The 51608-nt window shown below is 42.0% G+C and overlaps 2 protein-coding genes across 3 annotated transcripts; both read left to right on the forward strand.

Annotated features, from left to right (window-relative positions):
• The first annotated feature begins 6032 nt into the window (after positions 1 to 6032).
• ARHGDIB (Rho GDP dissociation inhibitor beta) lies at positions 6033 to 25229 on the forward strand. Of its 2 annotated transcripts, none has more exons than XM_065940867.1 (6): positions 6033 to 6180; positions 16738 to 16921; positions 17614 to 17697; positions 20018 to 20094; positions 21678 to 21741; positions 24564 to 25229. In XM_065940867.1, the coding sequence occupies exons 2-6, from the start codon at positions 16744 to 16746 to the stop codon at positions 24761 to 24763; spliced, it is 603 nt and encodes a 200-aa protein (XP_065796939.1). In that variant the 5' UTR covers positions 6033 to 6180; positions 16738 to 16743; the 3' UTR covers positions 24764 to 25229. The 2 variants fall into 2 exon arrangements, with proteins under 2 accessions (XP_065796939.1, XP_065796946.1); XM_065940874.1 differs by lacking the exon at positions 6033 to 6180 and adding an exon at positions 6396 to 6573.
• Positions 25230 to 25280: 51 nt separating this feature from the next.
• ERP27 (endoplasmic reticulum protein 27) lies at positions 25281 to 50671 on the forward strand. The gene is made up of 7 exons (XM_065932732.1): positions 25281 to 25312; positions 27076 to 27233; positions 27859 to 27956; positions 30143 to 30280; positions 43418 to 43534; positions 47553 to 47678; positions 50144 to 50671. The coding sequence occupies exons 1-7, from the start codon at positions 25281 to 25283 to the stop codon at positions 50189 to 50191; spliced, it is 717 nt and encodes a 238-aa protein (XP_065788804.1). The 3' UTR covers positions 50192 to 50671.
• Positions 50672 to 51608: the final 937 nt, after the last annotated feature.

Below are 51608 nucleotides of genomic sequence, written 5' to 3' on the forward strand. Positions count from 1 at the left end.
GTTTTCTGTGTATAGGTCTTTTGTTTCTTTAGGTAGATATACTCCTAAGTATTTTATTCTTTTTGTTGCAATGGTGAATGGTATTGTTTCCTTAATTTCTCTTTCTGTTTTTTCATTGTTAGTATATAGGAATGCAAGGGGTTTCTGTGTGTTAATTTTATATCCTGCAACTTTACTATATTCATTGATTAGCTCTAGTAATTTTCTGGAAGAGTCTTTAGGATTTTCTATGTAGAGGATCATGTCATCTGCAAACAGCGAGAGTTTCACTTCTTCTTTTCCTATCTGGATTCCTTTTACGTCTTTTTCTGCTCTGATTGCTGTGGCCAAAACTTCCAACACTATGTTGAATAGTAGTGGTAAGAGTGGGTATCCTTGTTTTGTTCCTGATTTCAGAGGAAATGCTTTCAATTTTTCACCATTGAGGGTGATGCTTGCTGTGGGTTTGTCATATATAGCTTTTATTATGTTGAGGTCTGTTCCTTCTATTCCTGCTTTCTGGAGAGTTTTAATCATAAATAAATGAGTGCTATTCTACCCAAAGCAATCTATAGATTCAATGCAATCCCTATCAAGTTACCAACGGTATTTTTCACAGAACTAGAACAAATAATTTCACAATTTGTATGGAAATACAAAAAACCTCGAATAGCCAAAGTAATCTTGAGAAAGAAGAATGGAACTGGAGGAATCAACCTGCCTGACTTCAGACTCTACTACAAAGCCACAGTCATCAAGACAGTATGGTACTGGCACAAAGACAGAAATATAGATCAATGGAACAGAATAGAAAGCCCAGAGGTAAATCCACGAACCTATGGACAGTTTATCTTTGACAAAGGAGGCAAGGATATACAATGGAAAAAAGACAATCTCTTTAACAAGTGGTGCTGGGAAAACTGGTCAACCACTTGTAAAAGAATGAAACTAGAACACTTTCTAACACCATACACAAAAACAAACTCAAAATGGATTAAAGATCTAAATGTAAGACCAGAAACTATAAAACTCCTAGAGGAGAACATAGGCAAAACACTCTCCGACATAAATCACAGCAAGATCTTCTATGACCCACCTCCCAGAATATTGGAAATAAAAGCAAAAATAAACAAATGGGACCTAATGAAAATTAAAACTTTTGCACAACAAAGGAAACTATAAGTAAGGTGAAAAGACAGCCCTCAGATTGGGAGAAAATAATAGCAAATGAGGAAACAGACAAAGGATTAATCTCAAAACTATACAAGCAACTCCTGAAGCTCAATTCCAGAAAAATAAATGACCCAATCAAAAAATGGACCAAAGAACTAAACAGACATTTCTCCAAAGAAGACATACAAATGGCTAACAAACACATGAAAAGATGCTCAACATCACTCATTATCAGAGAAATGCAAATCAAAACCACAATGAGGTACCATTACACATCAGTCAGGATGGCTGCTATCCAAAAGTCTACAAGCCATAAATGCTGGAGAGGGTGTGGAGAAAAGGGAACCCTCTTACACTGTTGGTGGGAATGCAAACTAGTACAGCCACTATGGAGAACAGTGTGGAGATTTCTTTAAAAACTGGAAATAGAACTGCCATATGACCCAGCAATACCACTTCTGGGCATACACACTGAGGAATCCAGATCTGAAAGAGACACGTGCACCCCGATGTTCATCGCAGCACTGTTTATAATAGCCAGGACATGGAAGCAACCTAGATGCCCATCAGCAGATGAATGGATAAGGAAGCTGTGGTACATATACACCATGGAATATTACTCAGCCGTTAAAAAGAATTCATTTGAATCAGTTCTAATGAGATGGATGAAACTGGAGCCCATTATACAGACTGAAGTAAGCCAGAAAGATAAAGAATATTACAGCATACTAACACATATATACGGAATTTAGAAAGATGGTAACGATGGCCCTATATGCAGGGCAGAAGAAGAGACACAGAAGTACAGAACAGACTTTTGAACTCTGTGGGAGAAGGTGCGGGTGGGATGTTTCGAAAGAACAGCATGTATATTATCTGTGGTGAAACAGACCACCAGCCCAGGTGGGATGCATGAGTCAAGTGCTCGGGCCTGGTGGGCTGGGAAGACCCAGAGGAATCGGGTGGAGAGGGAGGTGGGATGGGGGACCGGGATGGGGAATACGTGTAACTCTATGGCTGATTCATATCAATGTATGACAAAATCCACTGAAAAAGAAAAAAAAAGAAAGAAATGAGTCTTTATGCCAAGGCTATGAAACCCTGAATAGTGTAGTTTAAAATGTCATATATATAAAAGACAGGAAGAAAAAGGAAGGTTGGTCTCAGTGACCATTCTCATGCTCATCCTTCCCCGAGGCAATATTCTTATTCCAGAAAAGAGATGAAATTAAGCAACTCTATTTTATCTAATTTCTAAATGTATTTATTTTTTTATTTATCTGGCTGTGTCGGGTCTCACTCAGCTGAGGCATGCAAACTCTTTGTTACAGCATGCAAGATCTAGATCCTGGACCAGGGATCAAGTGAGGCCCCTGCCTTGAGAGAGGGAAATCTTAGCCACTGGACCAGCAGGGAGGTCCCAATTCTATCTAATTTAGATATACTTCTACTGGTGGTGGTCACTAAGTCATATCTGACTCTTGTGACCCCATGGACTGTAGTCTACCAAGATCCTCTGTCCATGGGATTTCAAAGGCAAAAATACTGGAGTAGGTAGTCATACCCTCCTCCAGGGGATCTTCCAGACCCAGGGATAGAACCCGCATCTCTTATGTCTCCTGGATAGGCAGGCGGGTTCTAAAAAATGAACTACAACAGAAGAAAGTGAGAAACGGTCATTTCAGGTAGACTCCAGCCCTGACAGTGATGCTGAAAGTCATTTTAGAAGAATATGAAATTGTCCTCCAACTTACTGAAAGTCCACCATTGTATCATCAAAAAGAGATTCTAGGAGCTTACCTGGTGGTCCAGTGGTTGAGATTCCTCACTTTCATTGCAGGGGGCACAGGTTATATCCCTGGTCGGAGAACTGGGATCCTGCATGCTGTGCAGTGTGGTCAAAATAAATAAATAAATAAAACTTTTTTAAAAAAGAAAGAAAAGAGGCTCTTCATTAGCAACTCAATCCATTTGAGGTCATGGACTTCCTTGAAAATTTGATGAAAGTTAGGAATGTTCTCCCCTCCCTTCCCCCAACTCCAGTAAATGTACAGAAACACTGCATATATACATATTGATATCACAGACACTTTTAGGGGTTTCCACATCTCCCAATGTCCGTGCCTAAAGCAGCACATTAGGAATAATTTTGATGACACATTGGGCTTAGTAGGAAAAAACACCCTGTTTGACTAATGATGTGTTTCCTAATAACATAAGAAATGGATAGTGGCACCCACTGAATCTACCATTCCGGATTCTTCAAGTCCTTCTTGTTCCAAAAAATGTATTCTACCTATGTGGTTATTGTTTTTATTGAGGTATAGTTGATTTACAGTGCTGTGTTAGTTCTAGTTGTATGGATTCTTCTTCAGATTCTTTTCCATTACAGGTATGACAAGATAATGCTTCCCTGGTGGCTCAGATGGTAAAGAATCCACTTGCAAGCAGAAGACCTGGGTTCAATCCCTAGGTTGAGAAGACCCCCTGGAGGAGGGCATGGCAACCCACTCCAGTATTCTTGCCTGGAGAATCCCATGGACAGAGGAGCCTGGCGGGCTACAGTCCATCATGTCGCAAAGAGTCAGACACGACTGAGCAACACACACAGTGAGGACAGCGCAAGATATTGAAATAGCTCCCCGTACTACCCAATAGGACGTTGTTGTATAGTAGTGTTATCTGTTAATCCCGAACTCCTTGCGATCCCCCCTTTGGTAACTATAAGCTTGTTTCCCATGTCTGGGAGTCTGCTTCTGTTTTGTAAATAAGTTCATTTGTATCATTTTTTTTGGATTTCACATATAAGTGATATCATATAATGCTTGTCTTTGTCTGACTTACTTCACTTCAGTATGATGATCTCTAGGTCCATCCACATTGCTTCAAATGGCATTATTTCATTCTTTTCTTATATCTGAGTAATGTTCTATTGCATGTGTGTGTGTATATATATATATAAATATAACATCTATGTATATATGTGTGTGTGTGTGTGTGTATACATCACACCTTCTTTATCCATTCATCTATCAATGAACATTTAGGTTGCCTCCATGTCTTGGCTATTGTAAACAGTGCTGCTGTGAATATTGGGATATATGTATCTTTTCAAATTAAGGTTTTTGTCTTTTCTGGAAATATGCTCAGCAGCGGGATAGCTGGATCATATGCTAACTCTTCCTGTTTTAAAACTAGACCCATTTTTAAATTGTCTTCTCCCAGAACATAAATTCCACAAGAGAACAGAGATTTTGAGATTATGCCTGTTGCCTGCAGATTTCACAAGAGAACAGAGATTTTGAGATTATGGCTGTTGCCTGCAGCTGTATCTTGATACTTTGTATTTACCGACCATGAATCTAGATGCAATGTCTAGAACAGGACCTGGAGGAACTATGTGCTCAAAAAATATTCTTGAAAGAAGAAATATGTCCTCTCTTGAGAGTTCTGTGCTACAAAATTTACTGTCTACTGAGTAAATTAATATTTGCTTCTATTTATAATATGGTCAGCCTCTTTGTTTCAAAAGCTCTATTGTATACATCATCCTGAAATTTATAGACTAAATCTATTTTTTGTTTCCAGCACGTTTACTGTTTTTCTTTTCATATTTTTCTAGATTAATCTCTTTTCTCCCATCAAATGATCACCACTTCCTTGATTACTTTAGTTTCAGTGACTAAAGATAAGATTTAGCTGGTGGCATCAATATACAAAATGAAGTAAACAAAATGCATTACATTTCAATGACAACAAAATAAATGTCAGTTTCTCCAAATATATTTGCATAATTAGTCAGTTCTGAACATATTGGAACAAAGTAAATACTGAATGCATGTGTGCTAAGTCACTTCACTCACGTCTGACTCTTCGTGATGCTATGGACCATAACCCATCAGACTCCTCTATCCAAGGGATTCTCCAGGCATGTATACTGAAGTGGGTTGCCATGCCCTCCTCCAAGGGATCTTCCCAACCCAGGGGTTGAACCCACATCTCTTACATCTCCTGTATTTGTAGGTAGGTTATTTACTACTAGCACCACCTGGGAAGCCCCCAAATACTGAATATTTAAATATTAACAATAAAGCATTTATTATTGGCAGCAGTTGTGGAGATGTCTAATGAAAATGTGGTTTGGGTGCTTTAAAAACTTCCCTCAAATGATTTAAATATGGCCTCTGTAACTTGTTCCCATTCAAATTACTTCAGGAGCCATTTCCTCAAATAAGGTACAAAGTCAGTTTTAGCACTTGTTAAATTATAACAAGTTCTGACTTAGAAGACTGTGAATTAATGAAGTTTTATTTTGCTATCTGCAATCCTTGGGTTTAATCAAAACAGGGCTTTCACTTTTTTCATTTAAAAGAAAAATTAGTGAAAACTACAATACATAACCTGTGATGATTTGTGCTGGCATACAAGCCACATCTTGAAATTCTGACCAACAAAACTCTAAAAATCAATTTGAGGACCAATGTTAAGATTTAGGGCTAAATACGTGTAGTTAAAATTCATAATTTCTTAGCACCCCTTAGCAGTATTCACTGCCAGCAAACTTTCAACATATCTGGCTGATAAGGGAGCTGGCAGAGACCCCAAAGGAACAGAAGTTAGTCATACAAAGTAAGGCCTATGCGAATTTTCTGCTACTGGTTTTAGACAACTTGCCTCTGAAGTGTATGCACTGAAATGGCTTGATTTTTAGACACAGCCACACAGTTATTCACAGCACTCACAATGATAGGCTGCAGACCCTCGTCTGAACACTCGGGCAGCTGCATGCTCACCTGGATGGTCATGTTCTAGCATGCACCATGAAATGTCAAGAGTGCTGCTCAGAGCTGGCTGATCAAGAGATACGCAGCGCAAAGGAACAGGATTTGAGACAGCCCAGGGTTTCCTCTTTGAGTAGGTTTAAAGCATTTTTTTTTCTCACAACTTCCTTCCTGTTCTAACTGCCAGTGCTCAGAAGTCAGGCTTGAGAGGCAGAGGCACCCAGGACGGAGACGTGGACCACTGACAGTAAGTTGAGATCCCTTCGGGGTGGGGAAGGCTGCAGGTGAGCGCAGACAAATGCAAGACATTTCTAAACCTGGCTACCAGCCTGTACAGTTTATTTATTTTAAGAGGGGTTATTCCTCTTTAAAACAAACCATGATAAGAAAGTTATTAAGGAGGCTGCAGAGAAGGGGAAGTCCAGGCAGGGAATGGCAACAGTGACTCAGGGGAGGCTGGTCTAAGAGGGAGAGCGTGCACGCCCGCCCAGGAGACCCAGCCTTCATGTCCGGGAGAAGGATTCCAAGGGCACTCGCCAGCAGCGCCTGGCCGGTTTCCTACAAGGTCAAAGCCGGCATCTGGCCAAGCTCAGAAGCAAAAAGACTAGAACCAAGCTGATTCGAACCAAGCTGGTGCACGGTGAGTTGGTTGGTGCTGGGGTGGAGATGTGTGGTTTCCTGTTTTTAAGCAGACTTAAAGAGACGGGTTGAAAAGGAAAAAAAAAAAAAATCGATTTGAAATTGTCAAACATGAAACTGTTCTCCACGGGAGAATTTTCTGGGCACATAAAAGAAATACATAATGAAAACCTCCACTGGGGTCCAATGAGATTTAATAATCCAGGGGGGAGCATAGCAGAATGCATGGCTATTGATTCATCAGTCTACCGAGATGGCATTTCTACCACTAGCAAAAGCCAGTGAGATGTGCAGAAAGATAACTGCTGCGGTTGCCAAGACCAGCTCTTTACATCTGAGAGGGCTAAAAGCAAACCCAGAAGACACACAACAATTTATTGAGAGATGCATGCTTGGTTGCTCAATCGTATCTGACTCTTTGAGATCCCATGGACTGTAGCCTGCCAGGCTCCTCTGTCCATGGGGTTTTTCAGGCGAGAAGACTGGAATGGGTTGCCATTTATTCCTCCAGGGGATATTCCCAACCCAGATGGAACCCTGCGTCTCCTGTCTTCTTCATTGCATGTGGATTCTTTACCTGCTGAGCCATCAGGGAAGCCCCTTATTAAGAGATGCATTCTAGAAAAATCCAAGTAGGCTCAGCTAGGACACCCAGGCAGCGGGCCTTCCAAATGTTGGGGTCTGGTTTTGGCAGTCATGAGAAGTGCTTTAGGTGTGACCTGAAATACTTTCTTCTCTTTTAAAGGATGTTCCAGGCAGCACATGTTACAAACACGGTCTTTACTTCAACTCTGTTTTTTTGTTTAGTTGCTGTCATATTGGGCTCTTTTTGTGACCCCGGAGCACACTGGGCCCCTCTGTCCCTGGCATTTCTCAGGCAAGCATGCTGGAGTAGGTTAAACTCTGGACCTAGAGTAATTTGTGGTGTAAGTCTGATAAACTCTGAACTGGTCTTCTGTTCAAGGCAGGGGAAGGCAGATGCCCTTACTTGGAGGTCCCATGGTTGTACCTCCATGGAGAGACCAAGAAACACTGGATTCAGAGTTAGCATATTGGATGCTCGGGGCAGGAATGATCAAGCGAGGGAAGTCAAGAGGTCTGTGCTGGCACCCAGGAAGTTCAGTCATAGGTTGTCACCATTTATCTTTGCCATTGCTTGATTTTATTACATTTTTAAGAAAAGGCCCCTCCCAGGTCTGGATATGACACAAGCTCAGTAAGATCATTTTATTCTTTCCTGATATGTGTGCAATTGTGAAAGAAAAGTTCATTCACCACCCAAACTACACAGATACAGCCCATAAAGAATAACCAGGTTATAGCTGAACAAAGGTTGACAACCTCCAGGCGCTGGACTATGGCCCTTCCTTATTTGGGAGAGCATGAGCTTGTCCCTCAGGCAGTATGCTTTGAGCAATGAGCAGGTTCTGTTTTCAGTGGAAGCTTAGAATAGCTAAGTCAGTCTGATGGGAAGATGAGGGCCTTGGCCAATGCATGGGAGCGCAATAGATTCCAACTTCAGCAGGCCGATAGAGAGACACCCTGAGAAGTGGGGGTGGGGTGGTAAAAATTAAGAAGATAAAGAGAACCAGCTTATGTGGAGGGCCTTCTATGTGTCAGATCTGGTGTGAGAAACGTATAAAACTGAATCCCGTGAGGACACCGAGAGGACAAGAAGGCTCAGAAGTATGCAATGACTTGACCAAAGTCACACACTGATGCAAAAAACAATCAGTAACTACACTGCCTCAGAAGGACATTTTAGGAAGTACCCCAAGGCAGAAATGTTCTTTAAGCCCTCATTCTGAGCACCCGTGTTCTGGGTCAGTATTACTGTCACCCCAGATCTTGTGTTAGAGTCCATACTGGTACCCCCCACAGATGGGTCTAATGTTATTTTTGAAACTTCAATATTTATCCACTCAATAAAGATTTACTGAGTCCCTCCCTGCTGGTTTCCACACACTCTGGTTCCCACAACCAGATCTGGTAAAAATTCACTTGGGTTTTCTCAGAGGAGCTAATATTCACCATTTGTGCTTATAAAAATTGTCTTTGGGAAAGTGTCAGTTGCTCAGTTGTGTCTGACTCCTTGTGACCCCATGGACTGTAGTCTGCCAGGCTCCTCTGTCCATGGGAGTCTCCAGGCAAGAATACTAAAGTGGGTTGTCCTTACCGTCTCCAGGTGATCTTCCTAACCCACGGGTGGAATCCTGGTCTCCTGTATTGCAGGTGGATTCTTTACCATCTGAGCCATAATTTTTCATGTTTGATTTAAAACCTTGTGAGTGAACTAAGTAATTGCAGTGTAGTCTTTTGCCCAACAATGGCTGCCTTTATGCAATTTTCTTTGCAGATTATTTAAAATGAGTATCCATGAAAGCACCTAGCACTGTGACTTTACATAGTAGTCACTCAGAAAAGCTGAATGCATCCACTGAGTTCTCTCTCCTTTTGCATATGAATCTGGGTGTCCATGGTGCATTGGTTCTAGGACCACCCGCATCCTCCTTGATACCAAAATCCATAGATGCTGCAAGTCCCATGCTCTTGGTATCAAGAGAGTACCAACCCTTCCATAAATGCCCAGGGAGGAATAATGTATTATATCTTGGGAAATAATTACTTCAAGGGAAACCCTAAAGAATTCTGCTTCTAAGACTCGGTACCCCCTCTCTGACTTGATCTTAATGTTTAATGCATGTAAGAGGACTCTGTCCTCTCAGGCACTGGGCTGGTTGCTGTCTTCCGGCTCTGCAGTTTCAGAAGCTCTTGGTGGGGTGGAGGTGATAGACAGCAGCTCCTAATTGGAAGCATCAATTCCTCCGGGTCACTAGGAAACAGTGACACACCAGAAAGGAATTTAGAACCGAGACAGCGTGCCGTGTCCCGAGGGATAGACTGAGTCCCCAGTGAAGCCAAATCACCAGGCAGCAGAGCAGACCCAAATCCTCCTCGACTGGCTCCAAAATGTCTGTGGTCCTTCAGAGACAGTCCAGCTCTCCATGACCTGCTACAGACCAGCGACCTCCAGTTTGGGGAAAGTGGGCATATCCTAGACATCAGGAAGTGAAGATGACGGGGTGACATAGAATGCTGACACTCACATAGGTACTTCTCTGCTGGAAACCCCCTACTTCTGGCACTTCCCCATTTCTTTCTATCTCTCCCTCAACTCTACCACTTCTGCCCAATCCTCCTGGCCGGTGCATCAGGTTGTGTGATCAGGCAACTTTGGGGCTTGAGTTAAGTCTCCACTGTACTTTCCTCCAGAGCCAGAGGAAAATCTCTCTATTTGCTGTTCCTGCGTCTCCTATCATTTCCCATCAGTCCCAGACTGACCTCTGGCTTCACTTAGGAAAGGGAGCAATAAATAGAATCTAAAATTAAATTGCTCTTTAAAGAACTAGAATAGTGACGATTGCATTTTACAGGCTGATTCAGTTCCTAAACAATCCTGGCAGTTCCCAGAACCTCTTGTCTCTTCCATGCTCCTCAAAGAAACCAAATCTATTTTTAAGAAGGAAGGAGAGGACTTTGGCCGAGCTTAAAGAAAGACTTGGTGCCTGGGAGTCAGGCACCTGAAACTAGCCTGCAAGCTGAAACTAGCAAACAAGGAGTATCATGGAGAAGGGAGGAGAAGAAGGGAACAAAGGTCACTGAACATCTACTGTTGGCCACAAGAGTCCCAGAACTTTTCACGTCTTCTCCAACTCTTCAACCCCATCAAAAAAGATTCTGATTCCCACTTTACTGGTAGAAAAACTCAGGCTCAGTGAGGCTAATAACACCCTTACTTTCTGGAACGTCAATCGTGGATACACATTTTGAATCTCTAGTCTATCTGACTCAGTGCTCAAGTCCCAAGAGACACAACAAAGGGTCCTTGTTTTATGAATTAACCAGTTGGTTTATTTCATCTAAATTCAAGAGTTTTACCTTGTCTTTGCCTTTCACTTATTCGGAACTGCATTATGAACCAGAAGAGTGTGCTCCATCCTGAGACTGGTAAATTTTCAGGTGTATGTCACTTCCAGTGTCTTGGAAATTTCACTGAATTTTTAAGCAAAAATACTGATTTGTGTTGTTATACCCATGCCGTGAATACCCACCCTAATTTAATTTGGCATTTTAATTGAGCCTGAGAGGATTAGGTTCCTGCCTCAGCCCATCTAAGGCTTGACCCTGTTTCACTGAACAGTAAACATGGGTGTGTAAGGGTTCACTGTGAAAATTCACCTGTAGAGAAATCTGTGAAACAGGAAATAAAGATAACTAGAGCGGCGAGCACATGAAAACAGAAAAGAAAATCGTATGTGCTTTGGGGACTTATTAAATACATAATTGCTAATTCCCCATTTCACTTTTACTGTGTAAAAAACTGTAGTCAAACACAGCACGAAAACAAGCAATACAGCCCTGCTGTTTGTCGAACAGGGTGCAAGCCCCAGAGGGAGGTGAACACAGCCCAATCTAGAATCTTCTATGATGATGATCTGAGTTCTCCCCAGCCTCACATCCACTTCCTCTTTCCCTTTCTTGGTTTACAGCCTTGTTTAAATTAAGGAGAGCATTAGAGTCATTGAATTATGAAGGCTCCTCAGAGATCTTTCAATGCAACCGTTTCACTTTGCAGAGGCCAAAACTGGAGCAGAGGTTCTGCAACTTGCGCAAGGGGACATGGGGTAGAGTTGCACCGAAATTCTCTTTAGATGACACTTCCCTGACTTGCTAAAGCCTCCCGGCAGAGTTTTGCAAAGTAGCACTTACCTCTGCCTCTGCAGCAACCCCCATGGAGATTCTCAAGATAACCAATGAGCTCTCTAATTTCATTATTACTTCTTAATAAAGACAGCTGGAGTGACAGAGCTTAGAGCCTTCTGTCAGAAACCCCCCGGGCTCATATTCATGCTGTCACTTAGACAGCATGCTTTCTCGGGCAAGTTATTTACTTCGTTTAGTTTCCTAATCTGTAGAAGGGAATGACGGTAACAGCCATCCTTAAGGCTGTGGTGATGACTAAGTGAGATAATCCTCGGGACAGGATTTAGCCCTATGTGTGATAGCTGTTAGAAGTATTGTTATCATTAACAAAACCAGATGTTCTGCACGGACTTACAGAATGAATTTATGGTTGCAGGGGGGCGGGTAGTGGGAGGAAGGAATAATTGGGGAGTTTGGGTTGGGCATGTACACACTGCTACACTTAAAATGGATAACCAACAAACACCTACTGTACAGCACAGGGAACTCTACTCAATGTTATGTGGCAGCCTGGGTGGGACAGGAGTTTGGGGTGGAATGGATACATGTATATGTATGACAGTGCCTTCACAGGTCACCTGAAACTATCACAACATGGTTAATTGGCTATATTCCAACACACACACAAAACTGTTCTTTAGATGATGCAATTGGAAAGCAATCTGGCATTTGCCTAAAATTCCTATTCTTCAGCAAGCACCCATAAGATGGAAGGATAAAAAGAGAAAAATGAGGGAGTTCCCCAGTGGTCCAGTGGCTAGGACTCTCTGGTTTCGCTGCCGTGGCCAGGGTTCAAACCCTGGTCAGGAAACTAAGATCCTGCAAGGCACGTGGTGCAGCCAAAAAACAAGCAAACAAACAACAACAAAAACAAACAAAACACACACACACACAAAGTTTTAAAATATTTTTAAAAGGAGAAAAATGATACTTGTAGTTCACCATACATAGACAGTTAGCTTGGGAAACTGTTGTCAAGATATATTATTAACCAGCTGGGGCTTTGGGAGAATCTGAAATTTCCTGGAAATGAATTGTAAAATTGAAAATGCAGAATCTCTGGGGAATTCATATAAATAAACAACATGAAATAATAAACCAGAGGCAGATAGCCTTTTATACAGGTGAAATAAGGTAACTGAATGACAACTGAGCTGACACCTGACTACAGGTAGCAACCTTAGAAAAGGAAGCACCTAGAGATGGTCTCCCCTAACCTGTCACCTCCCAAGATGAGGAAAGGAAGATCACAGTGGCTGGAACATTTGCTCACAGGGTCACAGCTAGTTAGTGGCAAAGCCAGAATGAAAACTCATGTGTGATGAGGCCCAGTTCATTGAGGGGATAATCATCCAAAATCAAGTAGATTGACCCAGAACTCTTCCCAAACCACTGCTCTTCTGCTGGACTATGGTCATGTTCTCTAAGATCCAGACGTTACCCAATGTCTCCTCCTGCTTCTGCAGGTCCAGTGTTTCAGGCTCACAGACATGATCCCTGGCTTGAGGCTGAGTTGTGTCGTTGGTCTGGCCAGGCTTCAGAGAGAAGTAAAAGGTGAAAAAGAAAGTGCAGTCGCTCAGTCATGTCCTACTCTTTGCAACCCCATGAACTATAGCCTATAGTGCTCCTCCCTCCATGGAAATTTCCAGGCAAGAGTACTGGAGTGGGTTGCCATTTCCTCCTCCAGAGGATCTTCCCAACCCAGGGATTGAACCTGAGTCTCCCGCATTGTAGGCAGACGCTTTACCATCTGAGCCACCAGGGAAGTCCATGCTTAACACTCAATGCTTTGCTTCACTGTTTGCAAAAGTTATAGTTTCAAGGTCACGTTCTCAATCACGGACTCCAGTAGAGTCTACAAAGGACTTCAGGGCTCCACGAATCCCTGTGCTGTGTGCACAATTTCAAAGACTTTTCCTTTTCTCCTTTTATAAAGACTGTGACTCTTACTAGATTTTTAAAGAGACTTGCCATCTCCAGAAAGCTTAAGAAACACCAGTCAAACTAGCTGGGCCTCTTTGGTATGGCTAGATTGCTCAGCCCCCAACTTTTTCCACTTTGGAGAATAACTTAAACATCAGTATGTGTTGAAGAACTGTGTCTTGTAAATGCTAGATGCTCATCAAATATTTGTGACCTTCATTTTGCTTTCAGAAGGGCTTTCCCTGAGAAGTACTTTCCAGTCCTTTCTTTGTCATTTTATGACATTTTCATCTTTTTATTCTTTTTTCTAATCAGCTCTCCAGAGTGAGCTGATTTGGAGTCATCTGACTTCATATCTCTTTTTCTTATGCTATATAATTAGACCAAATTATTTTCATGTGGTCCCAGATTTCCTCCTTTTGACTGCCACAATTTCATATCGTAATCCCACATTATTCTCTGCTCTTCAATGTCTTTAAATAAATGTGTGGCTCATTTTCATAGAGCAATTATTATATCTCTTTGCAGTGGATTAAGGAAATTTAGAAGTGACATGTCTCTGATTTACCAATTAAAAAATCAAGATCTAGATGACAGATAAATTCTGTTGCCAAGTATGACACTATTAAAAGTTAGAAAATACTGTCCTGGACCAGATCTTTCTCTCTCTCTGTCTCTGTTTCCCTCTCCTTTCAAAATTGAGATTTGAGAGTGCAGAATTATAATTCCCTGTGTGTGTGCTCACTCAATCATGTCTGACTCTTTACGACCCCATGGACTGTGGCCTGCCAGGCTCCTCTGTCCATGGAACTTTTCTAGGCAGGAATACTAGAGTGGGTTGTCATTTCCCTACAGATTATTAAAATCACCTTGAGCTAATTAGTGGCTGGATGTGATGTCATCTTCTCATAGTCAAACTCCAAGCACATGACTTGTGAGAACCAAGTAATACATTCCAGAAAGGCCTCTCTACAGTGCTGAGATGTCCTCATATGGTGATAGCTTTACTGATGCTCTGTCTGCAGTTTTTTTACGTGACCTCTACCCTGGGTATTTGGTCAGGCTCCTGGGTGTCACCAGAGGAGAACCTGTCCCATCGAATTAGTCTCATCTGTGTTGTTCTTTATCTGTGGCTTAATGGTTGTCCTTAAACTACCCACAGCCTACAACCTCCACCCACTGCATCCTTCATCGTTTTTCCAGCCAGTTCATTCACTTTCCCTGAGTGTTGTTTGGAATGGGACTTGAATTAGTCACTCTGTTTATTGTGCTATTCTCTAGAGGCTCAGCTCTGAGTGGTGCTGGTTCTTCAGCAGAAGCAAGAGTTGCCATAGCAACAGGCCTACAAGCTTCCTTCCTGCACAGGAAGTGGACCCGAGCAATGCCATACTGATTGCAGAGTTGATCAAGGCTCATAGTGTTCAGCTTGTTATTTTTTTAGAAGAGGATAAATGAGCCAAGAGATATCATTTCTTTTCCTTTCCTTTTTGTTCCCTGTTAAAATTGCTTTTGTTTGGCTTCACTTCCAAATTATTTTTCTTCCCATTGCCAATAACAGCAACATTAAAAGTCAAAACCACAACTGATTTTGGCCACAGATAGCTTCACTCTCCGGAACCTTATAGAACTTGGCAGAGTCACTCAAGATGAGATGTGATAGGTGTTGTCTTAGATTTCTACTACTTTGGAACAGTAAAGCCTTTACCCAAGACAGGAAAGAGAGTTACCCTGAGAGCAGAATGAAAAGAAACCAGGAAATTATCTCCTTGTCTAAATATCTCCCTTTTTTCCCCCAAATAGCTCCATTTCTGCCAATCCCAGGCCCGAAATTCTTCCTAGAGATTCCTTCCTGTTTATTAGAATGGGATATCTCATTGAGATACATGAACTTGGGCAATTCTCTTAAGCTCTGGGTTTCGAGTTTCTCAGTGATAAGATGAGGGGAAGGGAATGGCTACCCACTCCAGTATTATGGCCTGAAAAATTCTATGGACAGTGGAGCCTGGTGGGCTACAGTCCATGGGGTCACAAAGAGTTGGACATGACTGAGCGACTAGCAAGTTTTTGGACTATATCACCTCCAAAGTTCATTTCAACTCCAAAAAGCTCAGACTATATACATGCCTCAAGAAAAATAATTTTTAAATTTATAATCAGTCATTAACACTTAAGTGTAAATAATTGTATTAGATCTCCCCTTGATGGTTTAACACAAAACCAGTAAATGTAGATGATGAAGGAAGAAAATAGGGTATGCCCAGGTGAGATCTTAGAGCATAAGGTCACAGGAGATCTGGAGAAGGGAAGGAAGTACTAAAGGAGAGGTGGAGATGGATAGAAGGGTACTAAAGAGACAGTTGCAATTTGTCTAGAAGAAGTTGGAATCCTTTATTATTTTGTGTTATTTCAAAAGAACAGAAGCTCAGATATAGAACCTATTAACCCAATTAATGAGCACATATAAAATAACAAGTATTCAAGTGTTTTGGGAGATTCAAGAAGCTTCTTGGTGGTCCAGTGGCTAAGACTCTGTGCTCCCAATGCAGGGGCCCTGGGTTTGATCCCTGGTCAGGGAACTAGATCCCATATGATACAATGAAGACCCAGAGCAGCCAAAAAGTGAGAGAGAAACAAAACCCACTAGCTGGCCTCGGGGAATTATTAACAACGTTGGAGGCAGGGGGAGGACACTCGGGCAGATATCACAGGGACCTAAAACTTCTCATGAGTTGCCTTTGAGTTCTTGCAGGAGATCAGGGAAAGATGCAATGAATGGGGAAAAACTAACTTGCTTTACCAAGTACTTGACACCAATATAACTGGGATTGTATTGATACCTGCTGAGCGCTTTGACACCTGCAAGACTGGCTGGATTTGTAGGACTATGATCATTTCTATAACTCTCTGAACTGGGGCTGTTCGTTCATTGTTCAGGACAGCTTGTGCTATGTTGCTTCCCTTGTTTTATAGAATTCACAAGTGAGTTACTTACTGTCAGTTTCATTCCATGAATAGGAGGGATTCATCACAATATGAAAACATTCAAACATGTCAAAGGAAAACCTAGAATGCATTATACTCTTATTTTGTGAAATAGAATGAGGCTGAATCAGAGGAAATCTCCTGGAAAATCACTGACAATTACAGAAGTTTATTAGGGCAAAAATAGCACTAAGAGTGGGCTTCCCTGGTGATTCAGTGGTAAAGAATCCATCTGCCAGTGCAGGAGATGTGGGTTCAATTCCTGAGCCAGGAAGATCCCCTGGAGAAGGAAATGGCAACCCACTCCGGTATTCTTGTCTGGGAAATCCCATGGACAGAGGAGCCTGGCAGGTTATAGTCCGTGGGATTGCAAAGAGTTGGACAGGACTTAGTGACTAAAAAACAACAAGACTAAGAGCAGCCCCTCAAGCATAGCTCATATCCACGGACTTTTGGCCAACAGATCATCACTGTCTCTCTTCCTCTCTCCCTCTAGATCAAAATGACTGAAAAGGCCCCAGAACCACACGTGGAGGAGGATGACGATGAGCTGGATGGCAAGCTCAATTACAAGCCCCCCCCACAGAAGTCCCTGAAGGAGCTGCAGGAGATGGACAAAGATGATGAAAGTCTAACTAAGTACAAGAAAACGCTCCTGGGGGACGGTCCTGTGGTAGCAGGTATGTGTATGTGAGGAGACAGAGTGGGACAGGTGGAGGGGCAGAGAGAAGGCTGACATTTGAGCTACTCAGGAGCAGGCGCACAGGAGAGGGTCTCAAGCTTCTAAGGTTAAGGGAGTGAGCTGCAATCTCCATGTGCCAAACCAAGTTATAGATGGATAATCAAGTTTTCTTTGGAGATAAGGAGTACTTTGCCTTGAAACAGACAAATATAACACATAGGAGGGATTTAGAAGGAGTCTCAGGCTATTATTCAGAATTATATTCTCTCCATGGTCTCTCACATTCTCTCTTCTCTTTCTCCTTCCCACTCCTTACCTAACATCCATCATTTCCAATACACAATGGCAGAGTCAGACATGACCCAAAGATATGGATGCACCCTGCCCAACCAGCAGAGTACCTTACCCCTAGCCACTCCGGAAATGTTTGCTATTGATGAATAAGGTGGGTGTACAGTTACCTGAAGCAGAAATAGCATCACAGGAAGGTCCAAGGCCACTAAGACCAAGCCTGGTGAATCTGCCACTTCGATCTTTATTTCTCCTCTAGAGACAGAGATCCGTTTTTCTTTTTCATCTTCTCTCTTTCCTACTTGAAATGTATACACACACACACACACACACACACACACACACACGAGTATGTATATGCCTCTTCTCTGTGCTCACAATGCCTTTTAATTCCTGCAGACCCAACAGCCCCCAATGTCACGGTCACCCGCCTGACCCTCGTTTGTGAAAGTGCCCCAGGACCAATCACCATGGACCTCACTGGTAAGTGGTCACAGCTCTTCTGTTTAGTGGGGCCTCATGGCATCATAAGGACAAGGGCATGGTTTTTGTCCCTTGTCCAGACAAAAAAAAAACCTAGTAAAGTAAACAGCTTCCCAGGTGGCACAGTGGTCAAGAATCCACCTGCCAAAGCAGGAGACACAGGAGACTTGGGTTTGATCTTTGGGTTGGGAAGATCCCCTGGAGAAGAACATAGCAACCCACTCCAGTATTCTTGCCTGGGATATCCCATGGACAGAGGAGGCTGGTAAGCTACAGTTTATGGGGTCGCAAAGAGTCAGACACAACTGAGCATGCGTGCATGCAGTAAGGTGAACTCTAGTAAGGTATGCTGGGACCAGCTCACAAGTCATTGTTTTCACAGTATTTACCATGCTTAATGAAAAGCCTAGCCTCCATTTCTATTTAATTGAAAGCGGTCAAGCATAAGTACCTGATATGTCTACCTGTATTAAATTTATTTTAGATTTTTATCTCCACACGGCATAGGAGAATTATTATTCATGGAAAAAGACCACTAATGATAATACTAAGAAGAAAGCTGTAGGCTTCTGAAATGGTAATATTTTACCATTTCAGGGTCGGGAAGGTCCCCTGGAGAAGGAAATGGCAACCCACTCCAGTATTCTTGCCTGTGAAATCTCATGGACAGAGGAACCTGGTAGGCTACAGTCCATGGAATCACAGAGTCTGACATAACTGAGTGCACACATGCACACACAAACACACACACATACAATATAAAGATCAGAGAAACTACTGATCCTGTATCAGCTACAGAACTTACCTGAAGGCAAGAAGAAATCTAAGACCTCCTGATTAATGCTAGGAATTCCATTGTTAAATCTGCAGGATTTTTTTAGCTTAAAACTATGATTCTTTGAAATAAGCAACTTCCCTCACTAAAGATGTACAACTTAACATGGTATTTTCTTTCACTTTATTGTTGCCAAGGTCAAGTCCTTTCCTGAGACTTAGGTCTGGAGGAGATGAGGAGAAACTGGAAAGGGGGCTGATTTGGGGGAAAGTAGGCCACTGGGAGAAATAAGGAAAGGGCCACCAAGCCAGGGGTTGGGGACATCAAAGGCAGGTCTTTAGTGAAAAAAAAATTATTATTACCAGATTCAGAAAATAGGCTCATGAGACAGAACACAGCATGACAAGAGAACAGTATGCTTAGGAGCAAGGTAGTTCCCCTCTCATAAGACAACCACTCTTTACCTTATATGGGCTTTTTGTCAGAGGGAGGAAATTGGAGGCTGAAAAGACATACTTCCTGTTCAACCGAAATCATTAGAGCAAAGTCACACATTCAACTACCCCCACGTTCTAGCATCTCTCAGAAAGGAATTCTCTCTCACACCGGGCCTCAGACCTCTTCCTGTGAGAAATTGTGTAAAGCTAACAGGTATAACCGCCATTTTGCAAGATAAGGTCTGACGCAGTGCTAAGGAAACCTGCTCTACAGAAGGGCTTGATGATCGATCCTGCAGGGAAAACTTGGTCTCTGTCCCTTTTCCCCAGCAACAAGAAAACCTTGGTTTTCTGTCACCAAAAAAAAAAAAAAAAAAAGGCTACTGAGGTGAATCCTAGATGATGCCAGCTATATGAATGAAATTTTTCACAAAACTGTGCAAAACACACACAGTCACCCCAAATGTCAAATTACACAGGATCACTTTGGGAAAGGAGCAAAGACCACCTCTCTAACCAAGGTACAGGAATTAGGGTGCAGATGCCAGTTTTATGGAGCCTGAAGCCTTTAGAACTTAAGTGATAAGTTTTCTTTTCCTTAAGAAAAAAAAGTATGAAATTGCAAATGCAAAAGCAAAATTAAGTACAAAAGTATATTTTTTTAATTAAAAAATTTTTTTATTTTATATATTTCTTAGAATGATAAAAAGGAACCAAACAAGCACATTTTCTAAAGCTTAGAAAACACCATACACATTAACAAACCTACAAAAACAAATAGCTGGCATTCTTACATAATATTTTTCTCCTATATATTTGAGGACTGGGGGCAGAGTCTTTAAGCAAAAAGTCTTGTGTATTCTTAAGATTGCAGTCAAACTTGGCGGGAAAGCTCTTATCACGTTTCTTTCGCATCTGCTGTAAGGTTTCAGGCATTCCAAATGTGTGTTTGTGCAGTGACTAATCTCAAACATTCTTTGACCTGAGGACCATGGGGGCCGTGTTGCTCTGAGGAGTTCAGAAATTGGCCCAGGAGCTTCAACTTCGTTCATCCTCTTGTGAATGTCCTTCCAATGAGAATTAACTCTTTTAAAATTCATTTCTACAGGGGATCTGGAAGCCCTTAAAAAAGAAAACTTTGTCCTAAAGGAAGGTGTTGAATATAGAGTAAAAATTAACTTCAAAGTAAGTATCTGGCCCTGTATGTTTGTATAAAGTTTAAATTCTTTCTGTAATCAGAAGAAGAAAAAATATCAAATTTCTTGCATTATCACATTGGCACACTTTTTGTTAAATTTCTATTTCTCCCTAAATCTGGCTCTCAGTTTTAGTTCCCAAAGCTTCTTCCTCATGGGGTGGAAGACAGTCAGGAAGGGTGGGCAGGCAGAGGCAGGGAATAACAAGGAATATTCACACTTTTCTTTTGTCCATCTCAACCATGTTTATATCAAACGGAAGATCTGTGGAGCAGTAGAAAAACTAGAGTCTTTCTTTTATGAAGTCCTTATTACTACTCCACCACCATTTCTGTCTTTTTTTTGGTCTTTTACCCACCAGACCATATCTTCTACTATGCCCAGGAGACCAGCTTAGAGGCTTCTAGAAGGATGTGGGTTTTTTCCCTATATCTATGAGTCACATGCAGAAGTTAGAAGAATTAGAAAGTTCAGGTTTCATTTTATCACACTTTCTTCAATGAAGGTTTTTTCCTTCTGTCTGCTTTTGATAGCTTTATGCTACAGGTTTTGCTGAGTGATTGTTCCAAATCTAAGCAGGAAGTATTCATGGCTATGCTACCTCACTGCCAACAAAACAAAATGTATCACTGAGAGACTGCTTTAATTGTTCTATCCAAAACAAAAACGGAGCCCTGGTTATTGTCCAGGAGAAACAATATGCTTTCATTCTTACATGGGTAAACAATTAGCGAAGCCACCCAGCTAATGGTACCATGCTCACTTTAATTTGCTTGTATAAACATGACCACGGTATAAAATTAACAGACCGGTTCAGCCCTAAGTAGAATGAATCATGGAAAAATAAAGTGCTTGACCTGTCTATATTTTCATTCCGCTTTAGTAAATTTTCTCTGAAAGGCTTGGGAAAGTGGCAGGATTCCAGACAACATCTGAGAATGACAGCCATTCAAACTATATGCCAGAAGCAAATGGATTTCACCCATTATTTTCATCCAAGGGGGTTGTTTTCCTGTGACTCATCTCATCTCTAGACTCCAATCACAGTTACGTTACAAGCAAAATCATCTTCTAGGTCCAACTTTCCATCACGACTTTTCTCCCTGTTTGTTTTTCATATGCTCGGTGAATCATTTCTGAGATTAGAATTTTCAGATATTTACATAATAATTAGTTTCCATTAATGCCTTTGTAACGAACGTAAAAACAAGAAAGATCTTATGGCCAGTCTTCAGGGAGAAGGAGCTCAAGACCCTTCCCTGGGCCATGGAGGAAGGAGAAATGTAATATAGAATATTGAGACAGTGTTCTAATTAACCATCCCCTCACCCACACCAGAAATCATTGTGTTCGACAATTGGAACCAGCTTCGGTAAACAGCGAGTCTCATGACTTCCTCTCTTTAATCTCTGCCTCATTGCCAGGCTAAATGATGGTAGTAACTTATTCTGAACTAAATCTTCAGTCCTTTCATCCTCAGAGAAGCATCAGCTAGGTCAGATCAGCATGAAAGATGAGGAAAAACTGAAGACTCTTTTTAATCTGAATCACTTGGCTCCTTCCCACCTACAGGTGAACAAGGATATTGTGTCAGGACTGAAGTATGTTCAACACACCTATCGGACGGGGGTAAAAGGTAAAGTATGCACATTTTCCACTGTCCAAAACTCTGCTTCTCAGGGACACGTAAACTTCAGGTTATTAGCAATGTTTAGTCCTAGACTCATTTAAGAATCTGATGACAGCTGTGGACATTCACCCTTGGAGAGGCACACATATATTCCCATGTTAAAGGAACCCTAGTTAAGACTGGGTCAGCCACCAACCTTCAGCATTCTGCTTCTGAAATCCGATTTTATTACTTATAAAGGGGAAGAATAGGAATTCGATTCCTGGGTCAGGAAGATCCTCCGGAGGAGGGCATGGCAACTGACTCCAATATTCTTGTCTGGAGAACTCCATAGTCAGAGGAGCGAGGAGGGCTACAGTCCATAGGGTCGCAAAGAGTCGGACACAACTGAAGCAACACAGCATGCAAGCGAACACAACCAAGTTTGAATTCAAGTACGTAAATGTACTCTTGAAATTTTTTTAAAAAGCAATAGTTGGACTATAAAGAAAGCTGAGCGCAGAAGAATTGATGCTTTTGAACTATGGTGTTGGAGAAGACTCTTGAGAGTCCCTTGGACTGCAAGGAGATCCAACCAGTCCATCCTAAAGGAGATCAGTCCTGGGTGTTCATTGGAAGGACTGATGCTGAAGCTGAAACTCCAATACTTTGGCCACCTGATGGGAAGAGCTGACTCACTGGAAAAGACCCTGATGCTGGGAAAGATTGAGGGCAGGAGGAGAAGGAGACGACAGAGGATAAGATGGTTGGATGGCATCACCGACTCCATGGACATGGGTTTGGGTGAACTCCAGTTGTTGGTGATGGACAGGGAGGCCTGGCGTGCTGCGGTTCATGGGGTCGCAAAGAGTCGGACACGACTGAGCGACTGAATTGAACTGAATCCACAAGTTAAAAACCTGAGTGTCAGAGAAATCCAAGAGAGGAAAGACCTACCCAAATGGGAGGTGCTAGTAGCATGTGATGGGCAGTTGGCAGGGGGGCGGGGTGGGCTGCGGGGCTCAATTTCCTAGCCAAAGACTGGAAGGAAAAAAAAAAAACAAAAACACCTCTTTCTAGAATGGAGAAAAGCTGCTCAGACAGTAAAGCGTCTACCTACAATGCAGAAGACTCGGGTTCGATCCCTGTGTCGGGAAGATCCTCTGGAGAAGGAAATGGCAACCCACTCCAGTACTCTTGCCTGGAAAATCCCATGGACGGAGGAGCCTGGTAGGCTACAGGCCATGGGGTTGCAAAGAGTCGGACATGATTGAGCTACTTCACTTTCACTTTGTAACTGAAACAAATAATATCACATTCTTTAATCTACAGTTTTCTTGACAAACTGCACCTAAACGGTACATGTTCAGTTGTGTTCTGTTAATAAGAGCAGAGAAAAATGAAAGGTGGAAGGCTGATGAAGGCACTTCTAACGTTTCGTTAACCTGATGGTGTGAAACAGCGTCCCCTAGAGGTGTGAAGCAGTAATGCATAGGTCAGTTCCACCAAATCCATCAATGAAGGCTAAGGAAGACAGTGATCAATTAGCATGAAGTAAAGAACCACTTAATGACTCAAATCCCGCAGAAGATTGTTAACCTGAAAGATCGTCCTTGCTGTTCCAATACCTAGTCTCACGAAAAAATAGTTAAATTTCCTATTTTCCTTTGGGTGTAAAGATTCTAATATGCCACTTGGGCAAAAGGTCGTCAAGGATGTCTGCAGTTAGTCCTCCAAGCTTATCCAAAATAACAGTCAATTTAAACATCACCTGCCTGCCCACCTACCTTTACTTAAACTTTCTAATCCTTATTAATTTTAATATATAGCCCAGTTGATCACCTTTTAATAACTCTGGTTGACTACTTTTACTATCTGTTTCAGTTCACTGATAGTTGTTTTTTTAACCAAATTATTGGTCTTCCCATTTCATCTAATTATTGCATTCATGATTTCATTCTGATCATCAGCTTTACCTTATCTCTGGCAACTATCCACAGAATGATAGTTTGTAGATAGAAGATCCTCAAGCTGTATTATATAAAAGAAACAGAATCCCCAAAATGTAGATAGTTGCAGAGCTGAGATAAAAACTTAGGTCTCAATTAGTTTCAGGATTTTTTACTGAGATATAACTGGCATATAACATTGTGTTAGTTTTAGGCATACAGCATGGTGACCTATACGTGTACATATTGTAAAATAATTACAATAATTAGTCTAATTAACTCCCATCACCACACACAATTTGAATTTTTTTTCTTGTGATGAGAACTTTTAAGATCAACTCTGCAACTTTCAAATACACAATGTAGTATTGTTAACTATGGTCACCACACTGTACTTTAGGGCTCCCCTGGGTCAGTTGGTAAAGAATCTGCCTGCAATACAGGACACCCAGGTTCGATTCCTGGGTTGAGTAGATCCCTGGACTTACTTATTTTGTAACTGAAAGTGTGTACTGGAATACCTGGAATTTTTTTTATGATATAATCTGCTACATCTCCATAGAGTCTTGATCCCCATTGATTTAGGGCACTGATTCCTCAGCTTTCCTGAATCTCAGCGTTAGCTGTGATGTGTTTTAAAGACTGATTCTTGGAACTCACAAAAGTACTAACCATAGATTGACAATGGATCAAAGTATACTGCACTATGAAGAGATTCCATTTAAAAAATGTTTTTTAAGGAAAAAAAAAAAAAAGAGTTGCTCCAGGTAAATCTGATATTAGCCAGGCTTGGAAACCATTGCTCTTGGCTTTGATCACAGTGAACTCTGCTCCAAATTGTCACGTGCAGGGTCTCCATCTAACAGGCTCTCATCCTAATGAACTTTTCTTTCTTCCCAGTGGATAAAGCAACGTTCATGGTGGGCAGCTACGGGCCTCGGCCAGAGGAATATGAGTTTCTGACTCCAGTTGAGGAGGCCCCCAAGGGCATGCTGGCCCGAGGCACTTACCACAACAAGTCCTTCTTCACCGACGACGACAAGCATGACCACCTCACCTGGGAGTGGAACCTGTCCATTAAGAAGGACTGGACAGAATGAGCACCTCTGCCCTTCGCTCTGCCTATCTTTGCCACCCAGAAGAGCCCTTGGTCCCTCCTCCCTGGTCACAGTTGGGCCCCTTCCCCAGCACCCTCCACCATCTCTTAGCGCTGCACGCTCTCCCACACGGCGTCTCCCAGTGATACCCGAACAAGATGCTTAAAATCCGGGCCTTCATCCTGCCCTCCTGATCATGGCCAAGATCTCCCAAGTTGTCTGTCCCATAGACGATCATTTAATATTCCCTCTTTTATTCCCATTTGAGCAACTGGAGATCAGAAGATGGGCAAACTAGCACAGTCCTTCTGCCTCAGGTCCTTGTCCCTCCCACCCCTGGATTCTCCTGTGGTTACTGCTGGTTCAGTGAAGGTCCCTCATCACGTTCCCTGCCAACTGGGGTTTTCCTTTTCTGGGAGACACTGTAAACAGCACAAGAGAACAAGAATAAAGCAGTTATAAGAGCTGACTGAGACCCTCATTTCTCTGCATTCTCCCTTCAAGCAAATATGGTAACTGGATGGTTCCCATTCATGCGTTTCCTCGGAAGAGGTGGGCAGAACTCAGTACAGGAGATTTTACATCATTGAGAGCAGTTTCACCCCCCTGTTTCAGTGCAAATGCTAGAAAAATCTCAATTTATTTATTTTTTAATAAGCATGGTCTTCTTTTTTCTTTAATTTGCTTTGCTGTGACTTCCCTGGTGACTCACATGTCACCATCTTTACAGAATCTGCCTGCAATGCAGGAGACCCGGGTTCAATCTCTGGGTCAGGAAGATCTGGAGAAGAGAATGGCAAACCACTCCGGTATTCTTCCCTGGAGAATTTCATGGACAAAGGAGCCTGGCAGACTACAGTCCAGGGGATCTCAAAGAGTCGGACACGAGTTTCACTTACTGTAGTGGATATTAGTTGCGGCATGCAGGATCTAGTTACCTGACCAGAGATCAAACAAGGGTCAAATGGAAGCAAGGAGTCTTTTTTAAACTAATTAAATTTTTTTTCTATCTTTGGCCCCACTGAGTCTTGCTACACACAGGCTCTCTCTAGTTGTGGTGAACAGGGGCTAGTCTTCATTGAGGTGCGTGGACTTTCCATTGGAGTTGCTTCTCTTGTTTCAGAACACAGTTTCTAGAGCACAGACTTGGTAGTTGCAGCTCTTGGGCTCTAGAGCACGGACTCAGTAGTTGTGGCTCATGAGCTTAACTGCTCCAAGGCATGTGGGATCTTTCTGGACCAGCAATGGAATCTGTGTTCCTTGCATCTTCAGGCAGATTCCCATCCACTGCGCCAGCAGGGAAGTCCCTCAGTGTATTTGATTATCACATAGTGCACGCATGCTGAGTTGCTTCAGTCATGTCCGACTCTTTGCAAACCCATGGATAGAAGCTTCTACTAAGCTTGAGACTTACATATCCCTTGCCTATGAGAATGCCTTGGATTTCCACAGGCACTTGGGCCACATCAGGCATTCTTTCTCTCCTGCTTAAGCTCTTCAGTGGCTTCCCATCACCTGCAAAATACAGTTGAAGCTCCTACACTTAGTATACAAGGTCCCCGGGGACCTGGCCTCAGAATGCCTTTCTGCCCAGATTTATTATTCCATTTTCTGGTAATGCTCAATTACTAATAATTCTCTTGTTAGTAATTTGCACACCACATTTGCATCTCAGGGCTTTGGCTCTTTATGTGAAACTCCCTTTCCACCTTCATTGCCTGGGAAAGTTTGGTTTACCCAGGACTCTGCTTAGGCACACTTCCCAGGTGGTGCAGTGGTAAAACTGCCTGCCATTGCAGGAGATGCAGGTTCGATCCATGTGTGGGGAAGATCCAAGGAGAAGGTCATGGAGCCGATTCCAGTATTCTTCCCTGGAGTCAGACATGACTGAGTGTGCACACACGCACTGCTTGGGCGCCCCCGCAGGAAGAAAGCTTTCACCAGACACCATCATTGTCCAAAATGTCCTTAGTTCATCTTCTCCTAGCACCCTATGAGTTTCCCAATTTTTTAATCACTTTCCATTTTACATTTAAACGATCTATTTAACTGCCCATCTTTCATATTAAAGATCTAAGCTGGAAGAGGTGATCAGATCACCATGATTGCTACGTCCATAGTGTCTAAGTCAACCACCTGGCATAGAATGTTTTGTTTTATTTAAAGGAAATGGCCTGACTTTCTTCTGATTGACTTTGTTCTGAGGCCCTGTCACCGAATCCTGTCTCTTATCTCAAAAGTTGAAGGTCCCCCTGCCCCAGAGTCAGCTGCAATGTTCCCAGAGCACAAATTACGCCACCATCCATTAACTGCAGAGTGGGTTGCCCTGTGTCAGCGGCTCCAAACACCAAGACCAGGGCGTGGAACAGGAGCAAGAAAGTGGAAGCCATGCCGTCCAGATGCCTGATTCTGTTATTTCTCTTCACATACAAACCGTCCCTGGAAGTTGTTGCAGAAATTCAGGAATCATCAGGTAAGAGAAAGGAGCACTTGAGTGACCAGGGGGTGAAAGAGTTATTGGAAGAAGGGAAGGGAATATTGGTAGAACTCTGGGTATTTGTTCCCCAAACCTAGGAACTTTTCAGGAGATGCTGGATAAAAATCTGCCTCACCTAGCAGAGAAGAGGGGAGTCTGGCATCCTTAAGAAATAGGCTAAACAAAAAAAAAAAAAAAAGAGAGAGAAAGAAAGAAAGAAATAGGCTATCATGGACTTCCCTGGTGGTCCCATGACTTAAGTCTCCATGCTCCCAATGCAGGGGGTCCCAGGTTCGATCCCTGGTCAGGGAGCTAGATCCCACCTGCCTCAACTAAAGATTCTTCGTGCTACAACTAAGACTTGGCAAAGCCAAATAAATAAATAAATATCATTTTAAAATAGGTTATTATGAGAGAAGTCCCCCACACACACAAGTTAGTAAAGAAATAAAGCCTTGGAATGACATCTGCACTCCCAAATCTCTTTGGCCTTAGTATGAAGAGGAAAAATAGAGATGCCCTTGTGATTTAGAGTTGCTTTTTCTCCACTCGGTACCTGCAAACTCTCTATCTCTCTCTCTCTCTCTCTCTTCCTCTCACCCCTACCCACATCTCTGTCTAGATGGTCCCGGCGCCCAGGAACCTGTGCGGCTCACAGATGTCCAAGCTGCCGTGGAATTCATTGCTGCTGCTGAGGTGGCTGTCATAGGCTTCTTCCAGGTTTGTTCAGATATTGCCACCTGCCCTTCTCCCAAAGAACCAGAAATATGCTACCTTAAGGGAGCCATGCTAGTCACTTGCAGGCCAGATGCTACTGCCTTAGAAGTCAAAGAGCAGAGTCTGATTTTAGCTTGTCAATCAAGATCTCACAATTTCTAGACGTTCCCAGTCTCTGAATCACATCTTTCTCATATTTGTTTCAAGAGTTCTGAGGCTGCTGTCTGGGTCTCCCCATCTGTACATGCTTTGAAGCTTCAGTCAGTATTTGAATTTCCAAGGCAGGGCCCACAGTAAACCAACTTGTATCAAGCAGGCAACACATTTGTGAATAGCTGCCTCCAGTCTAGAGCCTCTTAGCAAGTAAGGAGTTCCGCACTCTTCTTTTGCTTCACAGGTGGCTCCATGGTAAAGAATTCACCTGTCAATGCAGGAAACACAGGTTCAATCCCTGGGTCGGGAAGATCCCCTGGAGTAGGAAATGGCAACCCACCCCAGTATTCTTGCCTGGGAAATCCCACGGACAGAGGAGTCTGATGAGTTACAGTCCATGGGGTCGCAAAGAGTTGGACACAACTGTGCAACTGAGCATGCATACACACTCTTCTTTTTTTTTTTTATTTGTTTGCTCTGAAATATTGAATAAAGATGACATTTTGCATATTGAAGGTCTTAGCCTCCATCTTCCAGATTAGCTGCCTGGCTAAAAAAATCAACCATAAAGGAGAAGGCATTATTCCAGCATTTTTCTTTTTCTCTGGAGGTAACATCTGCTGATTTCACAACTAATTAATCCCCTACTTTCTCCTCTCAGACCTTCTTGCCTGTTTCTATTCATTAATTCCAAATCACCAGCATCTTGTCTTTTCTGTGTACACAGCTGGAAATAAAACTGATGATATATAAGTAGGGGAGGAAGACAGGAGTGGAGTGGGGGAGAGGTGTGAGGCCTGGGGGCAAATTTTTCAGTGATGGGTGATCTGACCTGTAGACAAAAACAACAGCCTATACTCAGGCCGGAGTGGCAAGGAAGTGGAATTGGAGGAGAGTGCGATAACTCAAATGGTCACCAGGTGTCGCTGTTTGCTCCGAGAGCCATTCCGTTCTAAGGAGTGGCTTAAAAAAAAAAAAAAAAGACGAAGCCTTGAAGAACAATTGTTCATAACCTGAAATGAACTCCACACGCCCTTTTGGATAAGCACAGTGCCAGCTCCCTCTGCTTGACCCCAGCTGCAAGGCTAACCATGATCTTTTCTCTGAGCACATCTCCTCTCGCCGGAGAAATGTCAACGACAAACATGTTCACGGCTGTTTATTGCTCAGAGCTTCTGGGGATGAGGGTCCCATGAGAGCAGGGAAATAAGAAGGCCTGGAATCATCATTCAGAACAGGCTTCCCTGCTCTGTCCTACAGGCCTTGGTTCTAGGGGATGAGCAACGCCTGAACAGTATCTTCATGGCTTACACACAATGGAAAGAGCACTGCTCCCCAACGTCCTACACAGCCTTGTTAACAAACCTTCTAAGCTTCCACTTTAATTTCTCTTCTTTTTATTTTCTCTTTTTTGGTCCTTTTGACAGCACCTATTTCTGATTTTTACGTTTCTTCTTTCCTCCACAAATTATTCCCCAAATATTTGCCTCCTTTGGTTTATCGATGACTGTGGATATTCAGGTCTTTATGATTTTGAGCCCCCTCTCAGCTATTAACAAACTACAAGTTAGTCGTTCAGTCATGTCTGACTCTTTGTGACCCCATGGATGGTAACCCGCCAGGCTCCTGTGTCCATGGAATTCTCCAGGCAAGAAAACTAGAGTGGGTAGCCATCCCCTTCTCCAGGGGATCTTCCTGACCCAGGGATCAAACCTGGGTCTCCTGCATTACAGGCAGATTCTTTACCAGCTGAGCCACCAAGGAAGCCCAGCAAACTACAAGTTCTGTGGTAAAGCCAGATAGGTGTTCTAGACTTAACCACTGTGTCATAGTTACCTATTAACCCACCCAGCCTGGAAAAGTCAACCATGTCCCTGAGAAGCCAGCCTGCATTTTTAGAGGTCAATGTTGTCTCACTGGACACTTTGATTTGATATGTGTGAGCATATTTCTACTCCCTAGTCTCTTTCACTCTTTCTTCCAGAAACAACCTGTGGGTTTTTTTCTTTCTTTTTTTTTTTCCTTCTTGTCTTTAGGATTTAGAAGTACCGGCAGTGTCCCTAATCCACGGTGTGGTGCAAAATTTCCAAGACGTGTCTTTTGGGATCAGCACTGCCTCCGAGGTTCTGGCTCACTACAACATCACTGGGAACACCATTTCCCTCTTCCGTCTGGTAAGTCAGGTGGGCAACTCCAGCCAGGCTTCTAGTTTTTCCTTGGGTTGTGAATGCACAGACTTCTGAGACCAGAATGGAGTCTAGATTTTGAATCACAACGGTGATGCCAGCATCAGGGACCATATGAGGAGGATGGCTCAACTCAAGCTTCCTAAACAGATGCTGTCATGAAATGGGAAGAAGCCTGGACTGAGGGTCAGGACATAAGATTTATAGCACTTTACTGCTTTCTCACTGAACAGCCATATGACTTGGGCAGGTCACAAAACACTTTCTTGACTTCGATTCTTTTATCTATAAAATAAAAGAGGAGTGGGAGGGAGGCTCAGGAGGGAGGGAATATATGTATACATATAGCTAATTCATGTTTTACAGCAGAAATTAATACAACATTGTAAAGCAATTATACTCTAATTAAAATAAATTTTAAAAAGAAAAAATACCAAGAAAAAAACTACTGCATACAGCTCCATAATTTGGACATGGAATAGCTTAATTAGCCATTTTCCTATTTATAGATAATTCAGTGTGTGTATTAGTCCCTCAGTCGTGTCCGACTCTTTGCAACCCCATGGACCATAGCCCACTAGGTTCCTCTGTCCATGGAACTCTCTAGGCAAGAATACTGGAGCAGGTTGCCATTCCCTTCTCCAGGGGATCTTCCCAACCTAGGGATCAAACCCAGGTATCCCACATTGCAGGTAGATTCTTTATTATCTGGGCCACCAGGGAAGCTCTCTACAGATAATTAGATAATCTCAAATATTTTATATTACTGCAGTGCTATAATAAATGCTTTTATGGGGTTTCCCTGGTGGCCCAGATAATAAAGAATCTACCTGCAATGTGGGATACCTGGGTTTGATCCCTGGGTCAGAGATCTTTATATTTTTATATTTCCATATATATATATACTTTTTAATATGTTCATATCTTTGAGAGTTCACTTACATTTATCAAATGTGTGTTAGCAATTACTGGGTTCCCTATGCGAGGTAATGATCATAGAAACACATTGAGTATATTCTCCCCCTCATAGCTCTTAAAATATGGTAGAGATTGTAGACGTAACATACAAGTATCCATAATACAAACAGCATCACCATGGGTAAAATACTGTGTGTGTGTGTGTGTGTGTATTCGTTCCTCAGTCATGTTCAACCACTTGAGACCCCATGGACCTCCAGGCCCCTATTTGAGCCCTCCAGGCTCCTCTGCCCATGGAATTCTTCAGGCAGGAATACTGGAGTGGGTAGCCATTTCCTTCTTCAGGTGAAACATTACAAGAGTTTAACTGGTCAAAGCAGGATAGGCACTAAATGACTTGGCCAGAACATCAGCTTTGTAACCCATGATCCAAGTTCTGGCTGAATGGCCTTAAGAGTTATTCCACATTCTGGACCTTCTGTATTGCCTGCAAATATTAAATCCAGAGATGTGCAGGATATAGCATGCCATTTTCCTCCTTTGAGCCATCTCCCAAACCCCTACACTTTCCCTGTCCCTTTTACAATGAAGAAAGGGTAGGTTAAGAAGATTTCAGTGAGTATTGGAACATAGTTCCTTTGTTCCCTTCTTAAGGATGTTCTCAGTACTGACATCAACACAGTTTCTAACGTTAATGCTATTATCAACACAGTGTTAATGCTAATATATTCTAACAAGAAGAATAAAAAATGGGATTTAAAAAAAGCAGAGTAGGAATTCTGACCAAAATAGGTTATGAATGAGACAACTGAACTGAGATTTAAAGAACAAATAAAATTTGGACAACATAGAGGAGAATTCATGGCCAAAATGGGGGGAAAAAAAATAAACTTGGGAAAGAGTGATCAAGCCAACTTGACTGAATCTCTGAGAACATGTTTTGGGCAGATGAATAAAAGAGCAGTTTGATTGGAACCGTATTGTGGAGAAATTTGAATAACAGCTTAATGAGTTTGCACTTAAGTTGACGGGCGCTGGGGAGCCCCTCAAGCCTTTAGATCAGGGGAATAACATGAACAATAATGTGTTTGTGCAAGATTATTTTGGCAGTAATGAGTCGGATGGATGGTTAGGCAAAAAAGAGAGGAATAGAGAGAACTTTTATCAGGCTGACAAGATAGGTCGTGTACTAAGGATCTGTAGCAAAGAGGTAGCAGCAGAAAGTGAAGAAAAGGCATAATATTCTCTCTTTCCTTGACCTGAGAGCCTGCTTCTCTGGGTCCACCTCTTCTTTTAGTCTCCTTGGGTTCTTCTCTTTCTCTGTCCACACTACTGCAAGGATCAGATATCAAATTATGGAGAGGAGGAGGGCTTGAAAGTCACAGTATCTAAGGAACAGTGAGGGTATAACAGAAGTAGGTATTTCTGATGTCTTATTTGGTTGTTACGTTTATGTTGTTGGTGGAACATCAAAGCGAAGATGACCAGGGTCCACTGGAAATGAGAAACTGAGCAAACATTAAAGTTTCAAAATTTCTGGTCTGAGTGTTGTTCCCTCTACTCGTTATCCTCTCTATCTCATACATTCTTCATCCAAATTGCTTTAAAATGTATTTTGTATTCAGTGTCTTCGGCTTTCTTTAAGCTCTTACTTAATACATTATATCTAATTTGCATATCACTCCATTAAAATTGCTTTCACCCAGGCGTCCATGGCTTCCATATCTCCAAACCCAACCAACATTGTTTAGATTTTATTTTACTGACCATTTCTGCCATAGTTGACATTGCTAACCACTCTGTTTTTCTCTTTAATAGTCTCTCTTTCCCTGACCTAGGAACCTGCTTCTCTGGGTCCACCTCTTCTTTTGGTCTCCTTGAGTTCTTCTCTTTCTCTAGCCACACTACTGCCTGACCCAATGCTTTTCCCAATCTAAGTTATAGACTCCATGGAGGCAGAGACTGTCTTATTCATTATTTCAACCACTGAGCATTTAACAGTGTCTGTCAGGACTTCCTTGGTGGTCCAGTGGCTAATAATCTGCACTTCCACTGCAGGGGCATGGGTTCGATCCCTGATCAGAGAACTAAGGTTCTGCATGGGATGATCTGTGGCCAAAAATAAATTTAAGTAAGTATCATTTAAAAAAATATATAAAAAATAAAAGTGCCTGCCATGTAGCAGGTACTCATAAGTATTTGCTGAATAAATGAATATGTGAATGAATCTTTTTTTTTTTTAATTTTTGAAAAAGGCTTTATTTATTTAGAGCAGTTTCAAGTTCAGGGCAGAATTGAGAGTAAAATGCAAAGATTCCCCTTATATCTCCTGCCCCACACATCCATGGCCTCCCCCATCAGCAACATCTCCACCAGAGTGGTACATTTGTCACAGCCGATGAAGCTACATTGAAATGTCATAACCACCCAAACTCTATAATTTACATCATAGTTCACTCTTGGTGTTCTACAATGTATGGCTTTGGACAATGAGTAATGGCATAAATCTATCATTATGCTATCCCCGGATTTTCACTGCCCTTAAATTCCTCTGTGCTCTGCCTGTGAATGAATCAACAAATGAATGAATGAATGAATGAGTAATTCTTCAGTAATAGGATCTTTTCTTATGTTTGATGGTTATGTGTTTGTTGAGGATGTGGAATGTTTTATCTCTTCCTTGGACGTCTCTCATGATTCAGATGCTTGCTGGATAGAACTATTTGAATATCCTCATAAATACTGCAGTCCTGGAGTTTGAGCAAGCTCCGGGAGTTGGTGATGGATGGGGAAGCCTGGTGCACTGCAATCCATGGGGTTGCAAAGAGTCAGACATGACTGAGCGACTGAGCTAAACTGACTGCTGTCTTCACTTAGTCAAGACTGAGTTTGTCACCTTCCCTTTCTGTGTCACATTCTTCCCATGAAAACACTATTTTACTGAATGGCTACGTTCATTCACTCTCTAATCTTTGCCAATCATACCTCCCACCCTGTATTTGGAGCCTATATTCTCCTTCACTCTTCTTCTTACTTCCTCTTATACCAGTTTATTCAGGCACCAGTAAAATATTTGTAGAGACACATAAAATACAAGTGATACTTCTGAAGGAAGACAATAATCAACAATAATGAGTTCATAAATGTAAGTGAAAGGGTTAGTTGCTCAATTATGTCCGATTCTTTGGGACCCCGTGAATTGTAGCCCGCCAGGCTCCTCTGTCGATGGAATTCTCCAGGCAAAATGACTGGAGTGAGTATCCATTCTCTTCACCAGGGGATCTTCGTGATCCAGGGATTGAACCCAGGCCTTCTTCACTGCAGGCAGATTCTTTACTATATAAGCTATGAGGGAGGTCCCTAAACAGCAATGAAAACTCAGTGTTGCCACTGGTGAGGTCTGATTTAGCCAGTCCCACAGCCATGGCCATTACACGTTGTTTTATTATCCAGTTAATGCTTCCATCTTTGTTAAATAGATTGAAGTATTTTCTGTGTCTGTAGCTGCCTGAATCTTACTGTTGCTCCTGTGTTATTATTATTGATTCAATTAATGTACTGATGGTGTTATGTTGACTTTTCCTCTGCCCTTTGTTTTGTTCCTTGCTTAGACTCTTAGCACCTTTTTAGCATAAACATTTCCCATACCTTATTAATAGGGTTCCCTTCACTATTTCTTATTCAGTTTCTAAATTGGTATGACAATGATGGAATCAAAATGGACATTTGACCATGACACCTCTTTCTTAAAAAACTCTTCAATATTCCCCCATATTACAAGAACAAAATCAAGACATTTAAATGTGTAGTTTTTATGACCAAGCCACTACCTGCTTCTCCATTCCCTTTTCTAGCACATTCCCACCCTGGTCTCTACCCTCTCAATACCCAACTATACACAGTATGAGGACATGCTTCCATCATGTCACATGGGCTATTTTTCTGCCTAGAATGCCAACCCCCCTCAGGGCCCCTTTCTCTTAGACTCACCCAACCAACTCCTCCTCATATTCCAGTGAAACAGTTCCAGGAGCTTATTCTTCAGAAAGTTTCCCTGGAATCTTCCAATTGTCCTAACCACTCCTCTAAAGCTTCCCAGGTGGCACAGTGGTAAAGAATCTGCCTGCCAATGCAGGAGATGCAGGAGACTCAAGTTTGATCCTTGGGTCAGGACCCCCTGGAGTAGGAAGAGGCAACCCAGTTCAGTATTCTTGCCTGGAAAATCCCATGGACAGAGGAGCCTGGCAGTCTACAGTCCATGGGATCTCAAAGAGTCGGACACAACTGAGCACTGACAGAGCTTCCTCTAAAATCCCATGTAATTGACCACTTTAGAGGGCACGTCATGTATTTCTGTGTCTGTTTCACCTTTTACCCTACTAGACCATGAGCTTATTCAAGGCAGGAACCATGACTTATTCATCTTGGTGTCCCAAAGGTCTACAATAGGTCTCTGGTAACTCGAAGACACTTGGAAAGTATTTGAGGAATTTACTCACTCCCAAAACTCTGTCTGAAGATGCCTGAGTCCCTTCAGCAGTTCTTCCCCCACCGGGACAGAAGCTGCTGGTTTGCACTGTAAAATAGGATTAAATCAAATCCCTCTGTGAAGAGTTTTGGTGAGAAAGATATAGACTATATATAAAATAGATCAATAATAAGGTCTTAGTGTATTTCACAGGGAGCTATAATTTATATACTATAATAAACCATAATGGAAAAGAATATGAAAATATACATATGTTATATATATATAATATATAATTGAATCACTTTGCTGTATACCAGAGACTAACATAACATTGTAAGTTAACTATACTTCAGTTAAAAAAATGTTTTTTTAAAGAAAGATATAAAAGTTTACACTAATGCAGTTCCCGGTACTGTACTGTTGAACTATTTGTAGCAACCTATCAATACAAAAATTTCCAATTAGCTACAGGTCCACAAGTACTTTTTTTTCCAGTTTTTTGTTTATAGCCTTATGAAAGCCTGATTTAAAAGTCCTAGTTCCACCAAGATACACATTTGGGAAGAAAAACAAGTGTTTATTGCTTCCAGTGTCTGCAGGTTTTACGACCTCTAACGAACGCTCTAACTTTGTTTACGGTTTCTTCTCTACAACGCCCTGTTGATGACTTCTCAGAGTTGCTCACTCTTCCTTAGAATCTGCTGGCTGTTTCCCACCAGTGACAGACCTACTCCGAATGAACTATTGGAAACTCTGTGGACAAGATTATTTATGTGCCATACCAAAAACAAGCACCCTCCTCCATTGGCAAGTCTGTGGTGACAGCTTTTAGATAAAAATTTTTTTCTCAGTTTCAGTTCAGTTCAGTTCAGTCACTCAGTCGTGTCCAACTCTTTGCGACCCCATGAACCACAGCTCGCCAGGCCTCCCTGTCCATTATCAACTCCCGGAGTCCACCCAAACCCATGTCCATTGAGTCAGTGATGCCGCCCAATCATTTCATCCTCCATCGTCCCCTTCTCCTCCTGCCCTCAATCCCTCCCAGCATCAGGGTCTTTTCCAATGAGTCAGCTCTTCGCATCAGGTAGCCAAAGTATTGGAGTTTCAGCTTCAATATCAGTCCTTCCAAATGAACACACAGGACTGATCTCCTTTAGGATGGACTGGTTGGATCTCCTTGCAGTCCAAGGGACTCTCAAGAATCTTCTCGAACACCACAGTTCAAGAGCATCAACTTTTCAGTGCTCAGCTTTCTTCACAGTCCAACTCTCACATCCACGCATGACCACTGGAAAAACCATAACCTTGACTAGACAGACCTTTGTTGGCAAAGTAATGTCTCTGCTTTATAATATGCTGTATAGGTTGGTAATAACTTTCCTTCCAAGGAGTAAGCATCTTTTAATTTCATGGCTGCAGTCACCAGCTGCAATGATTTTGGAGCCCTACACTTTCGAAAATTCAGTCCAAATTTTTACTAGGATTATTATTCAGGCTTTTGGGGTAGTTTTTTTAAAAAAAGAAAAAGAACATCAACCAAGACTGTTCTCTCTTTTTAGTGTTTTCTTAAACTGAGGTATATTTAAAAGTTTGGCATTGAACAAACTGAGGTTTTTAATATACTCAAAAAATACCGCACAATGTGACCATGCCCTTCAGAAGAGGATCCCAATGTTTAGAAATGATAATCAATGCCTGTGTCCTGTAGGGGTGGTCTGGGAGTGAACAGACATACACAATGGACATGGTCTTCACTGATTCCTGCCTGTTGGTGTCTGTGACTCTATGTATTACTCTATGTAATACTCAATGTGACCCATAAGGAGGCCCTTTTATGTCTACAGTTAAGACTTCTTCTTGACACTGGGAAATGTGAATCAATTGCAGATCTTCTGATACTTTCTTTTATTTAAGATCTAGAATTTCATCTGTTTGTTTTAGTGCCTAATTTACGATAGGCACTAGAATCTGATGAAATTATTATTATCATCCCTGTGTGCACTTAGTCACTCAGTCATGTCTGACTCTTTGCAAACCCATAGACTGAAACCCCACCAGGCTCTTCTATCCATGGGATTTTCCAGGCAAGAATACTGGAGTGGGTTACCATGCCCTCATCCAGGGGATCTTCCTGACCCGGGGATCAAACCCAGGTCTCTACTTTGCAGGGGGATTCTTTACCATCTGAGCCACCAGGGAAGCCCATTATTGACCCTGCATTATCAATAAAGAAACTGAAGTTCCATGAGATTGATTCTAGACTCTCAGAACTATAGAGTCACAAACATCTGACTCATACCCAGCATTCTCCAGGCCAGATTATTGGAATGGGTAGCCTTTCCCTTCTCCAGGAGATCTTCCCAACCCAGGGATCAAACTCAGGTCTCCTGCATTGCAGGTGGATTCTTTACCAGCTAAGCCACCAGGGAAGCCCAAGAATGCTGTAGTGGGTGGGTAGGCTATCCCTTCTCCAGCGGATCTTCCCGACCCAGGAATCGAACTGGGTTCTCCTGCATTATAGGCGGATTCTTTACTAACTGAACTAAAAGGAAAGCCCATACCCAACATGGCCGACTCCAAAGCTACCTTTTCTACCTTATTATAGTGACTTTCTGCAGTGTTTAATTCTGAAAAAAGCTTGTTTTTACTCATATATTTTACCTACTCTAATGCTCCTCATTAAATAAAGCTAAAAAAACAAAAAACATTTTTCCTAAACCATTTCTCTCACCCTAACACTATTTAATCAAACCCCTGGCTTATTTCTCAAGATTTAACCTAGGCATGACATATTTTGGGTTTTCCCAGGTGATGCAGTAGTGAAGAATTCACCTGCCAATGCAGGAGGTGCAAGAGATGTGGGTTGGATCCCTGGGTCAGGAAGATCCCCTGGAGTAGGAAATGGCAACCTACTCCAGTGTTCTTGCCTGGGAAATTCCATGGACAAATAAGCCTTTGGAATCCCTGGGATCCCAAACAGTCAGACATGACTGAATGACTGAGTGTGTGCACACACACACACACACACACACACACACACACACACACACACATACATGATGTATTTTGGCAAAGAAATTTCAGAATTAGTCCATACAGCAAATTTCCACTGTGAGAACATGTTTAGGAATAAGCTGAAATAATAAGGGGAAATATGAGTTGACAGTGATATGGGAGAGATAAGAAGGCAGCATTTGCTATATTTATGGAATGCATCAGTCTGCAAAAATAGCTCAGGCCAACTATATAAATGTGATTGAGAAAAAATTAAAATGGACCAATAGTAAGTTGTGTATGACAACCTGTCTGCGTGAGGACACAGCTTGTCCTAGAACTAGTGCAAAGTCCCTCCCCACTCTCCCATCCAAGCACTAACCAGGGCTGACCCTGCTTAGCTTCTGAGATCAGACGAAATCCAGTGCATTCAGGGTGGTATGGCCATAACAGCCCCCCACTCTCAATAGGACTCTTACTATTACCCTAACAGAGATGTAATCCTGTGTTGAATAAACCATGAACCTGCCCTAAAATGGAATCTCAGATATTATTTGAATGTGTACCTCATTTTGAATATTCTCCATCACTTCTATTTGAAGAAGTCTAACTTTGACCCAACGGGATAGTAATAGAAATACAGTAGAGGCATCCTTTCATGCCTTTCACAATTTTTCCTGGAAACCTTTTATAAGAAATGCACCTAGCCAAGCAGAGAATCAGAGCAGAATGCATAAAAATAAACTGATAAGAAAGGCAATAAATAAGATATGCCAAATTTTAAAATATTTTTCTAAAGTGTATATATTTATTTTTTTAATTGATTTATTTTTGACTGCACTGGGTCTTCACTGCTGTGCACGGGCTTTCTCTAGTCGGGGTGAGCAGGGACTACTCTCTAGTTGCGGTGTGTGGGCTTCTCATTATTGTGGCTTCTCTTGTTGCGAAGCATGGGCTCTAGGGCACATGGACTCAGTAGTTTCAGCTCACAGGTCCTGGAGTTCAGGCTCAGAAGTTGTGGACACGGGCTCTGTTGCTCTGCAGCATGTGGGATCTTCTTGGACCAGAATTAGAACCCATGTCTCCTGCATTGGCAGGCAGATTCCCAACCATTAGACCACTAGAGAAATTCTAAAGTATATATTTACCAAGTATATGGTAACCAAGCAGCTTATAAAAACAAGCCCGAGAGGAGAGGGCATGTACTGAACAAATGATTTCTCCATGGTGGCCAAGATATTTAACATTGTAACTGGTGCAAACTAAAACAACTTTAATGTTTTACAAAAAGCTGAGTTGTTAATTATAGGAATCTATTGGAATTAATTCAAAAGAGTATTGCTGAAATACTAACAAACAGAAAAGGAATGATGAAATCCACTGGTATGATACAGTGTCTGAATCATATAATAATCCACATCTGATACTCTCGGGGAAACTCAAAATTATATTGTAAGGTGACAACCCTTCTGGTTTACTATTTCTGTTTTTCTTCTGGTGCCTCTTTTCTTGAGGAGAAAAATAATATGATTTTTCAAGGAAAATTCTTTCCAAAAACTGGAAAAATATATTAAAAAATATTTTCTCCCATTCTGGGATCCAGGGTCGGATTTTTCTTTCAGGGCATTATGCAAAAAAAATTCCCTTTACAGAAGGGAGGTTTCCTGTTTAAATGTTTCCAGGAACCCTACACATGAGCGCTCCGGAGTTTGCTGGTTTAAGAAATGGAGAAATAATCAGGTATGCTTCATTTAAAGAGCCATGGCCAGCTGGAGAGGCTTCTGGAGGGTGGCTTTTATGAAAGATCTTTGCTTCTTAGAGAATGCTATCACCACTTCACAAACTCTGCCTCCCCTATACTGCATTCCTCAAGTCCGGAGCCACCTGGAGTAGCTGGCATTTCCTGTTCATCCTGTTCTGGGAAATGCGAGGGTTTGCCTGGAAAAGAGAGCAGCGAGGGAGGAGCTCCTGGCTGAGAGCACAGTTCTATCCGCTGCGGTGTAGACGCCAGGCCTCCAAGTTTCTAGAAAAATAATCAGAAAGCATTTAGATGTATTAAACATAAAAAGGACCCTGGTTGTGATTACAGTAATGATTCTGATGGTTGTGCAATTAGCAAAACCTTAGGAAGGAAACGTACAAGGCATTGCTAGGTCGCTTCAGTTGTGTCTGACTCTGTAACCCCATGGACTGTGTAGCCCGCCAGGCTCCTCTGTCCATGGAATTCTCCAGGCACGAAGACTGGAGTGGATTGCCATTTCCTCCTCCATGGGATCTTCCCGACCTGGGGATTGAACTCGTATCTCCTGCCTCTCCTGCATTTGCAGGCAGATTCTTTACCACTAGCACCATCTGGGCATTATGCAGCTTTAAAAATCCTTGGTGCTCACTCTCTTTCTCCTGGAGGAGAAGGATGGGAGAAGGGTGGGCGAGGCCCCACCTAGGATGACTTTTTCTCCTGCTTTCATAGTTCTCTCCCAGGCTTTCTCTCAAATACTGTGAATTTTAAAACAATTAAATATGCAAAGGGAAGTCACATTTTAAAATATCCTGTGGTTTCGATGAATGTTTTTTTCAAGATTCTTTTTGTAAAAACAAACATTTTCTGTATCTCGGCATTTATGTATTTCATAAGTTTGAGTTGTGAAAAAACAAATCATAAGGTGATTAAGTTGCCTGTTGAGTGAATGTCAGCACTTCTGGATCTCAGTACTTTGGTATAGTCAAAGCGTTTTAAACAAAACAAAACAAAAACACACGCTAGTTATAAACGAAAAGGTTGATGACTACATTGAAATTAACTTCTATTCACAAGCAGTCACCATTGAAGTAGAAGTCCCCAGTGAGAAAAGATATGTAATATAGAACCATAAAGGGCTCATATCCAGAATATATAAAACACCTTCAAATCAACAAGGAAAGGATCAACTCAATAGAAAAACAGGCAAGTAACTTGAACAGACACTTCAAAAAAGACAACATATAACTAGTTAATTGGGGAATTGGAGATTAAACCACAATGAAATACTACCACATATTCATCAAAATGAATAGAATTAGAAAGGCAGATAATACCAAGTGCTGGCCAGGATGTGAAGCACTGGGATCTTTCAAACAGTACAGCAAGTGTACATTATCATTCATTTTAGAAAATAGCTTGGCCTTATCTCCCAAATAAACATCAAAATGCATGTCAAAAATATACATTTCCTATAATCAAAAATTTCAATCCTAAATACATGCTCAATAGATACAGAGCATGAGTTCCAAGAGAAATGAACAAGAGAGTTCATTGCAGCATTATTTTAATAACCAAAACTGTAAACAACCTAAATATCCATCAGTAGTAAAATAAAGTTTTGCATATTTGTACAATGGGATACTGTTACAGCAAGGAAAATGAACATATTACAGCTACATTCAATAACATGGATAACTCTTAAAAACAAAATAATTGAGATACACAAATTAAAAAACATAGTCTGTTTCCACTTACATAATTTTTTTTTTATGCATCCCTACTGCATGTGGGATCTTAGTTCCCCAGCCAGGAACCAAACCCACACCACCTGCATTAGAAGCATGGAATCTTAACCACTAGACCACCAAGGAAGTCCCTACATAATATTTTTTAAAAGATGAAACTAAACTGTAACAGTGAGATGCATTTTTAAGCAGTAAAGATGTGAAGAATGAAAATAGTCACTGTAAAAGTCAGGATAATGGTGAACGTTGGCAAAAAGATAACGGATTATAGAATGGACATGAACTTGAGCAAATGCTGGGAGATCATGGAGGACAGGAAAGCCTGGCGTGCTGCAGTCCATGGGGTTGCAAAGAGTCATACACAACTTAGCTACTAAACAACAATAGAAGGATCACAGAGGGCTTCAGACATTCTGGCAATATTCTATGTCTTTCCCTTAGTGGTGGTTCCACAGTTGTTTACTCTGTGACAATTTTCTGAGCTTTATATTTTCCATTTTGTGCTTTTCTCTGCATGTGTGTTTCATTTCACATTAGAAATGTACATAAATAAAACATAAATCTGATCCTGTAAGTGGCTCCCCTTGCCCTCAGGTTAGAATTTAATTGCTTATCTTGACCTCAAGGTTCTTTGGGAATTTGCCTTGCCTACCCCATTGCCCTGATGGCTCAGATCTTAAAGAATCTGCCTGCAAATGCAAAAGACCTGGGTTTGATCCCTGGGTCAGGAAGATCCCCTGGAGAAGGAAATGACAACCCACTCCAGTATCCTTGCCTGGGAAATCACAAGGATAGAGGAGTCTGGCCAGCTGCAGTCACTTTCCACTCCACTGCCCATGTCTCTCTCCTACTACACTTAACATCCACTGCTATAGTCTAGCTAACCTAACTGCAGCTTCTAAAACAGAACATCTGTCATCTTTTTGCCTTTTACAAACACTGTTCTTTATTTAAAACTCGCACCCCATCCTCATTCATCTGACCAAGTCTTAGCCATTCATTGGGAGCTATCTCTTCCTGGAAGCGTTTCTCCTCTTCCTGAGGGGACATATGGGTCTGTGATGATACTTGTCACATTCTGTGGGATATTTCTGTTTACTTCTCTGTGACCCACAGGACAGTGCATTCCTCGAGAGCCAGGAACACCAACTTTTCGGTCTTTGGAGCTTGAGTTAGTGGCTGACTTGGGCTTAATAGTTCAGAAACGTTTATTGATGACAAAACAGTGACAATTTTATCCTTTTTGTGTGACCCAGGTGGATAACAAACAACTGGATTTAAAGGGTGAAGACATGGAAAGCATGGATGCCACCAAGTTAAGCCGTTTCATTGAGAGCAACAACCTCCACTTGGTGACGGAGTACAACGCTATAGTAAGCAGCCCCTGTCTCTAGACCCTTCAGTCCCTGTGTCAGGGAGGGTAATTGCCTTCATAGGAGAAATCCTTTCCTCCAAGCATTCTGATCTTTTAATTAATAATAACAGTTGTTATTGTTGCTTAGTCACTAAGTCATGTCAGACTCTTTTGGGACCCCATGGACTGTAGCCCACCAGGCGCCTCTGTCTATGGGATTCTCCAGGCAAGAGTACTGGACTGGGTTGCCATTTCCTTTTCCAGGGGATCTTCCCAACCCAGGGATCAAGCCCAGGCCTCCTGCATTGCAGGTGGATTCTTTACCAGCTGAGCCACAAGGGAAGCCCAAGAATACTGGAGGGGGTAGCCTATCCCTTCTCCAGTGGATCTTCCTGACCTAGGAATTGAACCAGGGTCTCCTGCATTGCAGGCGGATTCTTTACCAACGGAGCTACCAAGGCAGCCCATAATAACAGTGACCACCATTAAATCAACTTGTAATTGTTTATATTCCTATCCCTACTACAACCCTTAAGATTGATAAACTTGTTCCTACCCAACAAAGAAAGAAACAGAAAAGTGAGATGACATGTTACATGACTAGTAAGAGAGTCAGAATGCAAAGTTAGGGTGACTAATCAAAAACTTCTGAGTTTGGTTGCAAGAGAGCTCAGTGAAGCAACTCTGATGTGACCAGCATTCTAGACCATGCTTCTCAAACAAGATGGCAAGCTTTCCACAATTGCAAAAATGCTGAAGGTCAATTTTTTTCCTAAAGCATTGGAGACCAATATTTTTGTAAAATACAAATGAGCTGTTTAAAAACACTGATCAGATATTTGGATGTCGCAGCAATGTAAAATTTCTAAAAAGTTTTTACACACCTATTCCCATTTTCTGTGTCTACCTCCTTGCAGACTCATGACCAGCAGTTCTCAGTCGGGTACAATTAGCACTTGCCTAGACCCTCCTAGAGTCTCAGGTTTCTTTCTGGATGTCTTTCTTGGTTGTTGCATGCAGTCTACAACCTGGGTGAAGGTGTTGGCCCACCTGTCCTGATAATCTTCTGGCCTTCTAACACTTCCAGCTTATAGAATTACCTTATATGTCCTACCTTTTACCTTCCCGAACTTACATCATTAAGTGATGGAGTGTTGATTTCCAGTGATCTACCTCGGCTCCAAAATGCTGCACATTCTCTCATAACAGTACTTTATATGCATGTCATGCTTTTTGGAACTAACAAAACCCTTTTATGCCACTTTTTCATATAATACTCACAGATTTTTTGAGGTAGAAGAGAGGAGATTATTATGTTCATTTTATAGAGGAGGACTCTTAAGTTCCAAACAACATTCAATATCACACGGTAAGTAGAAAAGACGTCACTGAAGGCAGAAAATTTGATGATGCATGAAGTCATATTGTCTATTTCCATTTTACAGGAGAGGAGATGGGAGTTCAGAAAAGTGAAATAACTTCCTCAAGCCCTACAACTTGTCATTTGAAGTTCAGTGACAGCCCTGTCCACTTGTCCCAGCTTTTTTCATGACTGATCTGTCCTGTGGTTTTTCCATTCCCCTACATAGCCTACAACAGAAAACACCCCTCTTCCTGTTGACTAAATTCCTGTCTGCCTCTCACACCATGTTTGTCTCCATGAAATGGTGATTCCATTTCCACTTCTGTTAGGATTGCAAACATATGCATACCAGGGGCACTGGCAGCAATAATTTAAAAGGCATTGAAAAGTGCCTAGACCATCATCATTCTGGTCATTGTCTATAAGGCTGCCAGGAGTGCATTGGGGACCAGAAAAGATGATCTTCCAGTCCCTGGTTTATGACCCAGGGTCCTGGAATTCCACAGGTGAGTGAGGGCAGAGGCAAAGACTAGCCTTCCTAAGTTCTGATGATTGGGCCATCTCTTACTTATAGAACAATGATACATTTTGTTAAGTTCTACATTAGAGGCGACACCAACTCATATCAAGAAGAAATGAGGAAAGAATTTCTCTAAAGAAGCAAGTTTTATCATGACTTTTTCATTTCCCAAAAGTATTGTTTTTCTCTTTTTGAGACCTGCCCACACCACTATGGTTATTTCTCATCTGTTTCTGGTGCAGAGGTTTGTACCAGTAGCAACTGGGCAGAAATTCCCAGTCCCGTGGTTGACCTCCTATGCACTGTTAATGCATACACTCAACATTTGGCTTCAAGATGAAAATCGGACTGTGTCTATTAGGATTAAACTCATCATTTCTGCAATGTTCAATCTCTTCCTCTATCCTTTCACTATATCGTTTGACTCTTTAGCTTTGGTTTCTTGACTCTTCCCAAGATTTATCCTCTATCTCTGTTCTAGGAGGGTAGATTGCATGCTGTAAATTTAAATAACAAAACAAGAGACAATTATTTAAATTTCCAATCTTCCAAATTTAAAATTGAAGACCTGGTTTTAAACTCCAGGGAGAAAGTTTTTGGAAAGAACTTAATGGATCCTCCTTGCCTACATGTTGGCCAGTAGAGCTGAAAATTCTCTTCAGGGTAGTATGTAGCTTCCGGAAGAATCCTGTTAAGTGACTCCCGTTACCATCATCCTGGGACTTTGCCCAAATGTTCATTAACCTACAGCTCACTCTCTCTCTCTGTATGTGTGCACATGCTAGTTTAGCAGCAAGACTCTCTGTCTTTAGAAGGGACAGGTAAAAAGAAATGGGATTTTATTTAAAATAGAGACAGTTGAAGTGCTGTTTCTGAATAGGGAAATGAAGGGGGCTAGAGTCATAGTTTTACAGTCTCCCTTCTCTCCTCCCTCTGCCTCACAGCTGCCTCCTCCGCTCTACCACCCACAGTCTCAGGGGAAATCACCATCTCTAATCCACAAAAAAGGGCCAAACTTCTCGTCTCCTGAAGCAGTTATCGTACGGTGGACCTGAGATGGACTAACTCAACCATGCTTAGGGCTGAGTTGATTTTGTTGAGGGTACAGACTCTCAAGTCACACTGCCTGCTGAGCATTCCAGCTCATCACTTATGTGACTTGAGGCGATCTTGCACCTCAATGTCTTTATTTATAAAACTGGGACTTTGAGGGTTAAATTAGTTATTATATGTAAAGACCTGAAAACACTACCTAGCACATCATAAGCACTCAAAAGTGTACACTACTATCAAGGGTTCAAAATCCCATTTTAAGCGTATCTGGCCTCTCTTGGTTTTTTGTTTGTTTTGCTTTGTTTTTTGCTGTGCTGTGTGGCCAGCAGGATCTTTGTTCCCTAATCAGGGAATTAACCCACACTTCTGGCAGTGAAAGCTTGGAGTCCTAACCACTGGACCACTACATTTCAAAAGGGGTTGAAAAAAGTGACTAAAATATTCCATGGTGTATTTGCTGTCTAATGATGCATAACAGTTTACTCCAAAACATAACAACTTAGAACAGAAAAAAATTGATTATCTCATACAGTTTCTGTGGGTCAAGTTTGGGAGTGACCAGGGATGGGGGGCCTCTGATCCCAGGGGCTCATGTGAGGTTGCAGCCATTGGTCAGGAAGGCAATCATCTGAGGGTTTGATGGGGGCTGGAGGATTTCTTCCAAGATGATTCAGTCACCTGATTGGCCAGTCAGTGCTGGTTGTTAGCAGGAGAACTTAGTTCCTTCATAGGAGTTATGTGAATCTTTTCCCAGGGCTGGTTGAGTGGACAGTATAAGAGAGTAAGTGACACAGGAGAGAACAAAGTAGATGCTACTATGTCTTCTATGACCCAACCCTTGGAGATCACACTCCATCACTACTGCAGTATCCCTTTGGCTACTCAGCTCCACCCTGTTCAGTGTGGGGATGAGGGATCTACTAAGTTGCATGAAAATTAGGAGAGTGAAATTGATCCAAACCATCTTGTAGGAGTTGCCATTGGTGTGATGGGTGGTCAGGTATCATTTATGGTCCAGTGTACCTAGTCATTGTGTTGCCACTAATATTTTTTCCCCTCCTTTTCTCTTTCATTCTGCTTTGATACATTTCAATTTGCCAGACTGCAATTGGCCTATTCAATAGTATGATTCCGATTCACCTTCTACTGATTATGAACAAGGCCTCCTCAGAGTTTGAAGAAAACTTGCACAGATTTCAGGAGGCGGCTAAGCTCTTCCAGGGGAGGGTAAGTCTGGACTGGGAGATTCCCTTTTGAATACTCAGCTATAGGACACCAGAAAAAGAGAGATGGGGCTAGGGAAGTGAGAGAAATGAGGAAAATAATTATGGTTAAGAGGTAACAAAGTGAGAACTGGAGTATAATAAATCACATTAAATCCCATTACTCTGCCTTAAAACTTAAGATGTATTTTAAACTGTTAAAGATGTATTTAATCATATCTTCCATTAGCAGTAAGTCTATTTCTTTTTTATTCATTAATGGTTGGACAAAAAAAAACTAGAGACCCAAAGAGACTGAACATAAAAATCACCTGTTAATCTTGATAGCTTCATGTATCTGTGCTGTGCCAAGTAGCTTCAGTCATGTCAGGCTCCTCATCCAGGGGATTTTCCAGCCAAGAATACTGGAGTGGGTTGCCATGCCCTCCTCCAGGGGATCTTCCTGACCCAGGGATTAAACCCGTGTCTCCTGAATTGCTGGCAGATTCTTTACCACTGAGCCACCAGGGAAGCCCCGTGATTTATTTACTCCTTACTATAAACTCTGAAGTTTTAGACCCAGGGCTTATTTCTCACATAAAACACGTATCTTGTACCTAGTGTCTACTGGATAAGCAATAAATATTTCTTTCCTTCCCTTCCCCACTTTGTGCATTCTGCTTATGTCACTGAAATAGTAAAACTTCAACTACTTCAAGTCTACTGCATTGAACTAGAGACACCAATGATGAGGGTTGTTTGGTAAAAAAAAAAAAAAAAAAAAAAAACAACTTTCTGGTGGTTGTTTCCCTAACACTGGAAGTTTTCAGTGTTGCTAAATGTAGATAACTCTCTAACTAGACTGTTATCAAGGAGATTTCCTCATCAAGCAGAAGGTTTGATTTAATAATATAAAATAGTTAACAATTATTTACCATCTGAGCCACCAGGGAAGCCCTATCAAACACTTACTATATAAGCTAAAAACTGTACTAGAAATATTATCTATTCTCTTATTCAGTCTCCCCCCAACAAAATCCAATAAGAACACTGAATCTCAGAGAGGCTGATTAATGTACCAAAAGTCAGACAGCTAGAAAGTACTAGAGGCAACATTTAAAAAGAATTCTCCATGTTTAGCCATTAGACCATACTTTCTTCCTTAGCTAATCATTAAACTGTCTTCCAGTTCTATGTTCTTAAAATTAAATAGACCTGATCTAAAGGAAAAAAACCTAAAACAATGCAAAGTAAAAGAAGAAATTCATTTTAATTCAATGAATATTTAAATTGTGGCACAGCCCCTAAGTTCAATCAATGTAAACAGCAACAATCACCAAGTGTCCTTTCTTCCAAGGAGGACCTCAGACAGATCTTTCTCTTTCAAATTTCCCAAACTGCAGATTCTTTTTATTCTGGTGGACAGTGGAGTGAAGCAAAATGAAAAGGCGATATCATTTTTCAAACTAAAGATGTCTGAACTGCCTGCTTTAGCAATTTACCAGACTCTGGATGATAAGTGGGATACACTGCCTATAACAGAGGTCTTAGTAGAGCAAGTGCAAAATTTTTGTGATGGATTCCTGAAAGGGAAGGGACTGGTAAGTATGAAACTGCAGGTAAAGCAAGTTGAGGTTTTTTTCTCTCTCAGTTCAGTTCAGTTCCGTTGCTCACTCATGTCTGACTCTTTGCAACCCACGGACTGCAGAATGCCAGGCTTCCCTGTCCATCACCAACTCCCGGAGCTTGCTCAAACTCATGTCCATCAAATCGGAACCATTTTCCCTCTCAGTCCCTTTAATTTTCTGTTAAATAAAAATTCTTTGACCTCTGCTGGATTTGATTAAGAGTAAAAGAGTAGGAGGATGTGGCGGTCAGGGTCGAGACGCTTTTTAGGAGGTAATCATGGGAGTGAGTGAAAGTGGCTCAGTCGTGTCAGACTCTTTGTGACCCTAGGGACTACAGTCCATGGGATTCTCCAGGCCACAATATTGGAATGGGTAGCCTATCCCTTCTCTAGGGGATCTTCCCAACCCAGGGATTGAATCCAGGTCTCCCACATTGCAGGTGGATTCTTTACAAGCTGAACCACAAGGGAAGTCCAAGAACACTGGAGTGGGTACCCTATCCCTTCTCCAGGGGATCTTCTCCACCCAGGAATTGAACCAGGGTCTCCTGCATTGCAGGTGGATTCTTTACCAACTGAGCTATCAGGGAAGCCCATAGTCGTGGGAACCAAACCAAAACAGAACTCCAAAAGCACTTTGGGGAAGGTCTTGCATATTCAAAGGAGCTGAATTTTGGATTTTACCATTCTGTGTACAATATCGATGGGAAATAAGTCAAATTCATATGAGGGGTTCATGAGATAACAGTGGAAGATGGATTTAGGGCTTTCAGGAGGGATTAAATAGCTCAATTTGTTAATCTCAGAGTTCAAAAACAAGATTGGAATCCAGATCTGAATATCCATGCCATGATGTTTTTCAGAGAGAAAATCATGAATCAGAAGAGAAGACATCAAAGGTGGAACTTTGATTGCTTCCCTGTTTCTTCTGCATACAATCAAGTAACTACTTTATGCTGAATGAAAAGGGATCAATAAAAAGACTCAAATCTCAGAGACACTAAATAACAGACTCACCAGTCTTCACACACACACACACACACACACACAAAACTCCAGTTTCTTCCTTGAATCTCAATTACTCTACTTGCCCTTTCTCTTAAATTTTCTATACTCTCTACTACCCATCTGATTTTTCTCTTCTGCATTCATACTGAGTGGACCCATACACTGGATGGAGGCTTTAAGAGAAACACTACACTCTTTCTGTGAAGTGGGTGGTGGGGGGAGATGGGACAGGGATCATTCCTAGAGGGAAACTGTTCTGATGGGTCATTTAATATTGAATTCATACTGCATGAGGCTTACATCCAACATCTTGTAGGGTTGCTTCAGGGTTGAAACCCTACTCTTCATAAGCTCTTGTCCCTCTCTGACTCAGAACCAAGGACACAAACATGGTTTTAAACACCTTTCTGGAATTGTCTTCATGCCAGAAGTCAAACAATATTTCCGAGTCTCTGAACTCGGCAGAAACAGACCATGTACAACTCTATGCTTGTTTCACGTTCCTAACTCCCCATATGAATCAACAACCGCATGATAAATAAAAAGCCCTATCTTATAGGAAAAGACTGGCATCTCTTTGCAGACCTAACCTCTTGTAAATACCCCACTGCCCAGCTCAGCAGAGTGGACCTCCCTCTTCAGTGCCTACTGTTTCAGATCAGGCCATGAGCCACCTCTGTGTCATTGTTCCCCGTGGGTGGGATGGGAGCTGGTGGAGATCATCCTGCATGACCCCTGGGATAAACATGGTAGTGGAGCTGGAGATTGAATTAGGTAAGAAGTTGGGGAACAGGCGGGAAGAGACGTGGGGCGCTTGGTCCTTAGGGGCAAGCTGGGGCAACTGAGTGTGGATTATTGCAGATGAGGTGTGTGATCCAGCCCATGTGGGACAGAGGGAGAGTTTGGCTGAGTGTCTCTGGCCCACAGGACGTTACTGTCAACACACAAAGCTGCATTGTTTCCAGCAGGCCTTTTGGCTCCGAAGGAAAGTGCCTAAGTGCTGAAGAGCTGAAAAACCACAGTGTATACCTAAGGGCTGGTCCAAGTGGGGAATAGACACTGAAAGACTTAGTTGTTCCCTCTGGGGGGAAAACTCCATGGCCTGTGAGCTGGGAGTTGGCTGCTGGCTGGGAGTCCATGAAAGCAGCTGTGGAGGGCACGCCCCTCGGCAACAGGAGACCAGCGGATTCCAAGGAGGCAGACCCAGCCATCCACAGGGCTGCTGAAAACCACCCAAACAGTCTCCTGCTTGAGGCTGAAAAATATTCCTGGGATAGGCACATCCCAGAAGCTGCCCTTTGATCCTCCGAACCAGAACTC

The sequence above is a fragment of the Muntiacus reevesi genome, chromosome 1, assembly GCF_963930625.1.
Source record: "Muntiacus reevesi chromosome 1, mMunRee1.1, whole genome shotgun sequence".
NCBI classification, from domain to species: Eukaryota; Metazoa; Chordata; class Mammalia; order Artiodactyla; family Cervidae; genus Muntiacus; species Muntiacus reevesi.

What these genes read in the sequence shown, in the direction of transcription:
- ARHGDIB (XM_065940867.1), top strand. Translation starts at nt 16,744, where the DNA reads ATGACTGAAAAGGCCCCAGAACCACACGTGGAGGAGGATGACGATGAG. An exon ending in GGACGGTCCTGTGGTAGCAG is followed by an intron (nt 16,922 to 17,613) that starts GTATGTGTATGT and finishes TAATTCCTGCAG; the next exon opens with ACCCAACAGCCCCCAATGTC. An exon ending in CTATCGGACGGGGGTAAAAG is followed by an intron (nt 21,742 to 24,563) that starts GTAAAGTATGCA and finishes CTTTCTTCCCAG; the next exon opens with TGGATAAAGCAACGTTCATG.
- ERP27 (XM_065932732.1), top strand. Translation starts at nt 25,281, where the DNA reads ATGGTTCCCATTCATGCGTTTCCTCGGAAGAG. An exon ending in CATGCGTTTCCTCGGAAGAG is followed by an intron (nt 25,313 to 27,075) that starts GTGGGCAGAACT and finishes CATTAACTGCAG; the next exon opens with AGTGGGTTGCCCTGTGTCAG. An exon ending in CTAAGCTCTTCCAGGGGAGG is followed by an intron (nt 47,679 to 50,143) that starts GTAAGTCTGGAC and finishes GATGTTTTTCAG; the next exon opens with AGAGAAAATCATGAATCAGA.